Genomic DNA, 72,089 nt, shown 5'->3' on the forward strand with positions numbered 1-72,089 from the left:
AAAATTAACCCCAACAAATATTTTTATACCATTTCAACCCAATATGAGAGAGAGAGATAGGGAGCCCTCAATGCGGCATTGAGGGGCTGAAAAGGCAAAAAAAATTAATAAAAATATATTTTTGAAATGTTTTTGGGTTAAAAGATATAATGGGGTGGGTTAAAAAAGTTTTTGAAACGTTTTTGGGTTGAAATGATATAAAAATATTTGTTGGGGCTAATTTTTATGGTAAAAAATGAATAAATGATGGAGATAAGAGATGAGGGGGTACCGTGATATCTTTAGGGATTTTTTTCATGTCGCTTGAAAGAAAAATGGAAGGATCGTCTACCATGAAATAAGATGGGGAATTAGGATTGCATACGAAATTTTCTCAAGAAATAAAGATCACCCAACATTTGATTTCACACTTGCGTGTTGTATAGGTTGGTGGTTTCTTCTGAGCATTTTTTTTTTGGTAATCCAATAGGGAATACATGCCCTTATCTATTTTTAAATGGTTAGATTTTTTATTGGAGAGCACGACATGCGACTAAGATATGGGGTGCTACGAACACGACCCTAGAACTTTCTTCTGAGCATGCTTTTAGAGAAAAGCTAATGAGACTACTCAAACTTTCAGTTATTACTTTGTTGTTTTTCTCTACATATTAATAGATTTCATGGCATCTTAGAGTTTGCCTTTTCAATTTTCTATTAAAACCAGCTTCTAAAAGGCCCATCTTCCATGAATAAAAACTCCAATCAACTGAAACAAGTAATTATCTTAGTTTTTGGAAAACAGCAGACAATAGGTTACCTTAAACTGTACATCAAAATATCTATAGAACAAATTACTAGAAATTAAACAACACAAAATCCGTAGACCAAAAAATCCCCCTACTTCCCTCACGAAGTGTGAAAATGCAGCTCACTGTGTTTTAAACTTTCGACGGATCCCTGTTGAACTTGATTTTTTGAGGTAGCGGAATTTCTATTCCATTTAATCACTGAAGTAGTTCTAGTTGCCAAACACAGAATTGCTAGTGAATTGAAGTTTTAGACTTCTTTAGTTAAAACTTCAAGTTGCCAAACTCGGCTAAAGGTCAATGAATATATCTTAGGATAAGGTTTGTAGGAGGCGTCCACTTTATATTATACATGTAAGGCACACGTCTAAATTTGTATGAAACTGTAATTCCAATGCCAGAACCTAAGGATGGCTTGAAAAGCCAGGCTAAACTCTAATTATAACATTTTAAAATTTTAAAAACAGTGTTCGATCAGATCTATAAACACTTGAAAATCTCGAAAATAAATAACCCATATATCTTGTTATTTATAAGACTTGACATTCTTTTTCCTTTTTCTTTTTTTCTATCTATGGGTTTTGAGATTGAAATGCCAATTGAAAGATTTTCCTCCCTTGAAAGACTCTTTTCTATTGAATTTTTGAATTCTAAAAATAATGCTTGAACAGATCTATCAATACTTGAAATCTTAAAATAGATGACCCATATAACTTGTTATCTATAAAACTTAAATTTCCTTTTTAATTTATATTCATATATTTTGAGATCAATATCCAATTGAAAGATTCTCCTCGAAAGACTTTGCTATCGAGTTTTTGAAGAGAATCTACTCATATACTATAAAGTTGCACCACCTTTTTCCTTTTTTACTTGTAAAACTTCTTTAATGGAAACGCACAAATGCATATGATTTGTTGAGGGACCCGGTTTCTATGCGGCCAAGCCCACATATGTAGAAAATGTGGGGCTCTTAATAAATCCATTTTTGAGATGTATTTTAAGATTTAATTTTTAATGATGTGTAATCTCTAACATGGAGATCATGAATATGAAAAAATAAATAAATTTAAAAAACGAGAAATAATAATTTGAGTAAGAAAAAATTTGGACGGTTAGTTTCCATTGTTTTTAGGTGGAACACCTACTTGCATTCATCTTTAAGATGGATGCTTTACACTTTCTAGACCGCATATGCAGAAATGCAGGGTCCATCCTGCGTGAAACAATTTTTCATTTGCCATAAATATTAATAGAATCTTTAAGAGAAATTAAAAAAAAGGAAAATAGTATATACCCCCAACCTTGGACTTTTTACATAACCTCCCCCCCAACAACTTTAGTTTCGTAAATTTTACCCTAAAAAATACTTTTTTATACCAAATACCCACCAAGTCAAAAAGTTATATTTATTTAAACTAAAATGTCATTGTCCGTACAAGCTCGCGTCACATCCTCATAAAATAAGCAATCAAATATTGACTATCAGAACGTAGTAAACAATTGCCGGATCGACGTGAAGACATGCGGGACTAAGGTAAAGGTGCGTCAGACCGAAGTCATCACGTGCTGGACCGTGTAGAAACTACCGGACCCCATCAAAAATTTGCCAACCCAAGGGCACCCAGTTGCCTATCTTGTTTTTGGACCGAAAAACCATGATCGAAAAAAAGAAAGGGTTTTGTTGGGGAAGGTTGCCTAGAAAGTTCAAAATTAGAGGTTTTTGCAATTTCCCTTAGAAGCCGTTTGGGTACGTGGAAATCTATTACATGACAATAGATTACAATGAAATATGACATTTACGTTGTTTGGGTACACTTTAATAGTAAAGAAATGGAAACACATTACCCAAGATTACCCGGGATTTTTCCGAAAATCACAAAATCCATTACGCACGGTGATAGGTAAAAAATCTATTACGAAGTTGACGGATAGTTTTTGGAAATAATTATTAAAGTAACTAGAAAGTGAAAGCAGGGGATATGAAAAGGGGAATCTAAATTGATTTGAACAAGTGTAAGAGATCAATTTTCTACTGCAATCATAATAAAAAATGCCTACATCCATCTATCCCCAATTTGCGTTGTAGCCCTCATCTCACTCTCATATAAAAACAAATTTTTTTAATAATGGGTATGTGAAAGTAATGGAAATCTAAATTGATTAGACCAGTGGTAGAAGTTGATGAGGGACAATTTTCTACTCCAATCATAATAAAAAAATTTCTACATACCTCTATCCCCATTTTGGGTTGTAGCCCGCCATCAGCTCTAGTATAAAAATGAAAATAATAAAAATAATAATTAGTAATCGATGAGAAATTACACAACACAATCATAATAAAAAATTTCACACAACATAACCCTCATAAGAGATTAATCAAACTTCATCCCATTTTTTAATTTGTACCATAAAGATTTTGATTTTGGTATCATAAATTTATTGCTTATTTGAAATTATATATAAAAAGACATTTGAAAGACTTTTATAATAAATAAATGAAAAAAAGACTTATCAAAATAAAATCATGTTATTCCAATAACTTATCATGTTGAAATCAAAGTCTAATCATGTTAGCCAAACATAGCCATATTTTTCATATTTGGATTGTAATGCATTTATCATATTTTTTCTAGACATAGCCAAATAGTAGCAATGTATTTCTCAAGTTGCATCTAAATACTACCCAAACAGTGACAATCCATTTGCAGGTAATGTATTACGCTCGTAATATATTTCATAGACAATATATTTCCAGGTATTCAAATGGCCCCCCTTAAAGAAAAAATTAAATCGCATATTGAGTAATTTGATCTTAAAAAAGCCGCCTATCCTATTGTTGCATCGAGACCAGACTAGAAAAGATAGAGGCTTTTAGAAAGTTCAAATTTGGGGTATCTGTAATTTCCTTTAAAAAAACTTGTCGGACCGAGACCAGACTGAAAAAGAGAGAGGCTATTAGAAAGTTCAAACTTGAAAGTTAAAATTTTGGGGTATCTATAATTTCCTTTAAATAAACTTGTCGGACCGAGACTAGATTGGAAAAGAGAGAGGCATTTAAAAGGTTCAAAACTTTAAACTTGTGACAATCCATTTGCAAGTAATGTATTACGCTCGTAATATATTTCATAGACAATATATTTTTAGGTATTCAAACGCCCCCCCTTCAAGAAAAAATTAAATTGCATGCTGAGTAATTTGATCATAAAAAAACTGCCTATCCTATTGTTGCACCAGACTAGAAAAGATAGAGGCTTTTAGAAAGTTCAAATTTGGGGGTATCTGTAATTTCCTTTAAAAAAACTTGTCGGACCGAGACCAGACTAGAAAAGAGAGAGGCTTTTAGAAAGTTTAAACTTGAAAGTTAAATTTTGGGGTATCTGTAATTGCCTTTAAAAACACTTGCCGGACCCAGATTGGAAAAGAGAGGCTTTTAAAAAGTTCAAAACTTTAAACTTGTCGGACCGAGACCAGACTGGAAAAGAGAGAGGCTTTTAGAAAGTTCAAACTTGAAAGTTAAAATTTTGGGGTATCTGTAATTTTTTTAAAAAAAACTTGTCAGATCGAGACCAGATTGGAAAAGAGAGAGGCTTTTAAAAAGTTCAAAACTTTAAACTTGTGACAATCCATTTGCAGGTAATGTATTACGCTCGTAATATATTTCATAGACAATATATTTCCAGGTATTCAAACGGCCACCCTTAAAGAAAAACTTAAATTGCATGCTGAGTAATTTGATCATAAAAAAACCGCCTATCCTATTGTTGCACCGAGACTAGACTAGAAAAGATAAAGGCTTTTAGAAAGTTCAAATTTGGGGGTATCTGTAATTTCCTTTAAAAAAACTGTCGGACCGAGACCAGACTAGCAAAGAGAGAGACTTTTAGAAAGTTCAAACTTGAAAGTTAAATTTTGGGGTATCTGTAATTGCCTTTAAAAAAACTTGTCGGACCAAGACCAGACTGGAAAAGAGAGAGGCTTTTAGAAAGTTCAAACTTGAAAGTTAAAATTTTAGGGTATTTATAATTTCCTTTAAAACAACTTGTTGGACCGAGACCAGATTGTCAAATAGAGAAACTAAAAGTTCAAAAAACTTGGGGGTATCTGTAATTTTTTTTTAAAAAAAAAAAATTTTAAAAGTTCAAAACTTGGGGGTATATGTAATTTCCTTTAAAAAAAGGAAAAACTTTGATCGGGATTTTGAACCCGACGTGAATCGACCACGCATTATTCTAATATGGAGTTAGACGCACTACGGTTGTGCCACGGATCCTCAGCTATTAAACATAAACAAATTAAACAAAATAAATCTTGGATTAGCGTAAATCACTTGTTTAGAGAGATCACTTGTTGTAGAGAGAGATCACCTGCTTTAGAGAGAGCAAGAGAGAGATCACCTGCTTTAGAGAGAGAAAGGGAGAGATCACCAGCTTTAGAGAGAGAAAGAGAGAGATCACCTGCTTTAGAGAGAGAAATAGAGATCACCTGCTTTAGAGAGAGAAACAGAGAGATCACTTGTTTTAGAGAGAGAAAGAGATCACTTGTTATGAGAGAGAAAGAGAGATCACTTGTATTAGAGAGAAAAAGAGATCACTTGTTTTAGAGAGAGAGATATCACCTGGTTTAGAGAGAGAAAGAGAGATCACTTGGTTTAGGGAGACAGAGAGCAGTAAGCAAACAGAGAAAGAGCGAGCGAGCAGACGAAAGGGGGAGAGGGAAAGGGAGGGGAGTGTTTTAGAGAGAGAGAGAAAGAGAAAGCAATTCAGGAAGCAGACAAAGGGGAGAGATGCAGAGAAATCAGATATCCTAATGGAATTTAATGGCGAACGCGAGGAGAATCACACCTATACCACTCTCATCTTCCTTAGAAACCCATAACACCAACACCACATTCTCATCTCTCCTCTCAAGTCCTCCAAACCCAACATCTTCTTCTTCTTTCTCTCTCATCAGAAGAAAAACCCATCTCTTTCCTCTTGTCCTCCTATTCTTATTCTTCATCTTCTGGGTTCTCATCAGGACACCTCCTATTTGGTTTTCTCTCTCTAACCAGCCACAAGAACAGCACCGCCCCATTTTGGTCGAGCTTTCAAAGAGGAAATCTGGTGTCTCTGATAATTTTATTGCTTATTCCTCTGCAACCCATTCAAATTTCTTCTTCAATGACAGGCGCGGGTGGTTGCTCAACCCTGTAACTGCTGCTCGCGAATCAGGACTCTCGGGTCTCTCTCTCTCTCTTCTTCTTCTGGCTTCTACTGTAATTAAGATTTATTCAATATCTCTTGTTCTGTTCCTTGATTTGATATTTCCTACCAATGAATTAGAGTAAGAGGAGTGTTGTTTAGCTAATGGGAAATTTGTATTCGACCAACAAAATTCAGTTGATGGAATTCTTCCATGGGAAACTTGCAATTAGTGTGAATGCTGTCATTCATTTGAATGAGTAAAGAGTATTTCTGTGATCAAATGTTTCTCTTTGGGTACTCTTTTTTTTGTTTGTTCCTGCAAATGAAGCAATGCACTGTGCTAATTTATTCTTTTTTTGATAGATTTTTGCAGTTTATTATCTCCTTAAAGTCCTTATATTGGGTTTAAGAATTTGGCACTCAAAATCTCAATGTGATCATTGAACAGTTTACTAGCCTTTTTTTGTTCTCTGGTCTTCTATGGTAGGCATTTTCTTATTCCTTGAAGCATAAACTGTTGCTTGTTAGGGAAGAAGAGCTACAATTGGGGTACGTGACATATAGGGTATAGTTAATTTGGCTTTGTATGATTGTTTCTTTGTGAGCAAATGCTGTATTTTCTAAGAAAATTTATCAGAATACACCTGAGAGATGAACCATTTAAAATTTTACCCACTTCTTTTGACTTAATTTAAAAAATCTCATCAAAAGACACATGATCATAAGTTGGAATAGTTGAAAAAGGGAAAAATATTAAATAGTTGATATTATAGGTGCATTTTGATTGAATTTCTTATTTACTATGCATGAATGTCCTCAAATCATCATGTTGTATGCTTGTTTTCTTTTGATTTTTTGGGATCTTTAGTTTTTTCGATTATTTTGCTATATGGAATTATTTCTCTTCAGGTGGGGCTCTTGATTGTCGTTCAGTGCACGTGGGTGAGATTAGACCAGGCGGGGTGAGGGGAAATCACAGGCATCATAATTGCAGCGAAACCTTCATCATATGGGGTGCAAAAACTTTATTCAGGGTTTGTCTCATTTCTTATACCAACTATGCTTACTGGGTAGGCACCTTCATCATTATGTGTGAGCGTGTATGTGCACATTCGCGTGTGTGTGGCTTTTATTAATCTTTTAACATATAGAGTGAGCTTCATCATCCTTGACCATAAAAGTTTGGACATTGATTAATTGCATCATTATTTGAAGGTTATTTTGCATTTGACATAGCATTTTGAAGTTAACCTTACATTTGCGTGGCGCCCACACATTTTTCTGTGCGCTTATTAAATATGTGAAACTGAACTCATATTGCCCTTGCCTTATGTATTGACAAAAACTCCACCTACTCAAAAATTGATTACATTATAGTATAATGAAAATCAATGTCCAATTTTTGTGGTGAACCTCTATGATCTTTGGATTCATGGTTAAAGGTTAATAAAATACTATGGATGTGTTGTAGGAGTGTATGGGTATTTGTGTGCATGTGCGCATGTTTCCTTCTTTTCCCAATTCCCCATATTATACATCCTGCAGCCAATTTATGGCAACTTGCAGGTAGAAAAGAATCATGTGATTGGGAAAGATTACGAGGAATTCATAGTTGCGGCAGATGAGGTTGCAGTTGCTACTAGTCCAAGGGGAACAGCACATGCACTTGTGAATATGGACCATAAGTTGATTACTTACTTTTTGGGGTGTCAAGATAGTTTATTAACCAATGGTAGCTCTACAGATTTTCAAGTTTGGAAAGATCTGTGAAGGTGTTTGCTTCATGCCATTTTCTTTTGGATAAAAAATGATGAATTTGTAAAAAGAAGAGGGTATTTTTATCGTCACATTCTACTTTTTCGATTATTGAAACCAAGAATGTAGATAAGCACATCATTTCTCTCTTATGCAGTCATTTCATTGATACTTTCTCTCATGTACTCATTTGATTTCTAATTATCATTTCATAACAATTGTAAGTTTTATACGACTTTTTTTTTTTTTTTTTCAACTTTAAGAGGTGTGGAATATGTTGGTAATCATAGAAATTCATGATTTATCTTTTTCTTAAGAATATTTGGAAGAATGGGCAATTTTATTCCATTCTTTTGTGTAGTCTGAGATTGATTATAGCATCTTAGCCATTTCACATGGTGCTAAACTAGTGTGGATCTTGTAGGTGCCTACATTTATCATAAATGCCTAGGTGGATATATCTCAATTCCTAACTGTATCAATGTGCATTATTGTAATCATAAATAGAACTCACTATTTATTTAAACTGGAAATGACACACTTTCACTTCCCCATGGCATGTTCCATATTTGCGGTCTTCATATTTTTAGAATGGATAAACTTTATATAAGGTTGCAATCTTAAAATGTAGAATTAAAATGCACCTCAAAATTCCATCATAAGAGGTTGTTTTGGTGTTGGAAAACCCTCTTATTGATCACCTCGGCATCGAGATGTATGAATATGAAAAGAAAAAAAGATTTCGAGTCCTAAAAAGGTGTATCTTGCAACATATTATTTGGACCTTCCATTTTCAAGATTTTCAAGTGTTTATAGATCTACTTGATTGGAACTATTTTTGGACTCTAAGATTCTATAATTAGGGATGAAAATAGATATTCAAGCCATGCTAAGAATTTTTGACACCAAAACTATATTTATGATAAAATTTGGTGGTGTGCCTTAATTTGATTATTTAAGGTTGCAACCTTATACAAACCACACCTTTTTAGAATACGCATAGTAAGTCTTTCTGGTATATACAGTAACTATCAAATAATTTGTTAGTTTACTGCAGTATTTACTGAGGCATGCTAGATAGAAATGATGTATTCTGTTAAGTCTTGTTCTAGGACAAATAAACAACGTGATAAGGATCTCGAGTCTTGTTATCATCTGTGTTGTTGATTTTCCCTTTATATATCTCCAGTGAAGTTACAGTAGTTGTCGCTTTATATAACTCCCTTGTGTTTAGTTCGTCTTGGCAGTCCCAAGAGTAGGAGAATGGAACCTTAAGTAGTTGTTGATTGTGGAGGACAAAATCAGAGGAAGTAGAATTGCTAGTTTGTGTATGAGTTTATTTGTAGATGGTCGTTTCTTTTTTCATTTTTTGGGGCTAAGTAGATGATTGTTTCTCTCATTCTAGACATGTCCTCTGAATATGAGGCCTCACTAACCTAGTGAAAAAACGATCATTCCCCTTCTAGCTAGATATCTCCACCTTGGTGAGAAGCCAGTTTGAGTTGCTTGGGGTGGCGTGTTTGCTTGTTGCAGTCATCTATTTAAGAAGGTCAAGTCTCTTAAGGATAAGATTATCTAGTGGATCCTATGCAGAAGAAAACACAGTTATCATGTGGAAGACTAGATGTTTAGGTCAATTGATGGTTAACAATAAGTGCAAAAAAAGCATTAATTTGGTGGATTATAGGTGCAAGGCTTGCTAGGGGGGACCTAATTTGGAATTTAGATATCGAGCTGAGTATCGAATAATGTGAAGAAGGAAGAGATGTGATGGCTATATAGAAGATTGTGATAAAGGAGGGGAGCTTCATTTTGCATGATGCCATCTTCAAATCAATCACGTATTCTTTATAGAGATTTTTCTGGTTGAAGGCGTTTTAGTGCTTCTCTTTAGAGCTAGTTGGTTTCTCTAGCCTGGTGGTCTGGTCTTCCTAGCTGGCAAGGCTATTTTCAGAGAAAGCGACGAGGTCATATTTCTTCTTAATGGAGAGGACATTCTTGGTTTCAATGGTTTTCCTTTAACTTCTTATTCATACTTTTGGAATATGCTAAGGTGGTGCTTCTAGACTTCCTCATAGATCTTTTTCTAGTTGCTAGGATGCATGGAGAGATAAATGCTACTGTTCTTGGTCTTGTCCTAGAGGGACTTAAGGCAGCAAATATCAACTTTTATTATTTTCGGGGGAGCCTACTGCAAAAAATTGATTGAAGTCCTTTCTCAATGGGCAGAGGAGATTAACTATCTTATTGCTTGCCTTCCCTAATGTCTGAGATGTATGGTGAAAGGGGTGAGGAAATTTTGGTGAATGGGTCTGCCCAAAGTTTCTTTAAGAATTTGAGGGATCTTTGTTGGGTTAACACATTACTACCCCATCGATTTACTTTAAGAGATTGATTTTTGTGGATTTCTTAGTGTATTAAGGCTAATATTTTTGTTGAATTTATATTGTTGTGTTTCTCATTTAAGCAGAGAAGTGAGCCTTTGAGATATACCCTATCAAGATTATTTTGAATAAAGATCGGAAGCCACACACGCAACATTGGGGAATAGTGTTTGAGGGAATTATGCAAAAGGCTAACATCGTGCAATGGGATGATTCTGTCATAGATTAGTAGAATTACTTCTATTTTGGCCTATGTTTTCATGAAGGTCTCTGTTAAGATTAATCTAGAATTGAATTTACATACATTAAAAACACTTTGGTTTTGGAAAGTTTGGGTTTTTCATTAAGGGTACAGCATGTCATCCAGAATATCTACAGTTCATTAATTAATCCAGATAAATGCTTTTAACCTTCGGCACGAAGTTTCTATAAGTAATGCTGAAATTTTGGTGGAATGGTTTGAATTGATCATTGGTGAATTAACCATTAGGACCCTCTTAGCCCTGAGTATCAAGTGAACCTGGATAAATGTCCGCACTTTAAGAGGCACTATTGTTAAAAAACTTGGTATGTGGTATGACTGGAGTTGCCGGACTCAAGTCCAAGTGGGGTTGATTGACTTAATGATTACATAGACAAGAACCTGTGTGTCACTGTTTGATATGGAAATTAGTATTAAAATTCCAGCTTTAGTATTGTCCTATCCGATATTACATTTCCGTACACTATTTAAATAAGGGGATATATGATAATATTTAAGAGGCATTACATTTATAGTGAGATTTTAGAAAAGAAGTTTGAGAAGAACGGTCTAAGCTTCTGAAATGTAAGACACAAGTATTGTGCCTTTTGCATCCATACATTAGAAAAATCTCGGACGCCCCCCCTCCCTCCCCCACCGTCCCCGTCCCCGCCCCCGCCCCCGGCCCTGCCCCCGGCCCCGCCCCCGGCCCCTCCCCCGCCCCCCCAACCTTTTGTCTTCTTATGGCTATTTCTCCTCCTCAACCTTTAGTCTTCTTCTGGCTATTTCTCCTCTTTTTTTCTCTTTCCTCAGGCTCTCTCTGGGTTTTTTCTCCTTCTTCCCTTTTCTCTATGCCTCCATCCTTCTTTCTTATCTTTTGCTTCTCATCTCATCTCTCCTTCACCCCTGTTCTTATCCCTTAACATTTACTCTTCTGTCTCTTTTTATGCTATTCATTTATTCTCTTCTTACATCCCCTTTCTCCCCTCACCATTTATCTCTCACTAACCTCCTCTCTCTTTCCCACTTTCTCAATTTCGCAAATCTCTCCCCCTATTCTTTTTTTAGGTCTTTCCTCCTCTGATCTCTTTCACGCCTCCCCTTTTCTCATAGCACTCTCCCCCTCTCTTCCCAACATTTGCTCTTGCTGTGATCTTCCTTGGAATGGGAGAAGCTAGAAGAGGGTCTCCAATGGCTACATATCCCTCCTTCCCTTAGTGACCTTTCTTAGGGTGGTCCAAGAGAGGAGGTTTTACAAGATCTTACAGGATGCTACTCTCAAGTGCCTCTCTCTTTAGTTGCTCTGCTGTTGCTCTTTGAGGCCGGCCCTGCTACTAGATACTGCTGGCTTGCTCCACGATCTCTTCACCAAGCCATCTCTTTGGCCAAGACAGTTTCATGTTCCTTCATAGGCCTTTTTAGTTTTCCATTTCTAAGTTCTCTTTTTCTCTTTTCTTCTGGCTTTGCTCTGGGTTTTGCCATTTCTTCTTCTTGTTTTCTTTGTTCTCCCCCCCACTCCCTATTGTTATGTACACTGAGCAGCCAGGTTGTGGGCTGCCTTCACCTTAATTAGTATGTAATTCTTCTTCATTTATAAAGTTAACCGATTCTCAAAAAAAACAAATCTCGGACGTGTGTCCATGTTACATAGATCCTGACTTTTCTTGTGACATTTTTATTGCAAATTCACCTACTTTCTGGTTGACTCGATTCATTTTTACATTCTTACAGAGTCCATTTTTGAACCCTGCTCCAAACTTGGTACTGCTAGCCAAGTGTTTAGGTTTGTCTTTTGTATGTGTAGGCCACAAAGATGGATTTGACTTGAGGGTTTTCACAACAGGATGAACTACAACTTGTTACATAGAGAATTTGAGCACTTGAAAGAAAAGGGGTGTCCCTATGAAACTCAAGATTGTTGCATAATGATAACTCCTATTGCAAAGACTTCCATTACAGCAATCCGGTCTTATTTCATTAGGTTGTATCTTGTAAAAATTTGGTGTGAATTGCATCTCAAAATACAATTTAGTGGACAGAGGTTGTCGACTTTGGATAAACTTACAGGGTTATGAACTTGTTTTGCAATGATTATGTTGTCTCTAACTTTTCTTTTAGGTTGGTGATGATATTTTTATTTTCATATGTAAAAAGAAAATGATAATATTATATAAAAAATGAAGAAAATGACAGAGAATGATTGAATGATGATATGAAGCTGAAGAGTAACAGTGTTCAAACACTTAAACTTGGTGCTGAAATCAGTCACTGCCAAAACTGAGTAAGTCAGTGATTTAAACAGTCAATTTTGTAAAACTCGGTTGTAAAATTTGTGGGAAATTTTTTAAAGAATACAAAGTGAGACGAATTTACTCATGTGAATATTTCCAAACGAGATTTTATTAATTGAATGGCAAAATTTCCGCATTTGTGATGCTCTGCATAAGGTTATATATTGAAGAGAAACCATTTATATTGTCTTGAATCCAAATGAATATCAAAAGAACATAGCATGAAATCTCACACTTTTTAAGTATTGTACATATACTGTAGATAGATCATACATCTCATTTTGGATACCTTATTTTTTGTGGACAAAAGAGGTATTTTGAAGGAGAGACCCAGGAGAAGCATTCATATGGCGATTGGTTATTGTCTACATAATATGTACATTATTTTCCAAATAGTTGGGAAAATGCTCTGATGATGATGCACACTGATTTGAATATTTTCGGATCTATAGTTTGTTGATTGCCGCAAATGAGAATACTATTATCCAACTAGGGCAGTTCCATGGGAAAGAATTCACTCATGGATCCAACTATACAAGAGGCCCTTGTCTACAAATATGAGGACAAATAATTTAGGGCTTTAGTTATGAGATTGTTGTCTGAAAATAATAATTTGACTGTTTCACTTATGGGATTGTACGCTACAAAACTCTTCACACTTTTGGTATACAGACATAACAATTATTTTTAGCTATTTGATGCAAAAGCCAATGTATTGAATTGTTATAATAATTAGAATTTTTATTTTGTACTTTGTAACCACTTAAGACATCCCCAATTACTCGATATCACATTTTACAGTCAATAATGATTGTTCCACCAAAAAGTAAATGATCTTATTTATAGTTTTGGTGACGATTTCAAAAGCAAACCATATATTGCAAAAATTTCTTTTGTAGCTGATGATCACGCAAATATCATGGGGAAGACATTAGGTTGTTAGGGTTGGGTAAGTTGTGTCAAGAGTACCTAATGGAAATGTGTATAATGAGACTATTTACTCTTCATACGAGGAAGTCACATTCATTATCAACCGTTGAATGTGAAATCAAGTGGTTAATTATATGTCATTGATTGTGCATAAAGTTTATATGTCATTGATTGTGCATAAAGTTCAAAATAAAATTTCTTGAATGTTGTGACACATTTCAATCTATTGGATGTCGGCCACAAATGATTATGATATCTTTGTATCAAAAGTAAATGTTTTCATAGTATACAATCCCATATCTAATTTATGAAACAAATATAGATCCCTTGGTTTGATTTAAACATTTTGAAGTCTTTTGTATAACAATCGTTTATAGTGGCACATAAAATAAATAAATAAATAAAATCAATGTTTTAAAATATTAACGAGCCTTGACCTTGTTTGATTCATCTTTCTCAAGCAAATACTAGGCTCTTGCAAATAGGTCAGGGTGACCCAACCCGACACCACGGACTCGAAGGTGAACCCGACTTGATATGGCCAGGATTAGAGCCAGACCCAGAGACCTGATTAGTCAAGTTCATTAGGCGGGTCCAAACCTGGACAAAGTTGGGTCAATCCGTTCGCCAAACCTAAGTATACGACTCTAATGATAAACTTATTGCTTCGACTCTAATGATAAACTTATTGCTTCTAGCTTGTCATGGTATTGCATGCTAGTGATCATGGTCATATACGACTCAACAAAATGGTTTTGCTTAATGGACTTCACGGTGTTCTTATTTCAATAAAACTTATTGCTTCTAACTTGTTTAGATGTACTCGTTATCATTGATAATTTACTATTTCAATAATGGTAATGGTGACAATAGATTATTTATTATTTGATTGTCTATTATAAATTTATTAAACTTATAGGTAGTTTTACATAAAAGTTTATTTTTTTAAAAATCGGTTTTTACTTTATTCACAATAATTTGTTGAGAATCAAATTGCTGGACCTCACCGAAAAAGTTAAACAATTAAATAACGTTGTACATTATGCAAGATACATTTTGTTTTTCGACCAAATATTATCAGAATGTGTTATACATTATACAAGATACTTACCAAACAACTAATGAGATAATCTTAAAATTAATTGTCATCCAAATAAGGAAGGTTATTCTTTTTTCCCATGGCATAAAATTAGATGTAAATCATTTAGCTTCACACTTATCATGCATCTCTCTGCCATGGTATAAAAAGGGATTTTAAAAATTATCGAGCTGATTCAGAATCACTCAAGTCATCTTGGAATTGTGTAAGTATATCAGAATCAATGGGTCCACGATTCCAATTGGAGGAACCTTGGAATCACTAGATTTTCACTTGGTTTTTTAAGTTTGTATTTATTTTTATTGTATCTGTACCATGATTCAACTTAAGAATCACCTGTGCTGGATTGATCAAATTAGAATCTCTCCCAATTTTGAGTATTAAAATCCTAATATAAGTGAGCCCCACCAAATTACCCCAAAAAAAAAGAAAAGAAAAAAGAAAAAAAGAAGACCGGGGTAAATGTGTTGCACAATAATACTCATGCGAGTGTTTTAGCGGAGTAGTAGAATTATAGTTCAATTATTCAACGAAAACTCCCTAATATTTTTTAATGGGAAAAGTTTATATAAGGTTGCAACCTTAAAATGTAGAATGCACCTCAAAAATCCATCAAAAAGGTTGTTTTAATGTTGAAAAACACTCTAATTGATCATCTCGACATCGAGATGTATGAATATGAAAGAAAAAAATGATTTTTAGTCCCAAAAATAGTGCATCTTGCAACACATTATCTAGACTGTCTATTTTCAAGATTTTCATACTTTTATAGATCTACTTGATTTTAACCATTTTTAGAGTTTAAAATTTTATAATTAGATATGAAAATAGATTTTTAGATAATCTTATGAATTTTTAACACAAAAAAGACATGTTATGATGAAGTTTGGAGGTGCACCTTAATTGGATTGTTTAAAGTTGCAACCTTATAGAAACCACATCCTTTCTTAATATCTCTAAGCATTGTGTCATGCTAGTATTCTCTAGGGTTTTTTATGGGATTGTCTATAAAAAGATTATTTATCTTTTGTACATAGATGTCATAATCATTTTTCCAAATGTGTGGTTGTAAGAATGTCATTGAATAGACATAGATTTCAAAAAAAAAAAAATCTCAGATTTTGTGACTCACCACAAGCCATCTTTTTGACATCTAATGAGTGAGAATGATTGTGACCTCCATGTATAACAGATAAATAGTCTTTTTGTAGACAATCCTCTTTTTATATATAAAACAAAAAAACAAAAAAAAATTGAGAACTTGTAGACTGAAATGCGGCAAAGCATAGGTCTAGCACCTAGAGCAATACCCCACTAGTTCTTGGCCGGCTCCGTGATTTCTAAGACATTGTTTCGATGTGCCTAAACTAGGCCACATGTTCTTTACATTCACCGACCATGTGGAAATATTCCTAGTTCAAGCTGTTTTTGGCCATTTCATCCTAATGAAGTAAGTAATTTTAATGGTGGATATATTGGTTTGGGTGAGAGAGGTCAAGGGTTCAAATCCTTGAAATTTGTCCCAACAAATTGAACTGAGTTGACCTTTTTTTAGAGTTAGAAATTTTAAGTCATTATATTCTATTATGAGTTGCCTTTTTTCAGTTATTTGTGAAACCATTATCATCAGAGCCTTTTTTCAACTATTTGGGATCGACTACACGATTTCTAGTATGTCATTCTACTATATTAAGCCATTATGCTTTGTCAAGGGTCATATTCTTAGTGAGACCATTATCATCAGAGCCATTTCTCAACTATTTGTGATCGACTTTCTCAACTATTTGGGATATTAAAAGCCATACCCTCAGTGAGACCATTATCATAAGAGCTTTTTCTCAACTATTTGGGATCGACTTTTTCAACTATTTGGGATCGACTTTTTCAACTATTTGGGATCGACTACACGAATTCTAGTATGTCATTCTACTATATTAAGTCATTATGCTCTATCAAGGGCTATACCCTCAGTGAGGTCACTATCATCAGAGCATTTTCTCAACTATTTGAGATCAGCTACACGAATTCTAGTCCGTTATTCTACGTTATTAAGAGCTATATTATCAATAAGGTCATAGGTCTCCATATCGTTTCTTACTACTCTAATGAAAAAATTACAGCACTTTCCAAAGGCATTTTTCTGAGCTATACTCTCAATGAGGTCTCTCCATGTCGTTTCTCACTAATTCGGTAGGAAATTTCAATACTTTCCAAAGGCATTTTCCTCGCTCCGAGATTGTTTAGCTCTCATTAAATAAGAGGAGGATGACATAGAACTAACGGCTTCTTCCCTTGCTTCAAGCAAACGCTCTTCAAACGTTAACGGAAGGAAACCCACACATGTTGGTTGCTTGTACGGCTTCATCAAAATCACACTTTCTATTTCATTTTTCGAAAGGGAAAAGTTTATATAGAGCCGAGGCTCCAATCAATTAAATTAGAGCTTACCTCAAAAAAATTTTTAGACGAAGTTGTTTTGATGCTCAAATATCCTCAAATTGATCATCTCGACATCAAGATGCATGAACATGAGAAAAAAATGGATTTCATGTTTTGGAAATAGTGGTTTTTGTAACGCATTTTTGGACCGTCAATTTTCAAGATTTCCAAGTTTTTATGGATCTCTCGATCTACACTATTTTTTAAGCTTTAAATTTTATAAATAAAGATGAAAATATATTTTAAGGCTATCAAAAGTATTTCAAGTATTGAAACTACATTTCTCAACACCATTTGAAGGTAGGCTCTAATTTGATTGTTTAGAGCCTAGGCTCTATACAAAGCACACCCTTATCAAAATGCCCCCTTATTTTGTGGGCATTATTAATAAAAGGATGGGGTTTCTGTGAGTCAACCGACTCATAATATACATATGTGGACCCCCTCTTAAACCATCTTAGAAATAGCTTTTTAATCTTAAAATTTTAGGGATTCATGATTTAAGTTTAGATGATCATAAACATGAAAGAAAAAACCACAAAAAAATTTACATTTAAAATACAAGTTTTTTGAAAATATTTCTGGAGTGTGTAAACCTTTTGAGTTTCTTACAACGTCCGTCTTAAAGATGGACCGTCAGTGGGCCCTTGCACCTGCTGACTCATGAAGGACTATTCCTTGTAGACTTTATTTTCTTTTACTTTTTCCCATTTTTGGCTTCAATTATTATTCTTTAATACAGCACCTAGTTGCTTGCACACTTTTCCCACTACTTTCAATTTCGTATGTTCAAATTCCCCCCCCGTTTTGGGCAATTAGAATTCAGAAAAGCCAAACGTGTTTATGCTCCCCTTGGAGCAAACTGTCCATTTGCTCCCTCAAGCAAAAACTATTTAAGATCCCAAATTTTGGGGATGTATCCTCTATATCAGAGAGAGAGAGAGAGAGGAGGAAGAAGAAGAAGAATTCGAACGTACACTTTAGGAGCTTGAAAAAATAAAGTCCTGAAGTTGACTTACTGTACATTGTCCAATTTTGGGAGGGATAGCAAGATCTAAGTGCTAAAGAGCTCAAAATACCTTTTTTTTTTTTTGTAAGAACAATCATCAAATGATATTTAAATAGATCCCAAATTTTCTGTTTCAAAAACTCTTTTCAAGTATATTTTCAAGCCGAGGGAGCAAATGGACAGTTTGCTCCTGACGGAGCATAGTACAAACGCTAGAAAAGAAAACCGGTCTCCGAGGGTTGTTTTGAGAGGAGGTTGGAAAGGACGGCCAATATCAAACAACATACCCCTGCGGGATTATAGTATTCACTTACTCCTTCAAATATTGGTACCTAAAAACCAAAACTTAGAATTTGAGTTCTAAACTATAGTCTATGTTCAATCTTAGCACAATGTGTGGCACAATAGTGGCTTTTTTTTTCCTCAGGGGTTGGTAACTAGGCTGAGGAGGACACTTTCCCAAAATATGCTCCTGAAGGAGCACATAATCTTTTGGCTCGAGTTCTTACTTTTATCTTTACCCAGTTTAGGGTTTCCAATATGCATACCATACCATCTCCTAAGAAATTAGGGTAAATTTTTATTTGAAATTCCCTCCTTTAACATTTTAAGCCTCAAGTAGTCCCTCACTTCCATTCACTATAAACACCAAAAAACGTGCACGCACCCGCACAAGGATTTAAATAGGGTAGTTAGTTATATTTGGGAGTGTGAAAGTATCCTTAAATATAACAATTAAAGGGTTTGCTTCAATGAACTCCAACCATAGGGTATACGTTACTGAATTCTTGAAGCAACAACAGTATTCTAAAAAAGATAACCATCACCCTTTTTATTTATTTATTTGGATAATTAACCCAAGTTGGCTATATAAACACACACATATCTGAATCCATAGAATCCACTGATCCAATTTATGTTTTTCGGATTTGTCCGGTTTTAAGCACGCACACAAATTGAAATCACCTAAAAAAATTGAAGTTTTTCGTCTCTGTGGAGCCCCCACTCGATCGTCTGAACTCTTCGCAACGACGGATTGAGAATGGAAGAAGGGAAGAAGAGGTTGGCAACTCTTGTGGGATGCAACTATCCCGGCACTCCTAACGAACTACACGGGTGCATAAACGACGTGCTAACGATGCGAAGTGTGCTCGTAAAACGGTTTGGTTTCAACCCGAATGATATCACCACCTTGACTGATTCTGAGGACTCAAAGGTGAAACCTACTGGTGAAAACATAAGAGAGGCTCTAAATGAAATGGTTAGCAAAGCTGAGGCAGGAGATGTGCTATTCTTTCACTATAGTGGCCATGGCACTCTGATACCTGCCTCCATGCTAGGACACAAGCATGGATATTATGAAGCCATTGTGCCAACTGACTACAATCTTATGACAGGCAAGAATACCTTGTTACTTAGGTTCCTTTTTTTTCTTTTTTCTTTGTTTTCTTTTTTAAAAAATTATGCAAATTTATTCTAGTTTCAAATTTTCTTTTTCTCTTAAGACTGGTTTGGCCCATCTACCTATTTAGTAGTACATCCAATGTTTTTTGCACAATGAAATGTTTGTAGTCACTCATGTTTTGGGTGACAAAATAAAAAAAGAAAATAAAAGTTAATACACTTATATAGAATTTATCTAAATTTTATTTTTTCTATTTTTTCAAAAAAGAAGAAATAGAAGACTAGCTTAAGATTTTTTTTCAATTGAAATTTTTTAATAGGTGCATTGGCTAATGCATCAAAAGATCTGAACCCTCCACCAGAAAAAGAAAATCAAGTCCTGAGATTTAACATAAGTTGCATGTTGCCCCATGCAGACCTCGACTTTCGGTGGCTAGTCAACCAGCTACCCACCGGCACCAGCTTCACCTTCCTCTCCGACTCCTGCCACAGTGGTGGCCTCATCGACAAAGAGAAAGAGCAAATTGGTCCCCACCACCTCCCCCCTAGCCGATCTGCTCCTGTTCGAGACTCTCAACAGAGGTTCATGCCTATACAAGCCATCCTTAACCACTTGGCTGCAGCCTCCGGTCTGAACTCACAAGAAATCACCTACCACCTCCATCAACTCTTCGGAGACAAGGCCTTCTTCAGGTTCGAGTCCAAAGAGAGCTTTTCTGCCTTAAAACCTGCAAGTCCGGACGTCGGGATATTGCTCAGTGGGTGCCAATCCAACGAGACTTCGGCCGATGCATTCCCGGATGGGGATATCTCAAAGGCGTTCGGGGCCTTCTCAATGACTGTGAAGAGGGTGCTCGCGTCGCACGCGGGGCCCATTAGCAATAGGGAACTGGTCATCCAAACAAGGGGATTGTTGAATGAAGAGGCCTATGCTCAACATCCTTGCCTCTATTGCAGTGACCAGAATGCAGATGCTCCTTTCCTTTGCCAACCCCTTACCTAAAATTCAACATGAAAATTATATGGGGGTAGTGACCCCAATGAAATCACTTCCCAAAGTTCAAAATATAAGGAGCTATTGAAGTATGAACACTGTGGTTTAACAAAATATATCATCACTGTTTGTGTATTTTAAACTTAGCCTCATGGATATGTATGAACACTGGGTTATTTGTGGCAGAATTTGTTTTGTGTCAAGCCACATGTGTCATGAGTTACAATATATGCATATGGATACAAGAACCACATGATAGAGTATGACATAATATGTATTATTTTTCAAGAAGTTTGATTTTTATGTTAGGATGAAGTTTTTATAAGGCGTAGGCTCTACGAAAACAAAATAGAGCCTCACATCAAATCCTTATTTGGAAAGCACTTTGGGTAGTATAAATCACCATGATGGCTCTAAAATCAATTTTCAACACCAACAATAAAATTTGAAACTCAAAAAATGGTATAAATCTTGCAGATCCATGAATACCTATTTTTAGGGTGAAACGAACGGCCTAGATAATTTGTTTCAATATACAATATTTTTAGAACTTTAAATCCTATTTCGTTTTCACAAACATAATGTTCAAGCTAAGATGATCGATGTAAAGGTTTTGCAATGCTTGAATTACAATTTCAATGAGTCATGAGATGAGGCTTTACTTGCTTTGATAGGCTGCACCACTTTCAAACCATTTTCCTTTATGTTAAGGTATCATGAGACTCAAGATGGACCCAAACCCCCCTAAGAACAATATTAAAAACAAAAAAGAAAAAATATTTTTATCCTATGGGGCAGTGAGATCGTGAAGGGGCCGACAAGGGAAAATATCACTTAGATAATGAAAGCACCTTCTTGTAAGAGAAAGAACATAACTTTAAATTGTCGAATTTTTATTGTCGAATTTTTATTGTCGAATTTTTTTACAAAATCGTTAAGGTGTTCAAATCATCCAATTTAATATTAAAATAGTTTTCATTTCACTTTGATATCTCCTCAAACAAATGTCAAAAAACGCCTAAAGTTTTGCATTTTGGTAATTTGGCCTCATGGTCTGAGCCCAATGATTTGAACACCCCTCCCTGTCCATGTTTCCAAATCTGGATCTATGTTTGTTTCCACTTTCCACAATGAGCTAACTGACCAATGGACCCTGAGTTTTCAGGAATTTGGGAATTTGATGCTCATTTTGTTCTCAATGGTTATGCTAAGGTGCTTTTTGGATGTGCACATAACTATATTTGTAGTTAGCGGATATTCGCTTCTTGCTTATGTATAGGGGTGGCAACGGGTCGGGACAGACCCAAAAAAATGATATGGGACCCAGACAAAAAAATTTAGTGTGAGACCCATACCCGATCGGGCTCGACCCAAAAATTAAAATATCTATGTGTTTAATTATATTTAAATATATTTCATGTATTGGGACATAAAAAATAGTACCGGACCCAAAACCTGACCTGGACCCAACTAGACCCGAGTAGTGTTCGGGTCTAAGATTTGGACCTGAACCCGATTCATCTAGTCTAATTTTTGAACCCATACCCAGACCCGAATCGGGTCGACCCCTCTGGTCCCAGGTCAGGTCCGATTGCATTGCTACCCCTACCTATGTAGATAAGCCTAGTTAATCACAGATAGCTCTACACGCTTTCTGGCTGCACAATAGACTCGTTCGACCACAATTAAAATTGTCAAAGTGGCCCACAGTTTTAGCATTACTTTTATTTATTTTTTTCAGACATTAATAGTGGGAATGGCGGGTGTGATGTTATATTATGCCCCAACCCCATTCCCAAGTGTTTTAGCATTAGTTAACGGGTTTTCTATCGCAATTAGCAAAATTGCATGTGATAGTTCAATTTTTGCACTTAATGGTTCAAAATCAAGTTTTAAAAATGAACCATTGTGAATGTTGACTATCAAATTTCATGAATGGTTGCAACCAGTATTTTAAAACCCCGCAATCCAAATCGGGAATCATCAATGTGGATTGGGAATTGGTTGGGATCGAACTGGTTCCGAGAAGGTATTAGTCCTAACCTAGTCTCCCCAAACACCCCCTATCCCTCTTTTATTTTTTTAAAGCTTATTTTATATTTTTTGAGGTCACTCTGAATCCCCATCCCATTAACCTTATTTTAATTTTATTTTTTATTTTTGGATAACCAATTCAGATCGATTCATATCGCCTTTCCAACAACCCAACATGGGTCTGTGGGGTGGCTGATCCACCACACCAATCCAAGTTTTGCAACTCTGTTGCAACTATCATCATGTATGATTGTTTATAGTCAAGAGATGTGATTTTACAACAGACAGTGAACAATTTAATTTCAATATTGAAAAAGGAACGCCGTTAGTCTCTGTATACCGCGATTGAACCTCTCATTCAAAAACAGTGGTTTCAAAACACACTCTCTTTTACTTGATTTCTTCTTCTCTTTTTTTTTTTCCTCTCTAATGAAAGACAACCATAGTGTTATGTAGATACTGTTGTTCATGTGTATTTGGTAATTATATCCTCAACTTCCTTGTATCCGGATGACAAGTTTGCTTGTAATCCTATATGCACACTAAATTTAATCAATAGAAGACAAATATTGTACTTTGTTGGAAAAAAAAAAAAAAAAATCCTTCTTTTAGCGTCCCACACCATCGATGAATGTACATCTTGCCCCATTTTTAACCTAAACTGATGAACCTTTTCCAAGAACATTTAAATTAGGAAAAAGTTTATATAAGGATGCTATGCCCCTAAAAAATCCATCGGAAAAAGTAGTTTTAATGTTGAAAAGCCCTTTGATTGATCATCTCGACATCCAGTTGTATGACTATAAAAAATAAAAAAAATTTAAGTCTCATAAATAGTGCATTTTACAACATATTATCTACACCGTCCATTTCAAGATTTTCATATGTTTATAGATCTACTCGATTTTAACCATTTTTTAACTCTAAAATTTTATACTTAGATATAAAAATAGATTTTGCAATAATCCTAAGAACATTTTACATCAAAATTATATGCCATGATAAAATTCCTCTACACCTACGTATGCATCCGTATGCCAACTGCACTCTTCAAATTATATATAAAAAATTATGGAAAAAGTTTATATAAGGTTGCAACCTTAAAATATAGAATTACATATACACTTCAAAAATCCACTCAAAAAAGTTGTTTTAATGTTGATCTCAACATCGGGATGTTGGGATATGAGAAAAAAATAATTTTAAGTCTTAGAAATACCGCATCTCGCAACACATTATCTAGACCGTCTATTTTCAAGGTCTACATGATTTTAACTATTTTTGGACTTTAAAATTTTATAACTAGATATGAAAATAGATTTTCAGATAATCTTAATAATTTTTTACACCAAATTACATGTTATGATAAAATTTGGAGGTGCGCCTTACTTGGATTGTTTAAGGTTATAACGTTATAGAAACCACACAAAACAATTATACAACAATCCCATAATTTTTTTTTAACTTTTTATTAAAAGTAAAGACGGAGCAGCATGGCTTCACCTAAAAGGCAAGGCCAAGCAACTTGGCCGAGTCTAAGTGGACATGGCCGAATCCCATTATACTTGTTCAAAGAAAGCATTGGTAGGGCTGGCAAAGGGCTGGTAGGCTCGGTCGGCCTGGCCCTAAAAACCATAGGGCTTGGGCCACAAACTTTGGCCTGACGCCCCGACTCAGCCCTACCATCTTTGTTTCTTGTTTTTTCTTATATTTTTTTTTCATTTGTTTTTGGGCTGATCCACAAGGTCTGGGCCAGGACTATAGGGACAAGGACCCGGTTCTAGCCCCAGCCCCAGACCCGGCCCCGGCCCCGGCCCCTGCCTCGGCCCCAGTCCCAGCCCCAGCCCCAGCCCAGCTCGTTGCCACCCGCATGGGGTGCCACCTCTATATTGACATGTCCCATAAACTCCACTTTGGATACCCATTTAAAGTTTTTAACTCATCAAGTTGCTACCCCTTTTTTATCTGGTAGTACACTGTATTCCTGCTTTTGTTTAAAGCAAAAAGAGAAAGCCAAAACATATATATTATGACTCTCACTTTATCGCCAACAAAAAAATGAAAAAGATCCAGTTTTTAAACCAAAACAGTGACCCCAATCATGCCACAAAAAAGAAGAGGAAGCAAGAGTGATTAATGTTCCCTTGAAATCCACAAATCAGACAGAAATTTCTATGGACTATGGAGTTTTCCTTTCTGGAAAGAGAAAATACGTCTAGTTCAAATGATGACAAGGTACATTTATCCAGTCAAAAGTTTTCAAAAGACTCAATTATGTACTTGCTCCATGAGGAAGGGAACTTTTGCCCTTAAAGATCTACACCCATTATAAAAAAAACTAAAAATAAAGTATTAGGAGGCGTCAAATCTAGATCAAACGGTCAGTAGCTCACTTGATCTAGATTGAACGGTTGGATGAGGAAAAGTATATATCTTCTATGCAGTAGGAAAAGTATAGAAACCTTTTTTTTATATTAATTAGTTATCTTGGAATAGATAGATGCCTAGGTTTTTGGGATTTAAGATAAGGTTTGGATCAAAGTTTGGCTACTTGGCAAGAGTCGATTCAGACTTATCCGAGTAACTCGGTCTTGGCAACATGCCTTACTTTAGTCCCATGAAAAGAGGAAGTATATAAGAATTGATTATAAATATTCAAAATAGATAAGTAATGATTTAATCTTTGATTAAATTAACTATAATTAACTTATTATTAGTTTTTATCTATCTTTATATCTTTGTGATTTTTAACTTCCAAAACAGCCTGAAGGCTAAAATTACAACCTCCCGCTAATACAAGTCCGGGCTAGGTCCGTCTTCTTCTTTTTCGTCTTCTTTTTTTTCTTTCGTTTATTTTTTTATTATTTATTTATTTTTTGTCTACCATGCTCAATCCAATAGGGAATAGAACTGGCTTGGCCTATTTTTAAGCCTAATCAATATAAGGAAAGCTTTCTATGTTCCCGCTACAACATATAAGTTTTATCCTCCCCGTACTATCCAGCCTTTCATTTTTTATCAAGAGAGTCACTCACCGTTTGATCTTATATCCGATATCTCAAAGTATTTCATTTTTATTTTTTTTAATACAATTTTTCTGAATATAAAATTTGGTTCATGCCATCTCTTCATTGGGGGCGCACCTATAAAAAATATTAACAATAATTTTTCAATAAAATATAATGACCAAAATACCTCTTGAATCTTTCAGGGGTATTTTGGTTATTTTATTTTATTGAAAATATATATTTTTTTTTTTCCGTTAGTGCGAGTTTAATAGATGAATGGACGCCCATATTTTAGTGTCAAAATAGTTTATAGAAAAAAATTAAAAATAAGCAGTGTAAAGACGTGACATTGTGATTGGGGCAATCTTAGCCCTCCATTAAAAAATCGATGGCCGGATAAAAAGGAGGATAGAACTTCTATGTTGTAAAGGAATCTAGAAAAGCTTTCCCATCAATATATGATATAATTAACTCCACAACAGCCCTTACTCCAACTTCCAATAATTTTATCTTCTTAATGTTGATTGTTAGAACTGTTTTAGAAACCTTCTCACAATCATTATGAAGTAATAACACTAGTGTGTTAATCAAATTATTGGCCTAATTATATGGAATTAGTGTCCTTCTTGTGAACCTTCCTCATATTTGGTTTCAATGTAAGCCCTTGTATTCATTACAATGGTAAACGCCCTTGTCCTTTAGAAGGCCCAATTGTTGTTTTCTAACAGCAAGTTTGGATTGAGTGGACTTGTGTATTAATCACTAACATTAAACACGAATGAAAGCAAAAAAAACTATTTTTTGTGAGCAAAGAGTGACCGACTTAAAAATGGGATTGTATATTTTTGGTACAAGGAGGTCGGAATCATTCTTTGTCATTGGATGTAAAATAAGACATATTGAATTGTCACAGTATTTGAGAAATTTGATCTTGAGCTTTGTTCCCTATCAATATCACATCCCCAAACAACCGATTTTATATCTAACGGTCAATAGTGATTATGACTTCCTTATATTCAAAGTAAATGGTATTGTTATATATATTTCTTTTAAGGGAAAAATTTATATAGAGCTGGGGCTCTAAACAATTAAATTGGAGCCTACCACAAAAATTTCAATAAAAGATGTTGTTTTGATGCCTAAATATCCTCAAATTGATCATCTCGATATCAAGATGCATGGACATGAGAAAAAAAAATAGATTTCAAGTTTTGAAATTAGTGCATCTTATAATTTATTTTTAGACTGTCAATTCTCAAGATTTTCAAGTTTTCATATATCTGTCGATCTACACTATTTTTGAAGCTTTAAACTTTATAAATAAAGATGAAAATATATTTTAAGGCTATCACAAAGATTTTTAGTATTGAAATCACATTTTTCGACATGATTTAAAGGTAGGCTCTAATTTTATTGTTTAGAGCCTAGGCACTATAGAAACCACTATAGAAACCGCACTTTTCTTTTAAAGGTTTATTTGCGTTAAAGCAAGCTTGTGCAAAAATGAACAAATACAAACATGTAGCCAAACATTCCCCAAACAATTGCGTTCCAAAAAATCAAAATCATTCACATATAATGTATAGGGTTGGCAACGGGCAGGTTTGGCCTTAGCCAGCCTTGGCCCTAACCCGGCCTTGATCCCTTGAGGGCTGGGCAAGGCTCCTGGCGCAAACCAGCGAAAGTGGCCTTGGTGCAAGCCCGGGTCAGGCCCTCTCTGGGCCTATCCTGGCCAGACAAAACATAGAAGATAAAAAAAATAAGGCCGGACCAAACCGGGATGGACCCGTATCGGCCTTAGCCCTTGGGCCACATGTTTTGGCCCACGCCCTAGTCTTTTAGGATTCGGCCGGTCCACCCAGGCCCATTGCCACGCCTTTGTAATGTCTGCCCAACGGTGCATTGTCCACAGCTGCATATGTCCTCCAATGCGACTCATCTCCGCCTCAGATGAGGAGACGGTGAATTGATTTATGTATTCCAGGCATAGACTATAAACAAAGCATGTGCCCATTAAATATAACATTTCAAATTAATGTTCCATTGAAACATAAAAAAGCAAAGTGCAACAAAAAAATCCTTATTTAAAATCTAACACCCAATGGTTGGAAACTCGGTTAGGGCCTCAGACTCGGCCTTGCCCTGAGCCGACATATTTGAGTGGATTTGTTTATAGAGCAATAAAGCCTTAAATAATAAAAATTTTAAATTTAAATTTTTTTTTAAAAAAGTAAAAATAAATTAAGCCAAAACAAACTTAAAAAAAAATCCAAATAAGATTAAAAAATTATAAAATAGGGATTTAGACACTGCAAAAGAATCTAAAAAAAAATAGACCAATATAAAGATAGGGATATGATAAAAAAACCTCAGAGATCATTGTTAAAAGGGAAATTTATGCAGGGACACTTTTTGTGCACGTTTATTACCAAATGGGTTCCTTTTTTGTTAAAAATTATGAGGGGCACCCCCTACTTGTTCAAGTTTAATCCCTCGGTAAAAGAGCTTACTTAGGAAGAATTTTTTTCAATTTACAATTTTGAGAACCACTTAATTTGAAATTTGAGTTTTCTAACATTTAGGTATCACCTTCTAAAACTTGGACAGTCTTTAATCAATCCTAAAGTATTATTATTTTTCAACTCTGCAAGTGGATGCAATTAAGAAAGGGCAAACTTTCTATGTTTCTTCTACAGCACATAAGTTCTATCTTCCCTTTTATCCAACCGTCCATTCTGAATGGAGGGTTAAGATTGTTTCAATCACAATGTCACGTCTCTACACTATTTTATTTTTAATTTTTTTTTATAAACTATTTTGACACCAAAATTTGGACATCCATTCTTCTATTAAACTTGCACTAGCAAAAAATATAAAAACAATATTTTCAATAAAATAAAATGACCAAAATACCCTTAAAAGTTTCAAGGGGTATTTTGGTCATTATTTTTTATCAAAAAATTATTTTTAATATTTTTTATAGGTGCGCCCCAATGAGAAGATAGAAAATACAAAATTTTATATTCATACAATTTTCATAAAAAAAACTAAAAATAAAATACTTTAAAACGTCGGATCTAAGATCAAACGGTGAGTGACTCTCTTGATCAAAATTGGACAGCTAGCTGGTAAGGGGAGGATAGAACTTCTATTCTGGAGGGAACGCATAGAAACCTTTCCCATTACATAAAAACCTATCCCATTAAAAATTTATTTTTTATTTAGGTTAATCTATGGGTTGAATTAAGTTATATCCTCAAATTTTGGGTTCCTTAAAATAATCCTAGACGCGATTTTTCCTTTTATTTAGGTTAATCCATGGGTTGAAGAAGTTATATCCTCAAAATTTGGGTTCCTTAAAATAATCCTAAACGTGATTTTACCTAAATGAGTAAATGAACAGTATACCCTTGACGGGGTATAATATATTTTAGTAAGGGCCAGCACAAGGGTTTCAAACGAATACCACGAGGCTGCTAAGGACAAAAGGTGTGAGGGAGCCTCTTCTTTCTTTTCTTTCCGTTTTCTTTTCTTCCTTTCAACTTATTTATTTTTTATTTTATTTTAATTTAACCAAAGGAACTGACACTCCCTTGGGCGATACTTTCATTTACTCTCATGCAAAACCACGCCTAAGATTAATTCAAGAAACTCAAATTTTACGGATATAAGCTCTTCAACTTATAAAGTAACCTAAGTATAAATAATAAATAAAAAATAAAAAAAACCTAATTGCACCCTATACACACTTAATTTTCAAGTTTTCATAGATTGCTAGATTTACACTATTTTTTAAGCTTTAAATTTTATAATTAGAGATGAAAATATATTTTAACACTATCATAAATATTTCCAATAGTAAAATAACATTTCTCGACACTATTTGAAAGTGCGTTTTACTTTGATTATTTAGAGCATCAGCTATATACAAGCCACACCGTTTTCCCCTTTATGGAAAAGTCTTTTTTTATGGAAAAATATACAATGAGACCATTTATCTTTGGTACAAGTTGGTTATAATTAATCTTGACTATTGGATGTGAAATTAGATAGCTTCATTTATTCTCTTGACCAAGCTTAAACTTCAAAAAATATTTTCTCGAACTTTGTGACACACCCAAACTATTGGATTTCACATGGGATGGTTTTACATAAATGTGACCACCTTATATAAAAAGTAGGGAAAATATCTCAGTATACCCGAATTTGGTATACTATTTCTCAGTAGTGAGATGGGTAGCAAGGCTAAATGCTCCTGACAAATTTAGAGGGTTTGTAGAGAGAATTCTAAGATGGGTATCAATGAAAGGCAATCAGATAAATTTAGGAGAGTTTGTGGTGGAAATCCAGAAACGCATGCTAAGAATAAGAGATCTAATGACCTGAGGACAAGTAAAAATGAAGGATAGAACTTGGAAGGATGTTTCAAATTGCAGTAAGCTCTCATAACTGGGAAGTTGCAGAGAGTTTGATCACTTTGGTTGATACACAAAGGCTAAATGATGCTCTGTGTATTGCTTTGGGTTCAGTCTGGTTTTTGAGGACAGAGTCAGAGCTTCATGAAATTACTGGTTTGATTCGAAAGCTTATTTTAAGTGGAGGAAATGACATAACCAGAGCAGCCTTGAGGAGATTAAGGTGAAATAATTTAGCATCATTTTAAAAATTGTTTGGGACAAAAGTGTGTATAAAATAAAGTCAAATAGGTTTGAAGGTGCTTAAAAGATAGGTTTTCTAAAAAAACTAATGCTCCCACATAATTTTCAAATATGTGGGTCTATTGAGAAATAGTATATCAAATGAGGGTATACTGAGATATTTTCCCTAAAGAGTAAAAGGTGGGGTTGGCATACGGATGCATCCGTAGCTATAGAGGTAAGGTGCACCTTGATGTAAAATGTTCTTAGGATTATCTCAAAATCTATTTTTATAACTAGTTATGAAATTTTAAATTTCAAAAGTAGTTAAAATCAAGTAGATCTATAAACATATGAAATCTTGAAAATGGACGGTGTAGATAATATGTTGTAAAATGCACTATTTCTTAGACTTAAAATATTTTTATTTTTCATGGTCATACATCTCAATGTGGAGATGATCAATCAAAGGGTTTTTCAACATTAAAACTACCTTTTCTGATGGATTTTTGAGGTGCATCCGTAGTTCTATATTATAAAGTGCATCTTTATATAAACTTTTTCCAAAAGTAAATGATCTATACAATCCCTTTATTTACATATTTATTCCATTGTTTAATATAAATTAGATCCGGTTTCTATGTGGCCAAGCCCGCATATATAGAAATGCGGGCCTCTGAATAAATTTATTTTTGAGATAGATTTAAGGCTTAATTTTTAAGGATACATAATCTCTAACATAGAGATCATGAATATGAATAAATAAATAATTTTAAATATTAGAAATAATAACTCTAGTAAGAAAGCATTTGGACCATTAGTTTTTACTATTTTTAGATGAAACAAATTCTTGCATCCATCTTTAAGATGGATGGTTTACCCTTTCTAGATCGCATATGTAGAAATGTGGTCCAGCCCGCATGAAACAATTTTCCATATAAATTTTAGGAAGTTTTTAATCAAACCGAGTTGTACTTATGTTGTACTCAGCTCGACACATAGCCATATCCGGGCCCAAATTTGTAGATACTGCTGACATGTTTTTTTTTGAGTAATTCAATGGGGATGACAAGCGCCTACTCGTTTTTTGAAATCATTATTGGTATTTTAATGTATTAGGTGAGAATAAAAACTTAGACTTTAGCTGAGGCACAAGCAGTGCTATCACTACAAACGCAACCCCATTCTCAACAATGGTAGTATGTACGAGAGAAAGAGAGAACCCCTAAATGGTGGAGTGGCGAATGGGAGAGAGAGAGAGCACTTAAATGAAGTATAGTGGCATGGAGTGTGTACTGTGTACTTAAATGGAGTATGGTGAATGCAGAGAGAGAATGAGAGAGACCTTACATGGTAGAGTACAGTGAATGGAGAGAGAGGGGTCGTTAAATGGTGCAGCATGGTGAAAGCATGTGCTTGGTGTCAAAGTAGGAGTAGCAATTGGGACCATAGTTTGTAAGTCGGGGAATAATAAAATATCGAATCAGTTTTATTTTAAAAAGTCAGTGGAAAAAATCAAGTAAAAAATGAGGATCGTCAAAAAATAGTATAATAGTGAATATTTCAGATTTGGTTAAAAAAAATGTAGTGAAAAAAATGGATATGTAAAGATAATATAAGATTATGATTTGCAGTTATTGTATCAATATATTAAAGCTATTAACCACCAATTTTATAACTTTATTAGTGTCATTAGAGTACTAATTGGCCAATTTTTGTTGATACTTTCAATAAACCCAACAACAATGCTTCCTCTCGTGTCACAGTATAAAACATATCATAAATTTATTGGGAGCATAAAATGAAACAACAAGAATAATGCTAAACACAAGAACTAATTGGCAAATAACAATAACTATGAATCAAAGTATAAAATTATTTTTCAAAGAAAACAAAAAACACCCCCAATATAGGATTGTTGTTAATTAAACGGAAACAAAAAGACCCAAGTATGTGAAATAGTAGCCCATCCAAAATGCTATGTTGTATACTCCGATGAAATAAAAAAATACAAATAAAATATGAAATTCATCAAATTTCTCTATGCATAACAAAAGAGCAACAAAATGCTTAAGAAAATTCCTAATTATAAGGAACAAGTTTTTTCGAAAAGTCTTTTTGAAAAAAAAAAAAAATGAATTTATATTGGTTCCATTAAAAAGCATGATTTTTTGAAGATTTTTTGAAAAACTCGGAAATCTTAATGGATTTCAAAAAATCAGAGATTTTATGAAAAAAAACGTGTTTTAAACGGAGACTTGTTAACTATGATCGGGAACCGTGGACCTGAGACCCGACAGGTAGACCCGGTATGGGTCCAAGGGTTGGACCTGACAGGTCGGGGCCGGGTCCAATAGTCCAGACGCGGTTCAAGTCCGGGTCTAAGTTCAGGTAGTCCCTCTCTTTATTTTTTGAGTTAAATATATATGAATATACATAGTTTAATATATAAAAGAGTAATTTACATACAGACCTTAAAATTTTAGGTAAAATATGAAATGCTCCACATATATGTTAAAATTTCAAAGGTCAGCCAACCCTTTTTTTTTTTTTCAAAATTGTCTCTCGGTCAACCCAAATTTTGAAAAAAAAAAATAGTTTTCTTGTTATTAGGGTAGTGTTTAGGGCACTGCCTTACTAACGAAAAAATTTAAAAAATAAAAATAAAAAAAAATGAAATTCAAGTTGACTAAGAGACAATTTAGAAAAAAATAAAAAATGCCGATTGACCGAACTTCTTTGCAATTTCCGCCTATAAACAGAGCACTTGTATCTCTACTTAAAATTTTAGGATCCATATGTAAATCACTCTATAAAAAATGATTTTCATGTCTGGTCTAAGTCCCCCATAATCAATTTCAGTCTAGCTCCAAATCCGGGTCCAAGGACTTTAGACTTAATCGGGTCCAGATCCAAGTCCGACTTGCATAACATATTTTAAAGTCCGGCCCCGGACCCGACCCATTGCCACCCCTGCGTGGTGATCATTTCTTGGGCAGGCATTTTAACCCTTTTTAAGACTTTTAACCCTCCACAAGGTGGGTACCCTTAAAAGCAAGGGATGGTCTCCCTATCTTTTGTGGCAGTGTGCACGAGAATATGATGCTTGAATTGCAGCCTTTATCAACTCTCTCTCTCTCTCTCTCCTCCTTTTCGCATTGTATTTTCTCTCTCTACTTTTGTTTATTTGAGTGGGGATTCGAACCGCAAACCTCTTAATCAAGACTGCAGCCTTCATTACCCAAACCCCAAGAAAAACAGCATCAACCCAGCGTGACTCGCTGCTGCAAGACCGTTCGCCACATAAGATCCCATGAAAGTGCCCATGGTTTCATCCTTTATTGCAAAATTGTCCTGCCCATCAAAAAGGATTGATGAAAGGTACGGTTTAGGTGAGTCAGCCGACTCGCTTATTACCGTGTGGTCCTGTATATTTAACGTCCATCTCTATGATGGATGTCAAACAACGTTATATCCACTAAAAAGTTAAAATGGACCGTGAATAAAAGAATTAAAAAAGATAGCATTTATATTTTTTGCCTTTATTCCAAACACCAATGTCACGTATTTAAATATAAGACTAGAGTAAATTTAATGAAATAACATATTGTGCTAGAAATATTACAATTTTGACATTGGGTTTTAAGAGGGAACCCAAAAATCATCATCATAACTTTTTTTTAACTATTTGGGGTTGGCTACGAATCATGATTTGTCATTTCACTCTATTTCATGTTTTTATCGCAATGAAGATATAAATTTCTATATTTTTTTTTTTACTACTTCCAATTATGTGTTTTTTGGCCTATCTTTGTTATTTTTGAGCCTTCTACTTGAATCAACTTTTACCTCCTAATAAGTGTTGTACTGAGTCTATACCGTATAAGCCCAACTCACTGTAAGTTAATTTTCTTTTATCTGATCACTACTAAAATGAAGAATAGGAACCCAAAAATGATATTTTCAATGTCCTAAATGAATTTTTTTAATTTCCACTAAAATGAGGAAAAAATGTCAAAAAGCACTCAAGAAATTAAGTATTTAACATGTAACTGTTTTATTTAATTTTGAAAGAAAAAGTATATAATAAAATCATTTTTCTTTAGTACAATGTGATTACAATCATCTTCAGCCATTAAATGTTGAATATGGCAGTCGAGGATGGATGTCAGCTTAGACACTTAGAAAATTCTTATCGGACTTTGTAACATACCCGAAATTGTCAGATGTTCAATCCGAGGGTTAGGAGTTATCGTGACTTTCTTGTATTAAAAATAAATATTTGTACTAAATATGAATAACTTTATTATATATAATGCTATTTTTGAGGAGCCCCAAAACAAACATATGTAAAAATAGTTGACATTTTAGGTACATCTTGATAAATGAGAAAAATACTAAATAGTGACAAGATGGCACGTACTAAATTTCATATTCATAAAATTTGTATAAAATAATAAAAATAAAATATTTTGAGATGTCGGATCTAAGATCAAACGGTGAGTGGCTCTCTTGATCAAAATTGGACGGCTAGATGGTAGGGGAAGCATAGATCTTCTATGTTGTAGGAGAAGTATAGAAACCATTCCCTTAAGGGTGTTATGATAAATTTTGGTATGTTCTTAATTCAATAAAGAATGGAAATTGATATAACAAATTTAAATAAGAAGGGCAAAATGGTTTATTTTGGCACCTTGTTAGTCAAGGAAAGAGTGAGGGTAGTTATGTAATTATCTTACAATTAAGGGGCAAACGTTTGCAGTTTTTGATATATAAAGAGGTCGGCAATCGCATGCCTGTAAATCAGTGCTGCTGCCATTCATCAGCCTTTCCCTTCCTTTTCACGTGCTCCTTCTCTCTCTAAACTCTCTCTTCTGTGTTTCTCTCTCTCTCTAAACTCTCTCTTCTGTGTTTCTCCCTCTCTCTAAACTCTCTCTTCTGTGTTTCTCCCTCTCTCTAAACTCTCTCTTCTCTGTATCTCCCTCTCTCTCTAAACACATTCTCTCTCTTCTTCTCTCTCTCTAACTCGTTGCTTCTCATACATTCTCTCTCTAACTCGTTGCTTCTCACACATTCTCTCTCTTCCTCTGTCTAGCACTCTCTCTCTAACTCGTTGCACATTCTCTCTCTTCTCTGTCAAGAGTCCCTTTCTCTCTCTAGCGCCTCTCTCGTTCCACAAATGGCGACGGTCACTCTATCTTGTAATTCAAAGAGAGAAGCAATGCCTTCTCCTTACGCCGGAAAACCGAGTTCCAGTGACCGGAAAATGCATGTCGGTTGCATGTCAGGCATCTTCCACTTTCTCCAAAAGCATGGCCATGGCCGCAAAAGACTCACCCCAGGTAAAAATATACACTCAACTTTTCCATTTTTGCACACCGCGAAAACCCAAGTGAATAAAGTGGCCATTTTTATCTCAAATTTCCTGTTACATTTTTAGCTTCTTTTTTTAAAACATTTTCAACAAAAAAACAATACTCTTTGTTTTTTTAAGCAAATTTTGATCACTTTTCCTTTTCAATATGGCATCAACTTGACTATTTTATTTTTCTAAATTTAGATCATTTTTCAGACCATAGAACATAAAAACTTACTCTTTTGAAAAATCCGGCCGTTTTCCGGCCAATCCAACCTTTTCAAACATATCATTTTGCAGAGAGTTTTTCTCCGGCCATTTTTCTGATCAATGCAACGTAAAACTCACCGTTTTTGGGACGTCTCAGCCATTTTTCCGATATTTACAACAGTGAAATTTCACCATTTTCCGGCCATTTAACGTACGATAAAATCAATTCTTTTTGAGAAATCCAACCCTAAAAAGCTTGTTCTTTATTTTTGCCCGAAATTCCAGCCATTTTTTCAGTCAAACCCAACTTAAACTCTGATCATTTCTTCCTCTTTTCTCTCAGATTCAAGAAGTAAAAAACCCAAAAAGAATTCGACAACACCTCAAAAACCCAAGTCAGAGAGTCCCCAAAAAACATCTCCCTGCGAAGAAACGAAGCCCCAGAAATCGCCGGAAAAACTTCAGGCCACCGAATTACGGCGATTTTCCTGTGATATCCCTCGAAGCCCGACTCTTTCACAAGATATAAGAAACAACTGGCGATCGAACTCGGTGAGCTCGGGCTTCAGGCAAATGGGGTCCCCTGAAAAGTTACAGAGACCACCTGGTTTAGTAGCTAGACTCATGGGATTAGAAGAATTGCCGTCCCCTCGTTGCCTGAACTTGCCGGAAAATTTGCCCGAAAAACCACAGGAAATTTCGCCAGAAAGCGCAGAGAAGAAGAGGCGCATCATCCTGGGAGCTTTAGAGAAGTGCGATGAAGACCTTAGAGCTCTAAGGAAGATCATAGAGGCCGTTCAAATCGCCGAGGATTTCAAAATATCGGCTATCAAAGTGGAGGATTTCAAAAGACCGGCACCCCGAACCGAGGATTTGAAGAACACTGGATTCGAAGACGAGGAAATCATAAAATCGCCGCTCATTAGAGAGCTAAGAACATGTCAACCGTCCGTTGAGGAGTTCCGAAGATCTCCACCGTCAAAAGCGGGAGGAAAAGCGGTTCGGGCAAGTATGGAGAATCGCGATCACTTACCCGCTAATCCGAGGGTCAGATGTGAGTTTCCGGAAAAGAGATGCGTGGACTTTAACTCGGAGCAGCCGAGTCCTGTTTCAGTTCTGGATGGCGGTTTTTTCGGCGACGATTTTTCGCCATCGTCGGCAGAAGAGAGACTAAAACCAGGTATCTTTCAGTTGCTAATTTTCTGATAATTTGATTAAAAACTGCCCATCTCAATTAAAAACAAATCTTGTTTTATTTTCAGCATTTAAACTTAGTCTGGTATATTTAATATTCTACAAGGAAGTCCGGAAACATAAAGTGTATTTATTTAAGGAAAAAGTTTATATAAGGATGCTACCTTGTAATGTAGAATTACATATGCCCCTAAAAAATCTATAGGAAAATGTAGTTTTAATGTTGAAAAACATTGATTATCTCGACATCGAGATGTATGACTATAAAAAATAAAAAAAATTTAAGTAAAAAAAATAGTGTATTTTACAACATATTATCTACACTGTATATTTTCAAGATTTTCATATGTTTATAGATCTACTTAATTTTAACCATTTTTAAAATTTAAAATTTTATAATTAGATATAAAAATAGATTTTGAGATAATCCTAATAACATTTTACATCAAAATTATATATCATGATAAAATTTGAAGGGCATCTGACCTCTATGCCTACGGAGGCGCTCGTATGCCAACTGCACCCTATATTTATATATATTTATTTTTATCTTGTTTTGTATTAAGCTCAAATTTGATATGTCTACGTTTCTTACTGTCATATACCTATAAAATTAATTAAAATAAAAATAATAAAATACCTATAAATAAAATTACATTAAAAGTAGGACTTTTATATATATATATATATATATATATAGAAAGAGGGACAAAGAGAGAGAGAGAGAGAGAGAAAGAGAGGAAAAGTCTTAAAAACGCCTATAAGAGAAGGCGAATTGCTACAATGTTTGCCACCGTCTGATTTAGCCTATAAACCGCCACGAACCCAAGGGAGTTGTGGCGGTCCCCGTACAATTTTTGCATGAAAAAAATCCCCATCACGGACATGCTATGTCCAAGACGGTCTTTAATCCACGAAAAGTCAGTCAACACCGAGCCTATGGGCGAAAATGCTGTTCATTTTTGCCATAAGTGCACACACACACGTGTGTGTGTGTGTGTATATATATATATATATATATATATATATATGAGAAAAGTTTGTATAGAAATTAGAGCCTACCTCAAAACTTTCACTAGAAGAGGTTGTTTTGATACCCAAATATAATCAAATTGATCATCTCGATATCAATATGCATGGGCATGAAAAAAGATGGATTTCAAGTTGTGGACATAGTACATCTTGTAACGCTTTTTTTTACAGTCAATTTTCAGGATTTTCAATTTATCATAGATCTGCTCGATTTGAACTATTTTTTTAGTTTTAAATTTTATAACTAAAGATGAAAATATAATTTAAAGCTATCACAAAACTTTTTAGTATTAAAACCATATATCTCGACACTATTTGAAGGTAGGCTCTAATTTGATTGTTTGGAGCCTTCTCTCTCTCTCTCTCTCTCTCTCTCTATATATATATATATATATATATATATATATATATAGTATAAGCCCAACGGCCCAAATTGAATCTAAGACGATATGACGAATACAGATGTCTAGTAGTGTTTGAATATTTTTTTTTTTTCTACAAATCCAAATCATTTGAAATTTTAAAGTGTGTTTTTCACATCAAAAAGCACCTAATAAAAATATAAAAAAAATAATTCGTGAAATAAAATTGACCAAAATACCCTTAAAAATTTTCCGGGGTATTTTGGTTAATTTATTTCATGTAAAATATGTTTTTGATATTTTTCAAAGATTCACCTATTTTTTATATACACACGCTCCAAATTTCAAGTGATTTGGATTTGTAGAGAAAAAATTAAAATTCAAACACTACCGGACATCCGTGATCGTCAGATCAGCCCAAATTCAATCTAGGCCGTTGGGCTCATTTTTTCCTATAGAAAAAATTATCACATGGGTTTGAATTTTATATATAAAGTAATGATCCTATGAGACCCTTCTACACCCATGTGTGTAGGACCCTAAATGATCACCATTAAATATGGCTCATATCCTATGAGACCCTCCCATACCCATATATGTAGGACTCCAAAAGATCACTGTTAAATATGGTACCTGCGAAAGTACCAGTTGGTGGAGGGAATACTTATGCGTCATCATTGATAGGGAGTTGGGAATATCCTAAATGTTGAATATCCTTAAGCATTTAATGGGGATCACCCTTTTTGGGGGCTAAATGAATGTTATTGCTCAATTGGGTTTACTATTGATGATCAAAAATTGGTCAGTGTTGGGAGTTGGGAATATCCTAAAGTGTTTAAATTATATATATGTTTAATATCCTTAAGCATTTAATGGGGATTAACCTTTTTGGGGGCTAAATGAATGTTATTGCTCAATTGGGTTTACTATTGATGGTCAAATATTGGTCAGGGGTATAGTTTGTCATTTAATGAGTGTACCTTTTTATCATGAATTATTTCAGTCAAACCTTGATAAATGATCTATGGTCCACTACAGGGACATTTATTAAAGTCAATTCCTAAAAATGGAGAATAACCATGGTTGGGTACATGTTCCATAGGTGTTCCACATTTGGCGTATACAATGTTGCATTGTAAGTACAAAACAAAATGTCAGCAAATTTTAGGGTCACACTTTTCCAGCATTTAGTCTGTTAAGTCAAATGAATAATGGGTGTGATTTGTATAGAGCCAAGGTTTTAAATAATCAAAATAAAGTGCACCTTCAAATAATGTCGAGAAATATGGTTTCAATATTGAAAATCTTTGTGATGGCATTAAAATCTATTTTCATCTCTAATTATAAAATTTTAGGCTTAAAAAATAATGTAGATTGAGCTTATATATGAAAACTTGAAAATCTTGAAAATTGACGATCTAAAATGTATTATAATATGCACTTTTTTCAAAACTTGAAATCTATTTTTTTCTCATGTCTATGCATCTTGATGTCGAGATCATCAATTTGAAGATATTTGGGCATCAAAACAACCTCTTCTAGTGAAATTTTTGAAGTGTGCTCTAATTTGATTGTTTAGAGCCTCATATATACTTTTTCCTTGAATAATTACTTGTCTTTTCGTATTCTCAAAATATACATAGTTTCCTTTAATTAAATGTCCTCCAAGTGCCCCTTACATTGATTTACTCCAAACTTCTTAAAACTTACCAATAGATCTCATAGTTGCATATAAAATAATGAGAAAATTGATGTAAGATAATTTATTTTTGGTACAAGAAGGTCATAGTTGTCTTTAGCCGTTAGATGTAAAATTCAGTAGCTAAGGGTGTACCTTTGATTTGGCTCAAAATTTCAAAATAATTTTTTTAAGCTGTTAGATTTTACATCTGATCACTATAAACAATTATGACCTTCTTATATTAAAGGAAAAAATTTATATAAGGTTGTAACCTTAAAATGTAGAAATACAAATGCACCTCAGAAAACCATTGGAAAAGGTTGTTTTAATGTTGAAAAACACTCTAATTGATCATCTCGACAGCGAGATGTATGAATATGAAAAAAAAAAAAAGAAGAAGAAGATTTTGTCCCAGAAACAGTACACCTTGCAACACATTATCTAGACCGTCAATTTTTAAGATTTTCACATGTTTATAGATCTACTTGATTTTAACCATTTTTTGAGTTTAAAATTTTATAATTAGATATGAAAATAGATTTTGAGATAATCCATAGAATTTTTTACACCAAAATTACATGTCATGATAAAATTTGGAGGTGCTCCTTAATTGGATTGTTTAAAGTTGCAACTTTATAGAAACCACATTGATATATTGCATGTATATAGCCTTATAGTTTACCATCCTTATGATATATTGCAGATGTTAATGACAAGGATTTTCAAGGGGTACACACCAAGGAATTCCTCATTAACAAATTGAGTTTTGCATCTTCACCCCCTATATCATGCCACATAAATAATCCAACGGCTGGGATTCTACGATTGACTGTGAAAAAACTCGATTCGAGCAATTTAAAGCTGCAATCCCTAGAAACTTGGGAAAATGATGTTTGGGAAGAGGGGTGGGAGAAGGGGAGAGTTGGTGCTGTTTTGGAAGGGAAAATATTTGGGGAGTTGATTGAGGAGATTGTGTGGGAATTGGGGTTATGGAATGCTCCATTGCGCCCTCCTCCTAATTGTAGGAAGAGGATTTGCTTCTAACCATTGTATTGATTACTTTGTGGGATTTAAAATCATGCTTTTGAGATAGTTTTTTATTTTTAACAAAATAAAATATTCGAAATTATTGCATTCATGCTGAATGAAAATGGATTTGGAGCACTTAAAATGCTTTAAATCATTTTTTAAAAGGGATTATGTACCATGAAACCATTCAATTTTACTACAAGGAGGTTACAATCATCCTTGGCCATCACGTGTAAAATTCAATTGCTTAAAGTATGTCATATAGTACAATAAATTTAATTTTGGACCTTGTCCCTAGTCAATAACACACCAATAACCACTTCATTTTATATCAAGCAATCAATGATTGTGACTTCCTTATAGGAAAAATGAATGGTCTTATTATATACCTTTCCTTTCTAAAATTTGGAAGAATGAGGTGGGTCCACACTTTTTTGACTGGACCCTTGCCTTACCAATTAATTTCTTTCTTTTTCATATAAAGGCATTATGAAATTTGAACTTGAATTCAATGATAGGTAAACAAAAGTCAAAAAAAAAAAAAATGGAAAAAAAGAGAGGAAACTCTAGTGTTTAAAAATAGGTCGGAAAAATAGATCTCACTAGAAGTAGAACAGAGAAGTATAACAAATCGAGTCTAGCTAAAAAGTACAAAGGTGTATCGATTATTGTTTTCAAACATAGCCATGATTGTAAAATATGAAAGGGGTATAGATTGTTGGTTTTGGCCTGTAGTGTAAAATATGAAGAGGTATGGAATATGGATAGTTGGTCTTAAATACAGGCATGAAATGTTGCTATACTGTGTGTTAAACCGAATAAGGAATTGCCGATTCAGATCAAATTCATTTGTTACCCAAGCCAATTTGTTTACAAAATAAGGAGTTGACCCGATATTCATAAAATCGCTCGCTGGATTCTGATAGAGAACTGAGTGATTTGGTTTGTTAAACTGCAAATGTGAATTGATGATCCCATACAGATCCCATTCTATAAAATTTCTATTGTTTTATTTATTTTTATTTTTAACTTGAAAGTATCATAAAGCACGAGTAGTCTTTCTGTATCTATGGAGATGTCAACAGGGAGCTTGCTTCCTCCATGAGTGTCTTTTGTATACGGCTGCAAAATAGTTCAACTTCTTTTTGCATTGAATTCGATATAGCCAAAGTTGTGCCTTAAGCCCTTCAGTTGCACCTCAAACTTGTGATTTTCATGGATTGAGGAGTCATAGGCACTTTAGAACTGTTTGGCATCAAAATAATAAGAAACAAGAGAGAGAAGAATATCCAACTTTCCCAGGCAACCTACTGTAAGAGGATACTGGAAAAGTTTGATATGAGTATTTGTAAACTCATGTCAACCCTAATTGACAAAAATACGAAGCTTAGTAATAAATTGTGTCCTACCTAAAACATGAATATAAGAGCCATGGAGAGAGTGCCATACAGGAGCGCAGTTGGGTCCCTTATGTACACCATGATGGGAACAAGGCCTAATTTGTCATTTGTCAGGAGTCTGGTGAGGCGTTTCCAAAGCAACCCAGAAGCGAAGTATTGGAAAGCAGTAAAAAGAATTCTCAGATATTTAAAGGGGACCATGAACTATACCCTCACGTATAAGGTGGAAATTGAAATCGCAATAGAAGGATATTTAGATGCAAGCTATCTCGCGGATCCAGATGATCAGAAGTCTACATCTGGGTATGTGTTTATGCTTGGAGGGAGTGCGGTTTCTTAGAACTCAAAGAAACAAGATATTGTGGCTTTATCCACCATGGAATCCGGGTATGTGGGTCTGACAACCAAGCAGGCTGTGTGGATTAAGAAGTTTATTAATCAACTTAATTTCCATCATGTAAGTTGTGAGGCGGTGCGAATTTTCTATGACAGCACGTCTCTAAGGAACCTCGGTTTCACAAGAATTCCAAGCATATCAAGCCATACTTCTATCACCTGAGAAATGAGGCGAGACTGAAAGAGATCGAGATCAGCTACATATCTACAGATTTGATGATTGCAGACCCTCTGACAAAGAGAGTTGTCCCAAATGTTTTTGTAAGACATGTGAGAGAGATGGAGATGAGAGAAGTGAGGAAGAGAGAATGTAAGGCCTTCAAGGGCAAGTAAGAGATGTTGGGTTTATGTGGCCTTTAAATGCCTTATGAGTGTGTAATGAAAAATATTTACTAAAGTGGAACATAAACTCAGTTGGAGTGTGGTTCCTCGAAAACCATACTAAGCAAATGATATTTGCGGATAACGAACTGTGCTTGGCGATCTAGGCCAGTCGGTTGAAAAACCCATGGTACCTGGGCAAAAAAAATAAACCGAGAAGGGTTTTTGGGTTAGCCCTTGATGAGGTCAGAGCTTATGCTTAGATGAGTGAGCCAAGAGACTGTGTGACCCTTGTGTGTGATGGTAGGCCTACAGAGACAGGGGCTAAAACCTCATCCATGTTTCATCACACGACACGCATATAGATAGATCGTTCAGAAAAGCTAGATATATACCTTTGGGTGAAGCATATGCATGTGCGCGAGATACCCATATGCGCCATAGAGCTGTAGTCGCATCAGATCGTGGTGACATTGACTTGTCTCTAGGGGAGGATATGTAATTCATAGACTGAGATTGAGACTCCTTGGCTCATCGATCAGACTTTGGTGATCCGCTAATGAGCACCTGCTTGAACTGTGGGTCATGGAAAATACTGGGTCGGTTCGATAAAGCAAGTATGGTCTGTAGTCTACAATTAAAGGTGGAGTATCCCGTGATCGTTGATTGAATTCCTGAACTATATGGATCCACTTCTCATCATATTAATTTAATTGTATTGATTTTATTATTAAATTATTTTAATTTTATTATTTGAATTTTTTTAAGTCACTTGATATTTTATTTCTTATTTTTGGACTTATAAAAATGTAGTTATTAATTTACAAAATTATAATATTTTAAAATTATTTTGTTTAAATTTTAAAATATTAAAAAAATTACATGGGAGGCCCATAGTGCACATGGGCCCACCATGTGGGTATTAGGTGGGGCCCACATGCCATACATGGGTGGCACGCCCCACCCTTGGATACCTTATCTTGTTGCTTTGTCTTCAAGTTTGTTAAATATGGTAACTACATCTTGTAGCATGTGGTCAAATATTGACTAGGAAATTTTGACCATATCTTATCTTGATTATTGAAGGAATATCTTGACTTGATATTATTGAAATATTCTTATGGAAAATATGAAATGGAATATACAATTTATAGTATGCACAATATCTTTAATGGATTTAATTTATTTAAATATATTGATGGGAAAATAGTTTAAAAAAATGGAGATAATGGTTCATGCACCTTCCATAATATTAATGGCCCATCTATGGAATGGATGGCTCAAATCTCTCACCCCACAAGTCATTTTGATCAACGATCCATATTCAATCTCAAGAAAGAGACAAATTATGGGAAACCCTAAATAAACTCTAGACCTAAATTTCACTATAAATAGGGGTGCTCTTCCCCCATCTCAACACACCTCTCTCTCCCATAAACTCTCTCTCTCTTCCTTAAGGGCCACGCCCCTCTCTTTACTTTCTTAGTTTCTCTCTCTCTCTCTCTCTTGATCTAATCTAAGGGTTGGAAAAAAAAATTAAGGTTTGAGCCTAATTATTTTGGAGTTAGGGTTTTATAAAGATTTAAAGGTGGTTATCTAGCTTGGCCGAAATTAGTTTCCCGATTCGAGATTGAAGCTGGACCGCTGATCCCGCGCCATTGGATATGGTGATTCGGTGTGAAGTATAAAAAGCCCGGTTGATATAATATCCAGCATCTTTTCTTTTAATTGTTTGTTTTTTTATTTTATATTCTCAAGCACAGTATTATGTTGTATGAATGACATCAAGTAGTTGAGATTTATTTAATTAATGTGTTATTTATTTTTGGAATTTCTATTGTTTGTAATAAGACTACCTGTGAGTAATGTTGTTGCCAAAATTATAAGGGGTGATTATTAGTAAAAAAGAAAAAAATTATATTTCCCCGACATCAGATTACATGGGTATTTCTTTCAAGAACACCTGCAAATTGATTTACATATGTGAAAATTGTGTTTGGATCTCCTAAAAACCTCTAAAAACAATCAAACTACCGCCCATTGGAATGGACATTCTAAATCACAGTCGTAGTTATCTTTGGTTAGGAGGGGACAAGCGGTGACTTGGTTCAAACATAATGCTCTAAACGGACAAATGGAAGACCCAAAAAGATATCGTTGGAAGTAGTTAAATAACAGAGTTAAATAATAGAACACGGCTCATATAGCCAAACCCAATGTTGGCATAAAGCTCAGATGATGATAATAATGACAAGGATCATGGAGGCAAAAAAAAAAGGCCATGGATTTTTTCAGTTCCTCGCTGTTTCTAAACATGGTTAAAATGAGTTGACGAGTGTTGCTACAACTGCCCCTTATGCATCTTGCTCCATTTGTTAGATATCGTGGTCTTGCAAAATATTGCTGACCTGAAGTGTTTTTTCCTTTTTCTCTAACATAATAGTAAGAATAATTAAGGACTTGAATTTAACATTAAAAAGAAGGGTGGCAATCATGTCTAGGCCAACCGGGTCCGGGTCAGGGTTTTGGACCTGGCAGGTCGGGTTTGGATCCAAATGAATAGGACTCGATCAGAGTTGGGTTCGAGTCGGGGTCGACCTGACCAAGAATAAGTATAGAAAGTATGTAAAACATATATACTAAATATTATATAAAATAGATTTTTTTATTTTTTAGTTTCTAGACCCAGGTCTCGGTATGGTCCGGGTCGACCCAAGTCTGGGTCAGGTCTGGTCCAACTTACTTGGACCCCACCCAGGTCCAGGTCCACATTCTGAGCAAGCTAGTCGCATCAGCACTCGGCTGGGGTCAACCCAGACTTGACCCAACCCACGTTAAACTATTTTTATAAGTTATGATAGTTCTTTACATGCGCATGCTTATTATTAGGATTATATACAATGAGACCATTTATCTTTGGTGTAAAGAGTTCACAATCATATCGGAAGTTATAAGTAATTGTGACGTATTTATACAAAAGGTGCAGTTGATATACAGATGCATCTGTGAGGTAAGGTGCACCTTCAAATTTTATCATGGTATATAATTTTGATGTAAAATGATCTTAGGATTATCTCAAAATCTATTTTTATATCTAATTATAAAATTTTAAATTTCAAAAATGGTTAAAATCAAGTAGATCTATAAACATATGAAAATCTTGAAAATGGACGGTGTAGATAATATGTTGTAAAATGCATTATTTTTTAGACCTAAAATCTTAGTATTTTTCATAGTCATACATCTCGATGTCAAGATGATCAACATTAAAACTAACTTTTTCTATAGATTTTTTAGGGGCATCTGTAGTTCTATATTATAAGGTAGCATCCTTATATAAACTTTTTCTTTGTACAAAAGATAAATGGTCTCATTGTATACAAACCCTTACTTGTAACCATCCAATGTGAAATCGGATAGGTTAGGTGTGTCATGAAGTTCGAAAATTTTTTTTTTTAACTTTGAGTTTGGTCACTAAAATAAATATAGCCCCCCAATTTTACATCCAACGATTAAAATTAATTGTTACTATCTTGCATCAAAAGTAAATGGTCTCTTTTGTATATTTTTCCCATCTCATTTGGTCCTAGATTGATTAAGTATAAAAAAATCTTAAACATGTAAAATGATACAATTATTTTTGTGTAAATTTTGAGACGATTAATGAAAAAGTTCCGAATTACTATTAGGAGAAAAAAAAAAAGAAGTCTTTACATAAGCATATATATTTACATCCTAAGTGTCACCATTGATGTCAAAGTTTGGGCATACTAGGTGGTCCCTCGACCATCTTCAATGCAGAGTCAGGCCCAAAAGATCCAAGTTAGGGTGATATTTTTTTAGGAAAATTTATCTAGTTATCCACAGGAGTTCAGTAATTTAGCATCTTGCTCATATCTTTTGTTTTAATTTCAAAATACCTATAAAAAATACATTATCCTGAGTTGGAATGGTTACAGTTGGTAGAATGTCCAATAATTACTCTTTCATGGATATTTTGATAACTGTTCCTATTTTTTATTTGAAAATTTCATATATGATCACACCCAATATGATTTTCATAATAATAATAATAATAATAATAATAATAATAAACAATAAGTGAGAGTGTGTGTTAATTTTGGATCTGAGAAAGAAAAACAAAAAAACCTAAATCAATTCCTCTTCAAACACTAAATTTAACGGTATGTTTGAGGGATCATATATCTTGGGTTTTAAAGTCCAAAGAAATTTCTTTTTTTTGGAAATAAATTCTAAAGAAATTTATTTCTTCTTCTTTTTTATAATTATTGACAATCAACGATCAACGGAGACCATATAATCTTTTTTCATGCTAAATGTGTAAAAATGTATACAATGAGACTATTTACTTTTGATACAAGGAAGTCACAATCATTGTGGACCATTAAATTTGAAATCAACTAGATTGCTTGGACACAAAATCTAAAATAAAAATTTTAGAATCTTGTGATACACTTTCATCTATTGGATTTCACATTCAATAGTTGTGATTGTGACCTCTTTGTACCAAAAATAAATAGTTTTATTATATCCAATTCTTTTGTTTTATTCCAAATAGGGAACACACTATACATAGATTGTATATTAACATTCAAAAATAAAAATTATACCTATCGACGTGTGATACATAGTTCAACAACCAGCTCATCTATATACATTCAAAAATAAAAATTATACATAATATTGATGTGTGATATATGGTTAAACAACCAGCTCAACTATAGTCAGTTGCCAACCATGAACGACTGAGACTAACTTAAAGTTTTATTTAGCGAAATATTCACCCAAGCTCACTTAATCTCCACCATCGGTCGTAAGAAATAATGAAAGATGTTTGTGTATGGTCCACTTCTATTTTTGTTAGGGAAAATTGTTTCATGCGGGCTGAACTGCACTTCTACATAGGCGGTCCAGAAAGTGTAAAGCATCCATCTTAAAGATGGATGCAAGTAGGTGTTCCATCTAAAAACAATGGAAGCTAACGGTCCAAATGTTTTCTTACTAGAATTATCATTTTTAGTTTTAAAAATTTATTTATTTGTTCATATTCATGATCTCCATCTTAGAGATTACATGTCCTTAAAATTTAAGTCTTAAAATCCATGTCAAAATAGATTTATTAATAGCCCCACATTTCTACACATGCGGACTTTGGTTGCATAGAAACCGGGTCCTTTTGTTAGAGATGAGGTTTGTATGAGGTTTGTATAAGGTACCAGCAACTTTGTTGTCAACAACCTATGTGATGGTATGAACCACGAATATGAAATTTAAAAATATAAAGATGATGCAGATCAAGCATATCTATAAACGTTTAGAAAGCCTAAAAAATGTATGTTTTAGATAATGCATTACAAGAAATGTTACAGATCAAGCATATATCTAAATCATTGAAATGTTAAAAATTGAAGATCTAGATAATGCATTATAAGAAGCACAATTTCAGCAACTTGACATATTTTTGGATTATCAAAATATCTATAAGAATTAAACTATTTTATATTTTAAGTTTTTAACCATTTGCAAATATTCCAAGTCATAGTCATGTATTTTTCTTCACATTCATACAACTTGAGGTCGAGATGATCAATTGCAAGGTTGTCCTATATCAAATAACATTGTCCACCGAGTTTTTGAGGCATGCATTCCTTCATGGTGTTCCCCCTTCCTTGGTTCACTCAAATTAAACTTTGATAGCAGTGTTGGAGGTAATCATTGACGAAAAAGAGTAGGTAGCATCTTTGTTCAAAGAGTCGACTCGGGGCAACTACTCAACCCATGCCCTAACTGAGTACTCGCCCGAGTCCATGTAACTCACCTTGAGTAAAGCCGAGTATTGAAAATTATTAAAAAAAATAATAAAAAATACAAAAAAACTCCCAAAAAAAAGGAAAATATAATCAAATTAAATTTTAACAAAACACAACTTAATTGTGGTTAAAAAAGTAGCGAAAGTTTTTAAAAAAATTTTTAAAAAAATGAAAAAATATAAAAATAAGTGCTCATGACCAAAATAGTTTCCAGCCATGATAGAAATCATAAATAAACATATTACAAATATATTTGTTATTTTTTGGGGGGTTATAAATTTATTTATTTTTTTATTTTTTTTTTTAGATCTCCGAATTGGACCCCTAACTGAGGACAACTCGGGCTTGTAGGTGCCGGAGCCCAAGTAACTCAAATGAATGAGCTGACTTTTCGAACACTAGGCAGCATCAATAGAGGCCATGATGGAAGTATTAGGTTATGCTACTTCTTAAGGTCTCCAGTATGCAGCCAAACCTTTTTTCTTTATTTGGGAGCATGAAACTTTTATAAGACAAATCAATATCATTGAAGGAGGCTCAGCTAATGTGATTCAATTGGTAATCAGACTCAGCGAATGTGAGCTAGTGGCAAAGCGAAACCCTTATAGTGAGATAGAAGGTGATAAGAAGAATTTTATGATGGATTTGAAGAGAAAAATAAATTGATTTTAGACATGTATACATAGAGGCTACTATTGAGGCCCTAGCTTGTATTTTATGCTCGAGTCCCATTTTCTAGAGTGAATATGGTTTTTGATTTTTTTCCTCGTATACATTGAAGGAAAAAACTTATATAAGGATACAACCTTATAATGTAGAACTACTGATGCCCCTCAAAAATCTATCGAAAAAGGTAGTTTTAATGCTGAAAAACCCTTTGATTGATCATCTCGACATCGAGATGTATGACTATGAAAAATAAAAAGAATTTAAGTATCTGAAATAGTGCATTTTACAATATATTATCTACACCCTCCATTTTCAAGATTTTCATATGTTTATAAATCTACTTGATTTTAACCATTTTTTTAAAAATTTAAAATTTTATAATTAGATATAAAAATAGATTTTGAGATAATCCTAAGAACATTTTATCAAAATTATGTACCATGATAAAATTTGAAGGTGCACCTTACCTCTACACCTACGGATGCATCCGTATGCCAACTGCACCCTACATTGAATTAAGCCTAAATTTGGGGGGTTGGTATCACATTGTAAAAAGTGCCAAAAAAATATTTAAAATAAATAAAATATCCAAAATACCCCTAAAATTTTAAAGTTTGTAAGGGTATTTTGGTTATTTTAAATTATTTATATTTTTTGAAGTGCAAATATGGTGGGAAGTATAACTACCCAAAAATTGACCTCAATCAAAGGAAAAATTAAAATACAATACTCAATATAAAAATGGGATTTAAGTGTAAAATATAAAATATATAAAACTATTTTAAATTTTAGAAATAAAAAAGTACCTTCGTTTAATTTTCCTAAAAACAACTTAACTAATTCTCTTTGAAGGGCTAAATTAGGAGCTCAATTGCCATCAATCTGCCCACCATAAAAAATAGGGGTTAAGACCTTATTTTGAGATGCAAGTTGAGATGGAATTTTTCAAGTTTAAAATATTTTTGAAAATTTTATCAAAATACTTATAAGAGCTGCACTATTTAACATTTTCCATATTTGCAGTTATTTCAACTCATGGTCATGTGTATTTTTAATGAGAATTTTGAATTTAAATCAAAACAAAATTGTAAAACGTCATATTGTTCATCTCTCATAAGTATTTTCATTATTATCATCGTCAAAACGTTTTTCCAACTAATCGGGATCAGCTACACAAATCCTGGTATGTCATTCTGCTCTATTAAGGGTTATACTCTAAGTGAAGCGGTAAATCTCTATATCTTTTCTCACTATTTTCAATCATATCTTTTTTAGCCAACATCTTGTCATTTTCTAGCCTTCCACTTGAACTAACTCATATCTCCTGACATGTGTCTATTAGGTAGCCCACCTAAATCTACTATTTCTCATCTTATCGCTTATTAGTGCCACACTTAAATTTTTATAAATATATTCATAAATTACTAATTATTTTCTAAGGTAATTGGTATTAACGAATATAGAAAAGATTCTAAAGCCTTATAGGTCTCGATCCGATCAAAAACACGGATAGATGAGTTATGGCTTGCATGTTTTGGGTCTTTATCCATTCAATTTATGCTCCATTGGATTGCTTTTAGATCACATTATAAGATGGCAATAGAAATTGAGCTCTTTTTTTGGTGTAAGACCATGATGTTAGGACTTTTTGAGTCCTCACCCAATGAAAAACATGGGGAGATTATAAGTGGCTTGAGTATCATTAAGGTAGCCCAAACCACTTAACCCTAAAATTTGAGGATAATTTAGTTGCATTTGATATTATTCACAGCATATATTAGGAAAGTGAAATTTATCAAATTATTCATAGAGATAATTTAACTTTTTTATATATCTTTGATTTAATTTCAAAGCACCTATAACAAAAATGCGATCTTGAGTTGGGATAGTTGCAAATGGGTAAAATGTCGAATAGTACAATTTTTTTTCTTTTTTGCTAAATAAGCTTAGAAAAGGTATAAAATGAGACCGTTTACCTTCACATAGCTCGAGAAAACTTCATTTGAACTTTGAGCTTGGTAATGCAATATATATAGCCATCCAATTTCACATCCAATGGTCAAGATTAACTGCGACTATCTTGTAAAAAAGATAAACGGCGTCATTGTATACAATCCCATAAACTTTTAGGATTGGGTAGCTGTCTAGGTCTTATAGTCCTCAATTTTGCGCTGGTTCCTTTTGGTTTTCAGTGAAAGAAAGACTAACGCGATCTTATCGGGGGATATTTTTTTTTATTTTTCTTCTTTTCACCATTTTTCTTTTCTTTTTCTTTTCGTTTGGCAAAGATCACTTACAAGGAGTCTTACTTCAATAACTCTTGTTTCAAATAAAATAAAACTAGAAGTCCAAGATTTTAAAAACTTTGATGTCATTAAACCAATTTTTTTTAAACAAAGAAAATAACCACAATTCTTATGCTTGAGAATATAAAAATAATATAATTAAATATGATAACAAACAAAAAGAGAGTGTCGAAGATTACCTCAACCGGGCTTATTATACCCAACACCGAGTTACCATCATCCGATGGCGCGGGATCAACGATCAACCTTCAATCTCAATCGGGAGAGCAAGTTTAGGCCAAGCCCTCTAATGGAACTATGAACGCCTTTTATCACAAATTTCAAACCCTTAACAGAGAGATATATTCTAAGTGGGGAGTGCCCCCTTTGTGGGATATGAGAGAGAGATAGGAATTATGTGTAAGAGAAACCTTATCAGATAGTTTTCTATGCCCAGGTAATATATGTTTTTCCCAACCAACTGGCCTAGCTCGTCATGCTCAGTCCGGTATCAGCAAACATCATTTGTTTAATATGGTCAACGAGGGACCACACTCCCATTGAGTTCATGTTCCACTATATCATTTCATTTTACAAGCATTCATAAGGCTTTTAATGACCACACTCACCCAACATTTTACAATTCTTTTAATATTTTAAATTAAAAAAAATTTCTAGAATACCCATAAAAGATAAACTATTTATCATTGGACAAGTTTATATAAAATGTAGGGGTGGCAATGGGTCGGGTCAGACTGGACCCGAACCCAGACCTGAATGTATTCGGGTCCAAAAGTTGGACCCATACCCGTACCTGTCGGGTCCCAGGCCTATCCCGTCGAGTCTTGGGTCTGGTCAGGTCCATTGCCACCTTCATTATGAGCTTCCTTTTTGTAGCCTACAATGGTGAACAATAGATAACTGAATATCGAGGAGTGGACGATTAGAGAGAGAGAGAGAGAGAGAAAGAGAGATCCATAGAGAGAGTTATGTCTCTAAGAAACTAAGAGAGGGAGAATTGTTGAAAGGGAGGATGGTGATATGGTTTGGCCGTTTGGAGAACCAAGGGAAGACGAAAAGTATTGAAAAGATTTTAGGTTGGGGCTTTAGGCTTTGGGTAAACTAAAAATTCAGGTCCGGGTACCTGTCGAGTTTGGTATAGCAAGACCCATACTTGGACTCGAGACTATCCGGGTATCCTTTATTGGACCCGGATCCTACCCGTGGGTCCAAAACTTGGATCCCTATCCAAACTCATGTCGGATATAAACAACTGGTATGGGTCGGGTCCAGGTCAATTGCCACCCCTAATAAAATAAACCTTATATTGTAGAAATATGGTACGCCTCATAAATCTATTAGAAAGTATTTTTTGATGCCGAAAAGTCCTTCGATTGCTCATCTGGACCTCGAGATGTATGGATATGAGAAATGAAAAAGATTTCAAGTCCTAAACATATTGCATTTTGTAATACATTATCTGATTTGCCCCATTTTTGAAGATCTACTTGATTTGCACCATTTTTGAAGTTCTAAATTTTATAATTATACATAAAATAGATTTTCGAGCTGTTCTAAGAATTTCGACGCTAAAATTACATCTTTCAACAAAGTTTCAAGGTGCGCCTTACTTTTTAATATTTAAGGTTGACAATTTATGCAAACTGCACCCTTTATCATTTTACTCATGTCTTTTGATTTATTTTTAAAATGCCCATAAAACAACGCATGATTTTGTGTTGAAATAGTTATGGGTGGCAACAGGACGGGATGGGACCTAGACCCAAACCCAAACCCCAAAAATTATTATGAGATCTGGACCTGGACCCAAACCCAAACACAAATCTAGAGCCGAAAATATAGTGTGGGACTCGGACTCGAACTTGATCGGACTTGGATCCGAAAATATAATGTGGGACCCAGACCCGATCGAACTCGACCCAAAAATCAAAATATCTATATATGTATGCATTATTTAAATATTATTGCTAAAAATATATGGGTATATTTATTTAATTATAAAATATATGGTTATATTTATTTAAATATCGTATATTAAATATTATTTAGATATAAATGTTATTCGGGTCGGGTCTACATGAACCTGGACTTGAATAGTATTCGAGTCTAAGGTTTGGACCTAAACTCGACCCACCAGGACCAATTTTTAAACCCATACCTATACCCAGGTTGGGTCTAGTGATTGGGTCTAAATCCACTGCCACCCTTAGAAATGGTTCCAAATAGATAAAATGTTGAGTAATCCATCTTTTATAGGCATTTTGAAAATTTTCCCATTAAATTTTCCTATAAAAAACCTAAAGAGCATATGGCCACTCGAGGGATTCTAAACAAACTTGAAATTGATAAATGACTAGTTCGACCACCAATCAGTTTCTAAAAAGGGGACAGAAACCAATGTATCTGTTACAAACCTGAAAGGTTTGAGTCACACACCAAGGTATCAATCACCATTCACAGTCTGTCAGCAAGTAGCTATGTTCGATCTGCACCGTCAACAACCAAGAAATTACAGCAGATGCCTCACTCATATGTCATACACAACTGGTGCATTGAAAGTTTAAAACTTGGAAATTTTTCATATTGCACAAATGCGTATGTAGGGATGAGAATTTCTGTGGTCCAGATTTGATACTCGAAAATTAGATTCTATCCAGATGTGGATCCAAAAGTAGATCCAGATCTAAAATCTAGATCTGAATAGAAATTTTAGTTGGGTCTAGATATACATGGATCTGAACCAAATCCAGCACGATTTTAAATAATAATATATATTATTTTATATATATCATATATGTTATAATTTATATATTTATTAATTTATATATAATTATTTGAAGGAAAAAGATTATATAAGGTTGCAACCTTAAAATGTAGAGCTACAGATGCACTTAAAAAATCTATCGAAAAAAATTGTTTTAATGTTGAAAAACCCTTTAATTGATCATCTCGATATGGAGAAGATGTATGAATATGAAAAAAAAGAAGATTTTGAGTCCAAAAATAGTGCATCTTTGCAACACATTATTTAGACCCGTCCATTTTCAAGATTTTCATATAATTGTAGATCTACTTGATTTTAATTATTTTTTTAAGTTTAAAATTTTATAATTAGATATAAAAATAGATTTTCAGATAATCCTAAAAAAATTTAACACCAAAATTACATGTTACGATAAATTTTGAAAATGCGCCTTAATTGGATTGTTTAAGATTGCAACCTTATAGAAACCACACCCTTATATTAATGTTATATACTATATTTTAACTTTATAATGCATAAAATTGGAATTGATTTGGATCTAGATTCAAATTCAGATCCGGATGTGATACTTTCTAATTCCTGATTTGATATTATCCTTTTCGGATCGGGATCCGGTGGATCAGACCACCAAAAAATTGTCAGCCCTAATTCGTATGGGACATGGGAAGTATTTGAAACATTATACGGGTAAAATTCAGTCATTCTGAAAAGATGCCCGGTTGAGGATTCTATTGGCATTTCAAGTAATTATAGGGCGAAATATAGTAATTTATAGATGGCTAACGATTTGGTTTGGTATTTGAGCGAAATCGACGGGGCGTGATGAGGTGGCAGCGTGGAGCCCAGGTCAACCTGGAAGGAGAGACAGTTGCCGCGTTAAAACCGCGTAGCGTAGGCATAAACTAATCATCACAAAAAGCCGAACGAGTCCAATAAAATACAAAAATTTAATCAAAAGAAGACAGAGAATGGGAGTACTGGTTTTACAACCGAAGCCTGTTCACCAATAACACAAGTATCTTAGATATTTGGATGGGACAACATGATAAAAGAGATTTTGGTTCAATTAAAACTACTTCCACTGTATGTTTAGTCGGTTAGATAATATCTATAAAGATCGGAGGGTCCGTAGCGAAATAACTCTAAATATACAGTGCAACCTCAAGGATATTGACATATTCTTCCATGGAAAAAGAGGTTTTATTTTTTTTTTTTTATTTTTTTTTTTATTTTTTATTAAGGACCCGTTTGGAAGTACCCAAAATTAAATTATTTTAAAAAAAAAAAAATTTGAGATAGCAATTGGGAACCGTTTAGATAACCCATTAGATTTTGTTTCCTAACAAAACGACACTAAGCCAAATTTGCCAAAAAAAAAAAAAAATTGCTTTCCTCTTCTCACCTTTCTCCAAACCTTCCCGCTTTTAGTTGCACTTACAAAAGCCTCCCTCATACTCTCAAGCAGGACTCATAACTCTTTCCTTTCGTTTCCCTTTTCGGGCTTTTCTCCTTTTTTCGCTTACCTTTTCGCGTCTTTCCCTAAACCTTTCCGCTCTGTTGCACTCACAAAAGACTCTCAAAAAGGTCTCACAGCTCTTTCATTGTCTCATCTTCAACTAAAGTAGGTCTTACAGCTCTTTCCTTCTCTCATCTTCAACTAAAGCACGTCTCACAACTCTTTTCTTCTCTCATCTCCAACTAAAGCAAGTCTCACAGCTCTTTCCTTCTCTCATCTTCAACTAAAGCACGTCTCATAGCTCTTTTTTCTCTCATCTTCAACTATGCAGATTGTTTTCATTTCCCTCTTTACACCTTTCCTCAAACCTTCCCGCTTTGAGTTGCACTTAAAGAAGCCTCTTTCCCTCTTAGCACCTTTTAAACCTTCCTAGCTCTGCTTCTGGAGAAGCCTCTATCCCATTCTCAAGCTGGTTTCCCTCTTAGCGCCTTTTCTCTAAACTTTCATGTTATGCTTCTAAAGAAGCCTCTATCCCATTCTCAAGCAGGTCGCACTTATAGAAGCCTCTCTCCCATTTTCAAGTAGGTCTCACAGCTCTTTCTTCTATCATCTTCAACTATGCAAATCCCATCTTCTCATACTAGTTAGACTTTTTCTCTCTATAAAAAGATGAACCTTTTTATTTTTCTCTCTTTAGTAAGCCATGTCTCTAATTTCACATAACTCTCCCTAGCATTTCGACGGGGTTCATCTTCAACTATGCACATCGTAGTTGGACTTTTTCTTTCTCTAAAAATGAATCTTTCCATCATTCTCTCTCTAGAAAGTTGTGTCCCTAATTTTACAGAGCTCTCCTTAACATTTCGACATTTCTACTGGGTTGTTGGAGACCGGTTGTACTCCTATATTCCCTTCTCTTACTCTCTCTAGAAATTGAGGGTTTTGATCGATATCTCTAGCAATTGGGATTCTTCGGGTCTTGAGAGTGGAGTTTTTGTCTGTGACAGAGAGTTTCTCTATCTAAATTTGACGGTATTTAAAGTTAATAGAGTTATTTTCTGAGTATCCAGAGGGAGATATTTTACAACCTCAAAACATTTGCAGATGAAGGTTTCTAAAGGAAATTGTGCACCTTACTATTTGCCCTACGTTCCCCCAAACATGTGCGCAAGAAGTGCCACCAAATTACCCTCCGTACGAAGTTTGGTGTATGTGCAAGCCGTGTGCGCTCAACTGCATGAAAACCGTGTCATTTTTTTGTGCGCAGTTGTGGCGGCTTATGTACAATTGTGCATCCTACTATTTGCCCCACGTTCTCCCAAAAACGTGCGCAAGAAATGCCACCAAATTGCCCTCCATACAAAGTTTGGTGCACATGTGCACTGCCCACGTTCAACTCAATGCGTGTGATTCTCGAGAAAACCTTGCCATTTTTTTTCGCACAATTGTGGAGGCTTGTGCACAATTATACACCGTACTATTTGCCCCACTTTCTCCCCAACACGTACACAAGAAGTGCCATCAAATTGTCTTCCGTACGAAGTTTAGTGCACATGCGCATCGCTCGCGCTCAACTCAAACCGTGTGATTCGAGCGAAAACCGTGCCGTTTTTTAACACACAATTGTGGCGGCTTGTGTACAATTGTGCATCCTACTTTTTGCCCCTTGTTCCTCCAAACACGTGCACAAGAAGTGCCACCAAATTGCCTTCCGTATGTAGTTTGGTGCAGATGCACACCATGCGTGCTCAAGTCAACGCATGCGATTCGCGCAAAAATTGTGTCGTGTTTTTGTGTACCATTGTGGCGGCTTGTGCACAATTGTGTACCCTACTATTTGCCCCACGTTCCCCCAAGCACGTGCGCAAGAAGCCATCAAATTGCCATCCATACGAAGTTTGATGTACATGCCCGCGCGCGCTCAACTCTCACCTCTTTGCCCATCCATCAAGTTACTCTCTCTAATAATAATAATATAATGATATTGAACTTATCTCTCTCTAATAACAATAATAATATTATACCAATATTGAACTTCTCTCTGCTCCTGCTTTCTGGTTCTTCTCATTCTCTTTGTCTCCTACATTTATAGGAATAAACTGTTGAACATTTATAGGAATAAGCTGCAGATCTAGAGAGAGATGAATCAATATAATTTGTAAATCAGGTTTGAGATTTCTTATCGATTTCTTGTAACGCATCCAAACAAACATATCTAGCCAATACATTTTTTTTCTTATATTTTAAAAGACATCCAAACAGTCTACTAACATAATAAAATAAAGCGATAAATATTTCTCAATTGAGGAAAAAAAATTGATTTTTTTTTTAATGTGAATATTTTTTTCTTTGACATCCAAACTAGGCCTAAATGTTATAAATCCACCTATTACAAAAGACTTGTCAAAATATTACCACACAAAGAGCAATAATAATATTGAAATCCCATCCAAGAAGGACGTTTTCTATAAGGCCTAGGTTTTATGAAAACAAAGTAAAGCATCACCTTGAATCCTAGACTTGAAAACACATTGAGTATCATAAATCTCCATGATGGCTCTAGATCAATTTTTATCACTGACTATGAAATTTGAAGTTTGAAAAATACTATAGATCTTTATGGATCCACGAACACATAGTTTAGGTTGAAATGTATTACAATATACCCTATTTTTAGGATTTGAAATCCTATTTTTTTTCACTACTACATAGGGAAGGCCGAGATGATTGATTTGACGGTTTTCCAAAATTAAAACTGCAATCTTCTATGAGTGTTGAGATGATGCTTTTTTTATTTTGATAGGGCTGCAACCCTATCAAAACATTTTCCATAAAAATTTGGTTTGTTTTATGCATTACAAAAGTCTCTATAAAAAAAAAAATCTCTCTAAACCGCCTCATATCCTCGACTATAGGATGTTTGAACTGCTCTACTTATAGGCACCCGAACAATTTGGAAATAAGAAAATGGTGGGAAGTAAAACTTTTACGTCATACATAAAATACAGTTTTAAATATAAATCATGCAACATGATTTATGTGAAATGTCCCAAAAGACTAGAGGACATGGAACAAACAATACACAAGACCCCATTCCCATTGAGTGAGTTCGCCAGTTTTAATTTCTAACTACTAGTTTAAGAATCTAATCTTACTTTATTGAATTGAACTATACATGTAAAAATCAGTTTTACTGATATAAGTATTTATTGGATAACGAAATGAAAAAAATACCAGTTATAAAAGAAATCAAGAAATAGGCTTAAGGCTACGTGATCAGGGTGGCAGAACCCTTTCGTATTGAACTATACAAAAAAAAAAAAACAATATAAGAGTTAAAAACACTAAAACGCCTCGTTTGGCTCTCATGAAAAATTTCATAAAAATTCTAAGAAGAGAGAGATGATTGACGGTTTACAGGAGAGAGAAAGCTTGAGTTTGGAGGAGAGAGGATTGCGGGTGGCAATGGGCACAGGTATTACTAGAAGATTTTCACCTATTTAGTTGGAAGATCTTTTCCCAAAATGATGCACAGGTATTGCTAGAAGATTTTTCCTCCAATTGGGCATCAATCATTGAAAATTATTGAAGACGGATCATTTATAGGGAAGCACTAGGGATGGCGATGGACCCAGGACCCGAGGTGTAGACCCGATCCGGGCCTGTGTATGGTTTAAAAAATTGGACCTGACGGATCAGGTCCTGGTCCAAGTCTTAGAAACCGAACACTATTTGGGTACGGGTCCGGGTCTTGGTCTGGGCTTGGGTTTGGTAATATTTTTTGGATCTTAAAATATGAAATATATTTAAATATAGTTCAATACATAGATATTTTAATTTTTGAGTCGAATCTAGTCAGGTCCAGATCCCATATTATTTTTTCATATCCGGCAGGACCCGAACCCGACCCGAGCCGTTGCCACACCTAAGAAGCATATATCGAATATTAATTTCAAGGAATCAAACAAGCACACAGATAAATACATAGATACAGCAACTCTGTTTGAAAAGTGAAAAGAGACAAGAACAGGAGTATCTTTTCTTTCTTGTTTTGTACAACTAATGCTCTTTTTGGTAAACATGTTTTTCTATATGGACTGAATTGAAATATATAATGGTAATTGACAAGCTTATGGAATGGTTCCTACAAGAAAACATAGAAAATGCTCATTCAATATGATAATGAAAGTCATAAGTCCTAACCATATACAATTATTGCCGTACACTTTTCTAGGGAAGGAGATACATGAGTTTTGACCACTCCTAAGTCTTGGGTTGAAGTCATAATTGGCTTAAAACTCAAATATTTTGGATTTAAATAATGTTTTGAGAAAAAAATTGATATAAGGGCAACGCCTTAAACAATCAAATTAAGACGCACTTAAACAATTCACTAAAATAAGTTGTTTTGATGCCCAAAAATCCTCAAGTTCATCATCTCGACCACAAGATGTGTAGGCATGAGAAAAAATGGATTTCAAGTCTTCGAAATAGTACATCTTGTAATACATTTTCAGACTTTCAATTTTCAAGTTTTACAAGTGTTCATAGATCTATTCGATCTACACTATTTTTTAAGCTTTAAATTTTATAATTAAAGATGAAAATAAATTTTTAAGCCATCACAAGGATTTTCATAACATTATTTGAAGGTGCGCCTTGCTTTGATCGTTTAGGGCCTCGTTTTATACAAACCACACCCATGTTTTAAAAAGCACAAATTCAACTAAAGATGGACAAAGCTAATATTTTTTATAAAACAACATTATTAACATTTTTATCATTTTCTAGAAAAATTTCAAAGAGAAAGTTTTAAATTTTAATTCAAGTTATTCTCCTTTGTTATGTTTATGAAATTGGTTTTGGTTCATTGAGATATAATATACTAGTATTGCTGTTTTAAGGACACGGTTTATGAGTCTTTGGACTCATGTAGATACGCATCCCTCTTCATGATCCATTTTTAGATAGATTTTGGACCTAATTTTTAAGGTACATACCATTTCTAACATGGAGAACATGAACATGTTGAAAAATAGAACTTTAAAATAAAAAATTTTGAACAATTTCAAACCCTTGATTTTACCCTTTTCTTTTCCCCCATAGAGAACACAATCTACATACACCTTCAAGATGGATGTGTGATGCCTCGGGGGACGCATGTGTCACTACGCGTAACCAGATGCATAAACCATGTTACCTTGTTTTAATAGCTGGTTATTTAAAGCTTGTTTTTTATTTGAAAGTTGATATCTTCTTCTTTTCTTTTTTCCTTTTTTTGATAATATTGATATTCATTAAGATAATGAAAAGGAGAGGTACAAAAGAGTAAGAGAAAAGGAGGAGGGGAAGAAAAAGGAAAAGAAAGAGGGAAAGACAAAGAAAAACAAAAGAAAAAGGAAGAAAGAAGCCACTTAAAGGGCGGAAGCCAGAGCTGCTAATGTGTCCGCCTCTGAATTGGCACTTCTGCGTATAAGGTTGAAATAAACTTCCAGCTCCCTTAGGGCCTAGACAATGTCGTCCATGACAACCGTAAGCCTCCAAGGAACAAGAGCAAGTTGTCGACACCATCCAATAACATTAGCTTAATCACGTTCCAATATAATCTTGGAACATGAAGAGTCAAGACGTAACACCCATATCCTAAGAGCAAACAACTCTCATTTATTGATCTCACACAAGTGAAGTCTCTCCGAGAGGGACCAAAGAACAATTCCTTTGTGATCCCGTAGAAGTGGTCCTCCACCTGAGAGGTTACCGTGAACACTGTCATCAAAATTCTGCTTAAACCATCCAACAGCAGGTTTGACCCAGCTACAACGAATCAACAGGTGGTTCTTCTTGAGCTTAATGATATCACAGAAGTGGAGAGATAAATTAGACACAACAGAGAGAGAGATAGAGAGGGCAGCAAAGGCCCAAGAGACTGCCAAGCGTTGAATAACCATCTTCAATAATTCCACATCTCTCGAAATACCCTCAAAAGTTCTGAAGTTGCGTTCTTTCCATCAAGTCCATAGCAAAGCTGCCACCATGATTCTCTAGAGGTGCAACCCCACTGAGGAGAAGGATGGATTCCAGATTTGATGCACAAAAGAAAGAACGTCTTGGGACCACGGCCCATTCCAGCCACTCAAGCGAACAGCCAGGCCCAAAAAAGAGCAGTAAATGGGCAGGTAAAGAACACATGGTCAATATTATCTTCATCCTCTTTATAAAAGACACACACATTAGTTAAAATCATCCCTCTCCTCCTGAATTGATCAATCGTCAAGAGTCTTTTTTAGGCCAAGAGCCAAAGGAAAGATCTGACACGAGCCGGAGCCTTGCATCTCCATAACTTTGCAAGAAAACTTTTATAGTCAAAATATCCATCTTTCCAAATTTCTTTGTATGGAAAGGATCTGGAAAGCCTCCTATAGTGTCCAGGCTCTAAATCAAGTGATCTTATTTCTAGGGAAAGAACCAGAAATAATAAAGACAATTCATCATAGCCCCAAACTGACTCTCGACTAAACTATTGACCCTTCTGGTGGACAAGGTAATATTCCAGACCAGTGTGTCATCAATCAAAGAGACAAGTTCAACCACCATGGCTCTTTTATGGGTAGCTTTGAGGTAAAGGTCTAGATACACCAACGTAAGGGGATATTCACCCAACCATTTGGCCAGCCAAAATTTAGTAAGATGACCATCACCGATGAGTATTCTGGAGTAGGCAAGGAAAAGAGGTCTAACCCCCTGGATGCCTTTCCACACCACAAAGAGTTTTGTAGATCTCAGGCATCTCCTCACATATGGGTCATTCGGGTCCTTACCATATTTGTCAATGATGACTTTGGCCCAAAGTTGGTCTTTGTGAGCATACAACCTCCACCGCCATTTGGTAAATAAAGAATCATTGATTGGTCGGATTCAACATATGTCAAGGCTCCCAAGACAGAGTCCCATTTGACGAGATAAAATTTCTTCTTCGATTGGGAACCACTCCATAAGAAATTACACACGCGTGATTCAATTTTGGCAATAATAGCAACTGGTAACTGAAAAAGAAAAAGATAATAAATAAAAATAATAGCCATGATAACATTAATAAGTGTAGTTGTGCTCGCAAATGACAAATAACGAGCTTTCAAACCATCAAGTTTTGACTGAGCCCTTTGAGTAAGGGGATCCCATAAAGATCTGGGAGCACTCCCATTAAGAAGTGGCAATCCGATATACTTCATAGGGAAACTGTCAGTTTCACATTCAAGCCACGAAGCCCATCTATGAAGATTGTTATCTAAGCAATTAATACCCATGAGTCAAGATTAACTCGGGCTCCTGAGATAAGCTCATAAAGCTTGAGGAACAGCCAAACATTCTGAACATTTGAATCACGTCCTTCCATGAGAATCAAAGTATCATCAGCATACTGGAGATGACTAATGATAATCCATTAGGCCAAGCCGGCAGGCCTGAGACCTAATTGGAATCCACGAGGCCTTGGAACAACTTGCTGAATGCTTCCCCTACAATCGTAAAAAGGAAAGGAGATAAGGGGTCACCCTGTCTCAAGCCTTTAGAGGCCCGAAATAACAATGGGCTTTGTCATTCACGAGGATAGAGAAGTGGGACGAAGAAAGACAACCCATGATCCAAGACCTCCATTTAGACCCAAAGCCCATTAGAGACATAATATTGTCAAGAAAATCCCATTCCACACTATCGTAAGCTTTTTCAAAATCAATTTTAAATAAAATCCCCTTGCATATCAGTGGAATAAATGGTTTCTTGCGCAAGCAGAACACCACCCATAATAAAACGATCCTTGATGAAAGCGGTTTCGGGGCCATCGATGACCTCATTGATGACGACACGAAGACGATTAGCCAGGACGCCCATTAGAGATATAATATTGTCGAGGAAATCCCATTCCACACGATCGTAAGCTTTTTCAAAATCAATTTTAAATAAAATCAAGCAGAACACGACCCATAATAAAACGATCCTTGATGAAAGCGGTTTGGTGGCCATCAATGACCTCATTGATGACGGCATGAAGACGATTAGCTAGGAACTGAGCAAGTTTGATATCTTTGCCCCTTGCAAAGATGCATACATATACAGAGTTTTAACTCCCTCTCTTTAGTCACTTAATGAATAACATGATTTTCTGGCTCTCCATTTTCTTTTGCCTAATTATTTTTCCATGACTTTTTTGGACCTAAACTGATTAATATGTTTTGGTTATCTCATATATTATAGTGTAGCTCAAATTTTCTAGTTCTCCATTTTCTTGGACCTAATTATTTCCTTAAATTTTTTGAACCAAAATCGAATTACTACTGACTTTCTAGTTAACTTACATACTGTACTTACACATGCTACTAATCTAACGCATTCCAATGCCACTCATGTCTTGCATGTACGATCAGGAAGAGAAAAAGGAAGCCTCATATCTCAAAGATAGAAATATCAGTACTTTATACAAAATGAATTTTTTTTTTTTTAACATGTAGTATGTCAACCAGGGAAAGGGGGTCCTTCTCGAAGCCATTAAAGAAAAAGAGATCAAAGATTCAACACTCAAAAGAAAAAGAAAAAGAGAAAAAGAAAAAAAGAAAAAAGAAAAAGAGAGAGAGACAATATAGGATTTATCGAGCATACCCTCTTGACTCAAAATGATCGAAATGTGGACCGTTCATTTAAAGGGAAACATTACAAGAATGCTTATCTGACGGTCCAAGTGTCACCAAAAAATTGAACCGACTTGCAAATTGAGAAAAATAAACCAAAAAAAAAAATGAATGGAAAAATTCAGTCCTAATAAATGAGAAAGAAAAATCATCGTCCAGTGTTATAAATATTTTAAGTGTAGCCATTAGAGGCACTTCTATATAAAATGGGCAACAAAAATTTCAAATTTCCAATTTCTTGGTGGTTTTTGTGATTATTAAAAAATTATTTTTCCAATATTGTAAGAGTTCAAGTTTGAGGGGTACTAGTACTACTTGAGAAGTTGTAGTTAGTGAAAGAAGATAAGGATTTATGCTTTTCTTCTTGGCTTAACATTGACCAAACATTCCTATCTTTGAACCCAAGTAAGGAGGACCCCAGGCTTTTTGAGAAAATGACCCAAAACACCCTGATTTAGATGATCATTGCGAACCCAAAACAACCTTAAAATTAAATAAAGATATAACATGAAAAGATGGTAGCACCACGTGAATCTCAGCTCTCGATGTAGGTTTTCATTTCTACTAACGCAATCGAAAATCATATCTATTTCTAAAATAAATAGAGGCCTATATTCCACACTAATCTACCCTAAAAGGAGACAACATGAGAAGATGATACAACGACAAATAGAGAGAGATCTTCTTCTTCTTTTTGACAAGAGTAATTAGAGAGAGATCTTTTTATTTTATTTTTAAAATAACTTGATAATTATGGAAATGGGGTTGGGGCATCGGTGGTTAGGGACGCCGATCGGCATTGACTCGTCCAAAAAAAATTGAAACACCCTCTACATAGATATAGTTTTGAAGAAGTCCCCTTCATGAGTTAGCGTGTGCAAGAGCCCACTGACTCAACAACACCAATCTTTAAGATGGACGACGTTGTAAAAACTCACTAGGTTTATATGGTGCAAAAATTTTTCAAAAATATTACATTTTAAATATAAAAAGTTCTATATATTTTTCATGTTCATGATCATCTTAACCTAAATCATGAATATCTAAAATTTTAGATTAAAATTCTGGTATAAGTGAGGCCCCAACCCATAAAAACCCCATCCAAATAAATTTCACTATTGAACTATGATGGTTAAATTTATGATGGTGTTTAAACATCTAACTGTTTTTAAATAATTATGTGGTGATTCTTAAGTGGATCTCAAAATTTCATGTTGTTCCCCAGGTATTTTTTGAGAGTAAATATATAGTATATTCCAATAGAAACAACAAAAAAATAAAATAAATAAAAAATGAAAAAAATCGTGTAGTCATATTCTATATTCAATTTCCTACCCTACTTTCAAAATAAATGATATTTAGGGTAGAATATTCAATTTCCTACCCTACTTTCAAAATAAATGATATTTAGGGCACCATACGGGGTAGATGCAAATTTTAAAGTGGTGCAATCTACATGCATGGCCAAGACCAAGGTTTCTTAATGAAGAATTTCTCAATAATAATAATAATAATAATAATAATAATAATAATAATAATAATAATAATAATAATAATAATAATAATAAAATAATAATAAGCTTTCAGTTTGAATTCAACATCTGAATAAAAAAATTACCAGCATTTTTTATGGAATAACATTTTACTAAAAAGAACAAAATAAATCATCTTCCTTAATGTTCTTAATTGTATTAGTGATGAAATTACAAAGGGATAGTTTGGATACCTCGAAATATATTATCTATAAAATATATTATTGGCGTAATACATTACATGCAAATGGATGGTTAATGTTTAGGTAGTATTTAGATGCAACCCGGGAAATACATTGCTATTATTTGGTTATATCTGAAAGAAATATGGGGAATCCATTACCAACATTTTACCAGCACTTGCCTATAAACTATCATTTCTTTTTTCTTGTCACAAAATTCCATTGAAATGTGGAATTAAAGTCATCATCACATCATTCCAAAAAGATTTTTTAATAATAACATCATCACCATTCTAGAGAGAGAGAAATAAATATATTAATAATCACCATTTCAAAAAATAATGATAATGCAAAGTATTGATCTTAATCATCGTCATTTTAAAGGGAGAATGAGAACGTGAAATAAAATTGTCATTGTTCTAACAAGATTTACTAATATTATCATCGATATAGAAATTGATAGAGAAGTTCATCATCATCCACCAAAAGAGAGAGAGATAATGTATGTGTGTCTTAGTGAGTAAGTATAGCAATTTATTAATAAAAATTCCCAAGTCCAAAAATCATCTCGGTCAAATATAGAAAGAGAGGAATGCAATTTCTTTTGCAATAACCTATCAATCCAAATCCAAAATCAATCCAAATCCCTTTTGAATTGAGGAGAAAAATTAAATACAGAACATACCTAAAATTGCTTCAAGGGCTTGAAAAGCTATGACATAATAATATGAAAGCTGATAGCTTGAGATGAGTGCTACACCAAAGAAATAGATGTGGATATGAGAGTGTAGAAATAGATGTTAGCCGATGGTTGAAATGAGTGATACAACCCAAATTGGGGATAAAGGGATATAGAAATGATGTAGATAGGAGCGTAGAAAATGGATGTACGCATGATACAAACACTTATAAGTGGAGTTTAGAGAAAAAAAATAGAAATGGATGTGTGCAAGAGAGAGAATGGTGGTAGAATGGATGTGTGCAAGAGAGAGAATGGTGGTAGAATGGATGTGCAATAGCAGGAAATAGAAGGAAATAGAGTATTTTTTTGGCAAGAAATTAGATTATGGGGGTAATGGATTTTACAGCTATATTGTGCGAAATAGATTTAACCTATGAGAAATCTTGTGTAATTTATTTTCATTTTCTTAGTGTTAAAAGTGTAGCCATAAGATTAGATTAAGCGTCTATTGGATTTGACAGCCATCATGTAAAAAATAGATTTTACGTATTTTGGAGAGACTTTGTGTAATTTATTTCCATTTTCTTACCGTTAAAAAAGTACCCATATATGGTAAATCCCATATTTTCTTGTAATATGTCTCTTGTAATAGATTTTGAGGTACCAAACGCCACCTAATATTTGCACTCAAAAGAGTAAAATTTCCAGTTTTTTTTAGTTTTGGTAAAAGCACCAAACCTTCATCCATTCCCACTGAGAAAAAGAAAAGGATGAAGTTTCTATAAGACATGTTTTATCAAAATAAATAAAGCCTAACTTTGAATCTTCATCTGGAAAGTACTCTAGGCATCATAAATCTACATGATGGCTCTAAACTCAATTTTCAATATTAAGTATAAATTTTGAAGCTTAAAAAATAGTACAGATCTTACGGATATGTAAACACTTAGTTTTAAGGCAAAATCGACGATCTAGATAATACTTTACCATATATATTATTTTTAGGGTTTCAAATTTTTTTTTTTTTTTTTATATTCATAATGATCAAGGTCGAGATGATCAATTTGAAGGTCTTCCTAAACAAGAGCCACAATTTTTGGAGAGTTTTGAGGCGAGGCTCTACGTGTTTTGTTAGGGCTACGATGTTGTGTACAAATTTTCCAAAGAAAAAAAAAAAGAAAAAAACTTGAGGGTTACGCAAGTATATATGAAAAATTACAAGGGCATTTCTTGATTTATTTCCTTTTCTACAAAGAGTGGGACCTTCCGGTCATTTCGCCATAATTTGGGGTACTTTAGTCATATTATTTTATATATATTAGAAATATTCGATAAAGTGGTAGAAATTAGTACTTATTTAAAACGCCACAAAAAAAATTCCCCTATAAAAGGCTATCTTTGCGTATAAAATCCACGCGCTGTGTCTCCAGATTGTTCAGAGTGAAGGGTTGAGTTTTGAGGACGTTACAGAAACTGCTCAGTGTTTCTCTCTATAATTTTTCTTCGTCTCTTTATTTCTCTTCCTTTCTCTTTCACTACCTCTTGTGTTTGTGTTTTTGATATTGTGTTTGTGTTTTTGAGGAAACATGGCCGATCAGCTTACAGACGAGCAGATCTCAGAATTTAAAGAGGCTTTCAGCTTATTTGATAAAGATGGAGATGGTTAGATCCCTAGACTTCCTCTTTTGATCTATAGTTATAGTGTTTTTGATCTGGGATTTTATGTAAATATTTGCTATTTGTTCAGATCTAGGGTTGTTCTCTCCTTTTTCTTTAGCTACGTCGATTCTAAATTTAGAATCTGCTTTTGACTTTTTCTTTAGCTATGTTTAGTGTAAATTTAGAGTCTGCTTTTGTGTTTCTCAGTTGATGTATGCTATGTGGTGTCTTTGGTTTTTCCATGTTGATAATGTTTCAAATATTGGACTTTTGTAGTGATCTCTCATATTATGTGCTATAGGTTACATGTCTTGTTGAAGATATTTTTTCTCTGATTTATATGATGATTTGATTGTTTTTTTGGTAGTGTAACTGTTCCTGGCATGAAATTTATCAAGTGAGGCAGGTTTCTGGATTTTAATTTGGTGTGTGTTCTTGTTGGATCTACTTTGGGAAACAACTCAATTTATCTGATGGAAATCGTTTAGCAGTGTAACAGTTCTCTTTTCTCTTCATATTGGTTTATTTTTTTATATTTTTGGGATAGGTTAGTCCTCTTCATGATCATTACACATATTTTTGTGAAATAATTAATTGGCTATTTTAGCCTTTTCTGTTATGATAAACCTTCACTCAGACTCGCTGCCCAGTACAGAACATTCCACAACTAAGGGAGACATATAAAATATATTTGTAATAAATTTAAATTACTTTATAATTGATTTAATCTCGGCTAAATCAATTATAATTGATTGATAATTAATTTTGTATGTTTTTATAAATTTAAATTTTTTTTTCGGGAGAATTTTAGGAGATCTTTAACCGGTTTTAAAATTTTCTATTTTCGAAAATTTTTTTCTTATGTTATGTACTTTGTATGTTGTTTATAGTTTTCCTTGTTTCTTCTATTTTTACCCATTTTTAGGATATTTTCCAAACCAAGGGCCTATAGTTTTTTTTTTGTTTCTCCTATTTTTACCCTTTTTAAGGATATTTTCCAAACCAAGGGCCTTGAGTTTGGCATCTGAACTGTGGTTTCCTGTTATTGAAGGGGAGATGTGCAAATTTGTTGTTATGTTTTTATTTATTGGTTGTTTTTTACCTGTTTTGGCTGGTGTATACAAGGAATATATGGTCTTAAATTTGGTTTTGCATCCGGATTTCAATTTGGCAAATACTTCCTTTACTTTTATTTGCTGTTAATATGGGCCAGTGCTTGTTTTGTTATTCAATGGTGTTCAAAAAAAATGCCAAGCGGCGCCTAACCCCTAAAATCTACAGAAATCATACGAAACTAAAACCCACCATTTCCCTTCTTATTTTTCGCTCTTATTTTTCTTAAAGAACCCAAAAATATCCTTCTAGCCTAGGCGGGCCTTTTGGAACAATGGGCTTTATAGAAACAAAAGGAAAAGAAAAAAAAGGTTGATAGTGTTTTATCTAAATGTTAATCAGGTTTTTGCACTCAAACTTTTCTATTTACCCCTGGGGGGCTTTTTTGGGCTTTTTTTTTTTTTTTTTTTTTTTGGGAGTGAGTGGGGGGAGATTGACACCAATTTTGTTAGGATTCAGGATAGGTCCTGGGATTGAATCCCAGCAATTTTTTTTGTCAAGTTCTTACCCAGCATGTTGTTTTAGATCTGTTGTCAATTTAATGAACTTTGGGTGTAGATATTTTGTTGGGGTTATACAAGGAATGCGTTATGAATAATTTGGAGGTTCTGTGGAACTATCTGAAACTTTTATAGAGATAAGCATAAAAAGGGATATTATTGTTTGACACTCTTGATAGTTTGGCCTATTAACATGTTATTATGACCTGTTTGTGGTAAACATATATACTCTCTTCTTGTTTTTCATTTTTTATTTATATGTTTAATAGACAAAGTATCATTCGAAAACACCTTGTCTTCCTAGGTTTATTGTTGTCATGATCTTGTTGGCTAAATTATGATCATTCATGGTGTGAACGCTTGAGAACTTAAATAACGAGCTATTTAAGCTTTGGTAAAAGTCGACCTATAGATTTGATTTGCAAAGCTGCTGGGTTTCATTAGGAGGAAGCATATAGTGCATCTTTCTCTCTCTTGATCAAAATTCTAATAATCACATTCTCATATACATCTTGTAGTATTTATTGAAGGGACATGATAAGAATAGGGTTGGTAACGGTATTCTCATATTGTTTTCTATATCTTACATAATTGGATTTAGATTTGTATTGGGACGCTTTTTGCCTTTTGTGTTGGACCGTGCTCATTTTTGTTTTGTTGTAATGGTCGTTGTCGATAAGGTACATTCATGGAAAAATTTAGTTGGGAAAAATTAGTTGCATTACAATAGAACAGGAAAGATGGTCACTTTGGTTCATGTAGGCCTTTCACTTCTGATGAACAGATTCTTATCTTCCTTCCCTCAAATTTCAAGGTTTACGTCGTTTCATGAACATCATGGAATGCTTCGGAAGCTTATTCCATGTTTCCTTAGTGGTATAATGCCTGAGATCATCTTGTGATTTTTGTATTCGATTTCGAACATCTTCAGTTGATAACGGACCTTCTGTTATATTGACTTGGAAGTTTCCATTTGTACCATGAGAGTACTATACCATATAACTTCATGTATGGTTTCATATATAAATTTGAATAGATTTTGGACTTCTATAGTGGCTTCCTAATTTCCAATGCATGTTAAGAGTTCTAAATACACGATTAATTTCATTATGGTGATGATCATAACCATGACAAGGAGAAATACAGTGAATGAGTGTATGGCATTATTTGTTGTGCGTGTTGCTGCAATGAGGGTGCAGCTAAAGCAACCATCTTGCGGCCCCTTGATAAAGCTGATGCTTGTTTAAAAGAAACCCAATCCTCTCTCTGTCACAAATAGAGGGAGGGAGGGACGGAGGGGGGTTTCTGAGAAGCCCTAAGCTTTATCTTCTGCATCAACCTCCATGTTTCTCGATTCACATGATTCTTCATGTTTTAGATGCTTCCCTATCTTATGAATTTTGCTTTTATCTCGATGAATATTTGTCTTTTATTTTATATATGAAAGGAAGATTACTGAGAATCTCCGTTGGGCTCTCTCTCTCTCTCTCAATGTCATCAAGGTTGCATAACCACCAAGGAGCTGGGAACTGTG

The 72,089-nt window shown here is 34.4% G+C and overlaps 4 protein-coding genes across 14 annotated transcripts in view; all 4 read left to right on the forward strand.

Annotated features, from left to right (window-relative positions):
• Positions 1 to 5,416: 5,416 nt before the first annotated feature.
• LOC18426168 (RmlC-type cupin) lies at positions 5,417 to 13,407 on the forward strand. Of its 11 annotated transcripts, none has more exons than XM_088859136.1 (4): positions 5,417 to 6,010; positions 6,884 to 7,008; positions 7,541 to 7,746; positions 12,956 to 13,407. In XM_088859136.1, the coding sequence occupies exons 1-3, from the start codon at positions 5,608 to 5,610 to the stop codon at positions 7,742 to 7,744; spliced, it is 732 nt and encodes a 243-aa protein (XP_088715262.1). In that variant the 5' UTR covers positions 5,417 to 5,607; the 3' UTR covers positions 7,745 to 7,746; positions 12,956 to 13,407. The 11 variants fall into 11 exon arrangements, with proteins under 11 accessions (XP_088715262.1, XP_088715245.1, XP_088715244.1 ...); XM_088859119.1 differs by having other exon boundaries at positions 6,884 to 7,044; positions 7,520 to 7,746; positions 12,956 to 12,970; XM_088859118.1 differs by lacking the exon at positions 12,956 to 13,407 and adding an exon at positions 12,159 to 12,442 and having other exon boundaries at positions 6,884 to 7,044; positions 7,520 to 7,746.
• A 5,443-nt stretch (positions 13,408 to 18,850) lies between these two features.
• On the forward strand, positions 18,851 to 20,771 carry MC9 (metacaspase 9). The gene is made up of 2 exons (XM_006832827.4): positions 18,851 to 19,519; positions 19,943 to 20,771. The coding sequence occupies exons 1-2, from the start codon at positions 19,165 to 19,167 to the stop codon at positions 20,527 to 20,529; spliced, it is 942 nt and encodes a 313-aa protein (XP_006832890.1). The 5' UTR covers positions 18,851 to 19,164; the 3' UTR covers positions 20,530 to 20,771.
• A 14,214-nt stretch (positions 20,772 to 34,985) lies between these two features.
• LOC18426170 (uncharacterized) lies at positions 34,986 to 41,126 on the forward strand. Its single transcript, XM_006832828.4, has 3 exons — positions 34,986 to 35,541; positions 36,109 to 36,945; positions 40,738 to 41,126. The coding sequence occupies exons 1-3, from the start codon at positions 35,379 to 35,381 to the stop codon at positions 41,076 to 41,078; spliced, it is 1,341 nt and encodes a 446-aa protein (XP_006832891.1). The 5' UTR covers positions 34,986 to 35,378; the 3' UTR covers positions 41,079 to 41,126.
• Positions 41,127 to 68,696: 27,570 nt separating this feature from the next.
• Positions 68,697 to 72,089, forward strand: part of LOC18426171 (calmodulin) — a 4,214-nt gene continuing 821 nt past the window's right edge. Inside the window, exons 1-2 of the mRNA XM_006832829.4 lie at positions 68,697 to 68,945; positions 72,058 to 72,089. The exon at positions 72,058 to 72,089 is cut by the window's right edge and continues 821 nt beyond it. Coding sequence (XP_006832892.3) covers positions 68,870 to 68,945; positions 72,058 to 72,089 — 108 coding nt within the window. The 5' untranslated portion in view covers positions 68,697 to 68,869. The remainder of the gene's footprint in view (positions 68,946 to 72,057) is intronic.

Source organism: Amborella trichopoda, chromosome 1, assembly GCF_054954075.1.
Source record: "Amborella trichopoda isolate Santa Cruz 75 chromosome 1, AtrichopodaSantaCruz75HAP2 v2.0, whole genome shotgun sequence".
Taxonomy (NCBI): domain Eukaryota; kingdom Viridiplantae; phylum Streptophyta; class Magnoliopsida; order Amborellales; family Amborellaceae; genus Amborella; species Amborella trichopoda.

Bases quoted from the DNA above. Each gene is read 5' to 3' on its own strand.
- LOC18426168 (XM_088859119.1), top strand. From the start codon at position 5,608: ATGGCGAACGCGAGGAGAATCACACCTATACCACTCTCATCTTCCTTA. The intron at 6,011-6,883 runs GTCTCTCTCTCT...ATTTCTCTTCAG, and splicing joins TCGCGAATCAGGACTCTCGG to GTGGGGCTCTTGATTGTCGT. The intron at 7,045-7,519 runs GTAGGCACCTTC...TACATCCTGCAG, and splicing joins ATACCAACTATGCTTACTGG to CCAATTTATGGCAACTTGCA.
- MC9 (XM_006832827.4), top strand. From the start codon at position 19,165: ATGGAAGAAGGGAAGAAGAGGTTGGCAACTCTTGTGGGATGCAACTAT. The intron at 19,520-19,942 runs GCAAGAATACCT...TGCCCCATGCAG, and splicing joins TGACTACAATCTTATGACAG to ACCTCGACTTTCGGTGGCTA.
- LOC18426170 (XM_006832828.4), top strand. From the start codon at position 35,379: ATGGCGACGGTCACTCTATCTTGTAATTCAAAGAGAGAAGCAATGCCT. The intron at 35,542-36,108 runs GTAAAAATATAC...CTTTTCTCTCAG, and splicing joins CCGCAAAAGACTCACCCCAG to ATTCAAGAAGTAAAAAACCC. The intron at 36,946-40,737 runs GTATCTTTCAGT...GATATATTGCAG, and splicing joins AGAAGAGAGACTAAAACCAG to ATGTTAATGACAAGGATTTT.